The sequence below is a fragment of the Saccostrea echinata genome, unplaced genomic scaffold, assembly GCF_033153115.1.
Source record: "Saccostrea echinata isolate AGI-Se365-2 ecotype Australia unplaced genomic scaffold, CSIRO_AGI_Sech_v1 ptg000061l, whole genome shotgun sequence".
NCBI lineage: Eukaryota > Metazoa > Mollusca > Bivalvia > Ostreida > Ostreidae > Saccostrea > Saccostrea echinata.
This window is the reverse complement of record NW_026889810.1, coordinates 2,121,729-2,193,817: the sequence shown is the minus strand read 5'-3', so window position 1 is coordinate 2,193,817 and position 72,089 is coordinate 2,121,729. Positions and strand designations below refer to the sequence as shown.

The 72,089-nt window shown below is 35.6% G+C and overlaps 3 protein-coding genes and 1 pseudogene across 3 annotated transcripts; 2 read left to right on the top strand and 2 right to left on the bottom strand.

The window, feature by feature from the left end:
- The first annotated feature begins 19,992 nt into the window (after positions 1-19,992).
- Positions 19,993-20,871, top strand: LOC133175186 (trace amine-associated receptor 2-like). The gene has a single exon (XM_061310301.1). It carries the CDS (start codon positions 19,993-19,995, stop codon positions 20,869-20,871), a length of 879 nt encoding a protein of 292 aa, XP_061166285.1.
- A 9,577-nt stretch (positions 20,872-30,448) lies between these two features.
- LOC133175185 (uncharacterized) lies at positions 30,449-60,344 on the top strand (annotated as a pseudogene).
- A 1,367-nt stretch (positions 60,345-61,711) lies between these two features.
- Positions 61,712-65,002, bottom strand: LOC133175184 (putative nuclease HARBI1). The gene is made up of 4 exons (XM_061310300.1): positions 64,784-65,002; positions 63,327-63,664; positions 62,949-63,200; positions 61,712-61,960 (listed from the first exon to the last, which is right to left on the bottom strand). The coding sequence occupies exons 1-4, from the start codon at positions 65,000-65,002 to the stop codon at positions 61,744-61,746; spliced, it is 1,026 nt and encodes a 341-aa protein (XP_061166284.1). The 3' UTR covers positions 61,712-61,743.
- A 1,195-nt stretch (positions 65,003-66,197) lies between these two features.
- On the bottom strand, positions 66,198-71,125 carry LOC133175193 (uncharacterized). Its single transcript, XM_061310306.1, has 5 exons — positions 71,114-71,125; positions 69,469-69,798; positions 68,431-68,604; positions 66,583-66,732; positions 66,198-66,358 (listed from the first exon to the last, which is right to left on the bottom strand). Exons 2-5 carry the CDS (start codon positions 69,752-69,754, stop codon positions 66,222-66,224), a joined length of 747 nt encoding a protein of 248 aa, XP_061166290.1. The 5' UTR covers positions 69,755-69,798; positions 71,114-71,125; the 3' UTR covers positions 66,198-66,221.
- Positions 71,126-72,089: the final 964 nt, after the last annotated feature.

The following is a 72,089-nucleotide window of genomic DNA, read 5'->3' as shown; positions in this document are numbered from 1 at the left end:
TCAATTTTATCTTAAGACATCTTTTAAGAATGTTAGGCCCTTAAAACTCTGAAATTTGGACTTAGAATTTTTTAACGCACTCCAAAAACTCCTAATAGGGGCTAAAACTCCTTTTAAATCAAGATATGATAATATCTTTGGTATCATTGTTTTCTGCTCTGTAAGATGAACATAATGATATAAAGTATGTGTATGTTGCTTGAAATTTAAAGAAAACAGCCCCAAAAAGCACTTTAATTAGCGCACTGAAAATTTCTAAGTCCAAATTCAAAGGAGTTGAGGGGCTGAAATTTTTATTAGGTATCCTACAACAAATCTGATTACATATTCTTTCTCGTCTCCAAAAGACGAAGAAAATGATATAAAGAACCTTTAGATAGGGTCACAAATAAAAATTTGGACCCTAAAAACCTTGTTCATTTCTGGGAGTTTCATCTAACCCTAATTTCTACTTTGAAATAATTCCTTTTTGGGGATGAAATTTTTAATTGTAGAGCTATCCTCATGTGTTTTACATCATTTTCTTTGTCTCAATGAGACGAGAAAGAATATGTAATCAATTTTATCTTAAGACATCTTTTAAGAATGTTAGGCCCTTAAAACTCTGAAATTTGGACTTAGAATTTTTTAACGCACTCCGAAAACTCCTAATAGGGGCTAAAACTCCTTTTAAATCAAGATATGATAATATCTTTGGTATCATTGTTTTCTGCTCTGTAAGATGAACATAATGATATAAAGTATGTGTATTTTGCTTGAAATTTAAAGAAAACAGCCCCAAAAAGCACTTTAATTAGCGCACTGAAAATTTCTAAGTCCAAATTCAAAGGAGTTGAGGGGCTGAAATTTTTATTAGGTATCCTACAACAAATCTGATTACATATTCTTTCTCGTCTCCAAAAGACGAAGAAAATGATATAAAGAACCTTTAGATAGGGTCACAAATAAAAATTTGGACCCTAAAAACCTTGTTCATTTCTGGGAGTTTCATCTAACCCTAATTTCTACTTTGAAATAATTCCTTTTTGGGGATGAAATTTTTAATTGTAGAGCTATCCTCATGTGTTTTACATCATTTTCTTTGTCTCAATGAGACGAGAAAGAATATGTAATCAATTTTATCTTAAGATATCTTTTAAGAATGTTAGGCCCTTAAAACTCTGAAATTTGGACTTAGAATTTTTTAACGCACTCCAAAAACTCCTAATAGGGGCTAAAACTCCTTTTAAATCAAGATATGATAATATCTTTGGTATCATTGTTTTCTGCTCTGTAAGATGAACATAATGATATAAAGTATGTGTATGTTGCTTGAAATTTAAAGAAAACAGCCCCAAAAAGCACTTTAATTAGCGCACTGAAAATTTCTAAGTCCAAATTCAAAGGAGTTGAGGGGCTGAAATTTTTATTAGGTATCCTACAACAAATCTGATTACATATTCTTTCTCGTCTTGAAAAGACGAAGAAAATGATATAAAGAACCTTCAGATAGGGTCAGAAATAAAATTTTTAACCCCATAAAGGATTTTTGGAGAATCTAAGGTCTTTGAGTTAAAAGTGGGTATCTGGTACCCACTTTTGAAATAGCCCTAGATTCTCCGTATTGTTTATGAGAATTTTTATTAAAAATTGATTGCCTATGCTTTTGAATTAAACTAATAGCATATTGAAGTTATATTCATGTTTGAATAAGTGACTTGAGACCATATTGCAGCCCTCACTAAAGACGAATAATTTACTAAGTCCAAATTCAAAGGAGTTGAGGGGCTGAAATTTTTATTATATACCCCACTGAAAATCTGATTGCATATTCTTTCTCGACTTGAAAAGACGAAGAAAATGATATAAAGAACCTTTAGATAGGATCAGAAATAAAATTTTGGACCCTAAAAACCTTGTTCATTTTTGGGAGTTTCATATGACCCTAATTTCCACTTTGAAATAATTCCTTTTTGGGGATGAAATTCTTAATTGTAGAGCTATCCTCATGTGTTTTACATCATTTTCTTTGTCTCAATGAGACGAGAAAGAATATGTAATCAATTTTATCATATAAGATCTTTTAAGAATGTTAGGCCCTTAAAACTCTGAAATTTGGACTTAGAATTTTTTAACGCACTCCGAAAACTCCTAATAGGGGCTAAACCTCCCTTTAAATTGAGATATGATAATATCTTTGATATCAATGTGTTCTGCTCTGTAAGATGTAATTAGTGATATATAGAATGTCCATATTTCTTGATACATTCAGAAAAAAAGCTCTAAAAAGCATTTTAAATAGTGCGATGAAATTTTCTAAGTCCAAATTCAAAGGAGTTTAGGGGCTGAAATTTTTATTAGGTATCCTACAACAAATCTGATTACATATTCTTTCTCGTCTTGAAAAGACGAAGAAAATGATATAAAGAACCTTCAGATAGGGTCAGAAATAAAATTTTTAACCCCATAAAGGATTTTTGGAGAATCTAAGGTCTTTGAGTTAAAAGTGGGTATCTGGTACCCACTTTTGAAATAGCCCTAGATTCTCCGTATTGTTTATGAGAATTTTTATTAAAAATTGATTGCCTATGCTTTTGAATTAAACTAATAGCATATTGAAGTTATATTCATGTTTGAATAAGTGACTTGAGACCATATTGCAGCCCTCACTAAAGACGAATAATTTTCTAAGTCCAAATTCAAAGGAGTTGAGGGGCTGAAATTTTTATTATATACCCCACTGAAAATCTGATTACATATTCTTTCTCGTCTTGAAAAGACGAAGAAAATGATATAAAGAACCTTTAGATAGGATCAGAAATAAAATTTTGGACCCTAAAAACCTTGTTCATTTTTAGGAGTTTCATATGACCCTAATTTCCACTTTGAAATAATTCCTTTTTGGGGATGAAATTCTTAATTGTAGAGCTATCCTCATGTGTTTTACATCATTTTCTTTGTCTCAATGAGACGAGAAAGAATATGTAATCAATTTTATCTTAAGATATCTTTTAAGAATGTTAGGCCCTTAAAACTCTGAAATTTGGACTTAGAATTTTTTAACGCACTCCGAAAACTCCTAATAGGGGCTTAACCTCCCTTTAAATTGAGATATGATAATATCTTTGATATCAGTGTGTTCTGCTCTGTAAGATGTAATTAGTGATATATAGAATGTCCATATTTCTTGATAAATTCAGAAAAAAAGCTCTAAAAAACATTTTAAATAGTGCGATGAAATTTTCTAAGTCCAAATTCAAAGGAGTTGAGGGGCTGAAATTTTTATTAGGTATCCTACAACAAATCTGATTACATATTCTTTCTCGTCTTGAAAAGACGAAGAAAATGATATAAAGAACCTTCAGATAGGGTCAGAAATAAAATTTTTAACCCCATAAAGGATTTTTGGAGAATCTAAGGTCTTTGAGTTAAAAGTGGGTATCTGGTACCCACTTTTGAAATAGCCCTAGATTCTCCGTATTGTTTATGAGAATTTTTATTAAAAATTGATTGCCTATGCTTTTGAATTAAACTAATAGCATATTGAAGTTATATTCATGTTTGAATAAGTGACTTGAGACCATATTGCAGCCCTCACTAAAGACGAATAATTTTCTAAGTCCAAATTCAAAGGAGTTGAGGGGCTGAAATTTTTATTATATACCCCACTGAAAATCTGATTACATATTCTTTCTCGTCTTGAAAAGACGAAGAAAATGATATAAAGAACCTTCAGATAGGGTCAGAAATAAAATTTTTAACCCCATAAAGGATTTTTGGAGAATCTAAGGTCTTTGAGTTAAAAGTGGGTATCTGGTACCCACTTTTGAAATAGCCCTAGATTCTCCGTATTGTTTATGAGAATTTTTATTAAAAATTGATTGCCTATGCTTTTGAATTAAACTAACACCTTTTGTTCCCCTCGTATGATTGACAGGTCGCTATCTTTTGATCTTTGAACAGGTAGATTTTATTGGCTGATGACACCTGTGCAGTACAGGTAAATTACCTATACTGGACTTCAGTTAACATGCTCCACTGAACCTGTCAATCAAATTTCACACCTTTTGTTCCCCTCGTATGATTGACAGGTCGCTATCTTTTGATCTTTGAACAGGTAGATTTTATTGGCTGATGACACCTGTGCAGTACAGGTAAATTACCTATACTGGACTTCAGTTAACATGCTCCACTGAACCTGTCAATCAAATTTCACACCTTTTGTTCCCCTCGTATGATTGACAGGTCGCTATCTTTTGATCTTTGAACAGGTAGATTTTATTGGCTGATGACACCTGTGCAGTACAGGTAAATTACCTATACTGGACTTCAGTTAACATGCTCCACTGAACGTGTATGGCTTTGAAAACCTTACAAATATTATTTTATCTTCTTGAACAATTATTCAGCAACATTTAGAAATAAAAATTGTGTATATAACGCCATTTTTAAAAGCACAGGAAGTGAAATACTAACCCCACCCCTGCCGTTTTTTATAATTATTTATTGCTCTATCACTTCTCCGTTCTTGTATGGTGCTTTTATAGACAATTAAAATACTCTTTCTCAATAAATCCTTCTTGAAAATTTATTTTTTGCTCCAAACAAGATTCAGTTCAATAATGATAACATGAAAACCGAACTACCCAATAGGTGAAAAATGCCCTTTTTTCTAAAGAATGTAATTAAATTAAATTAAAATGTAAATTAAATTAAATATTTTGTTTTGTTTAGAATTTTATGCCCTTTTCATTAAAACTTATTTTGCCATTCTATTTTATTCCGTTAGGAAGCTATAAACGAAAAACATACCCCTATCTAACCGCAATTGACCTCGGCGACTTTGCGCAGGTGACCGACCGTAAGACTCGGCGGCACAACCCCGATCTCAGCGACTGCACAGGTAACCGCGCGGAGTACGGCTGGTCGGTCGACTGCTACCAGACATCGGTGCTCCGGTGTCGACGGGGAATACCGTGCGCTGCTGCTTTGTCTGCTGCTACCAGACATCGGTGCTCCGGTGTCGACGGGGAATACCGTGCGCTGCTGCTTTGTCTGCTGCTCCAGAATATCGACGCCCGAGTAGGACGGCGGCCGACAACGGTAAACCATGCCCCCTTCCCTCCTCCGCAAGTTCTTTCCCTAACGACTTTATAAAATATTTAGCATAATAAATAAATGTATTATCTAATTAATTAATTAATTAATATATAGATTTCCATTCTCTAGATTAATTAATGTATAAATTCGTCTTTTCAATTATAAATTTTATAATGACTACTTATTTATATTTCAAATCTTTTGCATTAATAAAACATATCTAAGCGTAAAATTTTAATATGCTAAACTGATCTGTCAATCAAATTTCACACCTTTGTTCCCCCCTTTTTGATTGACAGGTCGCAAGCTTTTGATCTTTGAACAGGTAAATTTAATTGGCTGATGACACCCCTACAGTACAGGTAACATACCTTAGCTGTACTTAGGCTCTACTGAACCTGTCAATCAAATTTCACACCTTTTGTTCCCCTCGTATGATTGACAGGTCGTTATTCTTTTATCTTCGCACAGGTAAATTTGAAACGTATAGGAATTTTTCTAATGAATACCGAATAAAATAAATTAAAAAAAGAAAAAGAATAATAAACAAAAAATTAAAATATACAATTAATCATTACTCATTATATATTATTTCCCCTAAAGAAAAGAAAATTTTTCTTTAAAAAAGGGAAATATTTATCGCTTCTCCGTTCTTGTATGGTACATTTATAGACAATTAAAATATTTAATCCTGCTTGAAATTTAATGCTCTTTTGAATAAAATTAATGCCAAGTCTCTATCTTAATCCGTATAGGACCTAGAGGCGAAAAACCGACCCCCCCTACCCATCCGCCAGGGCGCGCTTTTGCGAAATTCCAATAATAATTAATTAAAACCTTATTTCTCGTCGCGTATGGCTTTGAAAACCTTCCAAATATTATTTTATCTTCTTGAACAATTATTCAGCAACATTTAGAAATAAAAATCGTGTATATAACGCCATTTTTAAAAGCACAGGAGGCGAAATACCTACCCCACCCCCTGCCGTTTTTTATCATTATTTATTGCTCTATCGCTTCTCCGTTCTTGTATAGTGCTTTTATAGACAATTAAAATATTTAATCCTGCTTGAAATTTAATGCTCTTTTGAATAAAATTAATGCCAAGTCTCTATCTTAATCCGTATAGGACCTAGAGGCGAAAAACCGACCCCCCTACCCATCCGCCAGGGCGCGCTTTTGCGAAATTCCAATAATAATTAATTAAAACCTTATTTCTCGTCGCCTATGGCTTTGATAACCTACCAAATATTATTTTATCTTCTTGAACAATTATTCAGCAACATTTAGAAATAAAAATCGTGTATATAACGCCATTTTTAAAAGCACAGGAAGTGAAATACTAACCCCACCCCCTGCCGTCTTTTATTATTATTTATTGCTCTATCGCCTCTCCGTTATTGTATAGTGCTTTTATAGACAATTAAAATATTTAATCCTGCTTGAAATTTAATGCTCTTTTGAATAAAATTAATGCCAAGTCTCTATCTTAATCCGTATAGGACCTAGAGGCGAAAAACCGACCCCCCCTACCCATCCGCCAGGGCGCGCTTTTGCGAAATTCCAATAATAATTAATTAAAACCTTATTTCTCGTCGCGTATGGCTTTGAAAACCTTCCAAATATTATTTTATCTTCTTGAACAATTATTCAGCAACATTTAGAAATAAAAATCGTGTATATAACGCCATTTCTAAAAGCACAGGAGGCGAAATACCTACCCCACCCCCTGCCGTTTTTTATCATTATTTATTGCTCTATCGCTTCTCCGTTATTGTATAGTGCTTTTATAGACAATTAAAATATCTAATCCTGCTTGAAATTTAATGCTCTTTTGAATAAAATTAATGCCAAGTCTCTATCTTAATCCGTATAGGACCTAGAGGCGAAAAACCGACCCCCCTACCCATCCGCCAGGGCGCGCTTTTGCGAAATTCCAATAATAATTAATTAAAACCTTATTTCTCGTCGCCTATGGCTTTGATAACCTACCAAATATTATTTTATCTTCTTGAACAATTATTCAGCAACATTTAGAAATAAAAATCGTGTATATAACGCCATTTTTAAAAGCACAGGAAGTGAAATACTAACCCCACCCCCTGCCGTCTTTTATTATTATTTATTGCTCTATCGCCTCTCCGTTATTGTATAGTGCTTTTATAGACAATTAAAATATTTAATCCTGCTTGAAATTTAATGCTCTTTTGAATAAAATTAATGCCAAGTCTCTATCTTAATCCGTATAGGACCTAGAGGCGAAAAACCGACCCCCCCTACCCATCCGCCAGGGCGCGCTTTTGCGAAATTCCAATAATAATTAATTAAAACCTTATTTCTCGTCGCGTATGGCTTTGAAAACCTTCCAAATATTATTTTATCTTCTTGAACAATTATTCAGCAACATTTAGAAATAAAAATCGTGTATATAACGCCATTTCTAAAAGCACAGGAGGCGAAATACCTACCCCACCCCCTGCCGTTTTTTATCATTATTTATTGCTCTATCGCTTCTCCGTTCTTGTATAGTGCTTTTATAGACAATTAAAATATTTAATCCTGCTTGAAATTTAATGCTCTTTTGAATAAAATTAATGCCAAGTCTCTATCTTAATCCGTATAGGACCTAGAGGCGAAAAACCGACCCCCCTACCCATCCGCCAGGGCGCGCTTTTGCGAAATTCCAATAATAATTAATTAAAACCTTATTTCTCGTCGCCTATGGCTTTGATAACCTACCAAATATTATTTTATCTTCTTGAACAATTATTCAGCAACATTTAGAAATAAAAATCGTGTATATAACGCCATTTTTAAAAGCACAGGAAGTGAAATACTAACCCCACCCCCTGCCGTCTTTTATTATTATTTATTGCTCTATCGCCTCTCCCTTCTTGTATAGTGCTTTTATAGACAATTAAAATATTTAATCCTGCTTGAAATTTAATGCTCTTTTGAATAAAATTAATGCCAAGTCTCTATCTTAATCCGTATAGGACCTAGAGGCGAAAAACCGACCCCCCCTACCCATCCGCCAGGGCGCGCTTTTGCGAAATTCCAATAATAATTAATTAAAACCTTATTTCTCGTCGCCTATGGCTTTGATAACCTTCCAAATATTATTTTATCTTCTTGAACAATTATTCAGCAACATTTAGAAATAAAAATCGTGTATATAACGCCATTTTTAAAAGCACAGGAGGCGAAATACCTACCCCACCCCCTGCCGTTTTTTATCATTATTTATTGCTCTATCGCTTCTCCGTTCTTGTATAGTGCTTTTATAGACAATTAAAATATTTAATCCTGCTTGAAATTTAATGCTCTTTTGAATAAAATTAATGCCAAGTCTCTATCTTAATCCGTATAGGACCTAGAGGCGAAAAACCGACCCCCCCTACCCATCCGCCAGGGCGCGCTTTTGCGAAATTCCAATAATAATTAATTAAAACCTTATTTCTCGTCGCCTATGGCTTTGAAAACCTTCCAAATATTATTTTATCTTCTTGAACAATTATTCAGCAACATTTAGAAATAAAAATCGTGTATATAACGCCATTTCTAAAAGCACAGGAGGCGAAATACCTACCCCACCCCCTGCCGTTTTTTATCATTATTTATTGCTCTATCGCTTCTCCGTTCTTGTATAGTGCTTTTATAGACAATTAAAATATTTAATCCTGCTTGAAATTTAATGCTCTTTTGAATAAAATTAATGCCAAGTCTCTATCTTAATCCGTATAGGACCTAGAGGCGAAAAACCAACCCCCCCTACCCATCCGCCAGGGCGCGCTTTTGCGAAATTCCAATAATAATTAATTAAAACCTTATTTCTCGTCGCCTATGGCTTTGAAAACCTTCCAAATATTATTTTATCTTCTTGAACAATTATTCAGCAACATTTAGAAATAAAAATCGTGTATATAACGCCATTTTTAAAAGCACAGGAGGCGAAATACCTACCCCACCCCCTGCCGTCTTTTATTATTATTTATTGCTCTATCGCCTCCCCGTTCTTGTATAGTGCTTTTATAGACAATTAAAATATTTAATCCTGCTTGAAATTTAATGTTCTTTTGAATAAAATTAATGCCAAGTCTCTATCTTAATCCGTATAGGACCTAGAGGCGAAAAACCGACCCCCCTACCCATCCGCCAGGGCGCGCTTTTGCGAAATTCCAATAATAATTAATTAAAACCTTATTTCTCGTCGCCTATGGCTTTGAAAACCTTCCAAATATTATTTTATCTTCTTGAACAATTATTCAGCAACATTTAGAAATAAAAATCGTGTATATAACGCCATTTCTAAAAGCACAGGAGGCGAAATACCTACCCCACCCCCTGCCGTTTTTTATCATTATTTATTGCTCTATCGCTTCTCCGTTCTTGTATAGTGCTTTTATAGACAATTAAAATATTTAATCCTGCTTGAAATTTAATGTTCTTTTGAATAAAATTAATGCCAAGTCTCTATCTTAATCCGTATAGGACCTAGAGGCGAAAAACCGACCCCCCCTACCCATCCGCCAGGGCGCGCTTTTGCGAAATTCCAATAATAATTAATTAAAACCTTATTTTCCGTTTTTGAACTAGTAATAATATACTTACAAGGGAAATATTCACATCCATTGGAAGAATACTCGTGATGTCGTACGATTCAATCTCATCTTACTCCCGTCTGCAGCACTAAAGGACCGAAATTTTTTGTAAGCGAGGTTGGTGTAATAAAGTTTAAACACATCACATCGTATTTTTCATGCATTACTGAAAAGAGGAATAATCCCGTTTTTTAGTAATACTTCCTCGAAAAAGGAACTGTGCCCAACCTGTTAGATGTCAACTTATTACTTTTCTGTTTATGTTTTATATCAACTTATAAAAGCCCCAATCTGATTGGTGCTGCTCGATCAGAGAAGCAAGCTTATAAAATATTGAATGAAATTTGCACGAGTGGATGTGGGATCCCATACCAGTCTACCCCCCCCCCCCCCCCCCCCGCCCCGGAAAGAATTAAACAATCCAAAATTATAATGGCATCACAGGCGCACGGCATTTCATGTGCAGATCAATATATTACTTGACACTAATTAATTCCATTAATCCTGTAGTCAAATAGTATGCCAAAGGGTAAGATCACATGGCCAAAGCCACATGGTTGAGAAACGGCAAAGGTGCTATTATCAACTATGTAAAAGCTGTTGTCTTCGCTAGATCTGCTCAAAAACAACTTAAATAAGAAAAACAAAGATTAAATCCTATTAACTTACTATTCACTTTGTACTTCGTCTCCCTGAACTGCATTTTTGCTGCGTTTTCTGTCCTCTATCCCGACGCACCTGTTCGTGGGAAAATCACCGCATGTCAAGATTGACAAGAGTGTTGGAGACACGGATTGGTAAATATGACAGACTGAGCATGCGCGAGTAAATGATTGAGAGCAAGCAAAAGTAGAATATTTCAGACCTATGGGAAAGTGCATATAGTGCACATGTCTTATCTTACAAAAAATATTAACAGCAAATTTCAAATATTTCATATATTAGTAATTTGACGTTTGTTCAATGGAAAGTGCGAGAGCAGAAGTAAGTCATTATGACGTCACAGATAGAGACAAAGATTTCGCGGAATTTTTCCTGCTCAATTGTCATCGGGAAACCTTAACTATGCTGCATAAGTTTGTTCAAATCATGACCCCAAGGGGTAGGTTTGGGTTACAATGGACGATTAAATGTTTTACAAGAACAGCAAAGATTATGTCCTCTGGGGGTAGGGCGTATCCACAATAGAAGAAAAAAACTTGTGGGAAAAAAATCGTTAAAAATCTTCTTAATTTATGATTTGTCAAAGAAATATGGAGGCATCCTCAGTTAGTGTAGATTCAAGTTTGTTCAAATCATCCCCCTCTCCTTTGGGGTAGGTTGATACCACTTATGAAATACTAATCTCCTAGCCAAATGGTCAGGTTAGAGATGTGGCCCATGGGCCTTATTATTTATAGAATCTACGAGGCTACTGTTACGTTCTGACATACCTGCTATTCTTCGAAATCCTTATTCAACTCTGGTAGCTATTTCCCCAGTTGGAAATGTGATTTTACATTGATGATTGCCCTTGCTACATGTACTTCTTTTACGACGCGCCCCACCGAAGACTCCAAAATATTCAAGGTAACCCCCTCCCCCCCCCCCCCCCACACACACACACAACTAGCACAAGTCTCAGATGGGCTCCGGTGGCGATATAGCGGAGGAAAAGGAGTACTTGGAGGAGAAAGAGCTTGATTCATCTGTGTGTCTGCAAAGTGAATCTCTTATACTTCGCAAAGAAAAATGATGCTGGGAGGCCTAAATCTGTATCTTTGATAGATCTCCTCTTCCACACTTTTTAGTGGGTTCATGCTGTCCTTGAACACGCGTGGACCAGGGAGAACAGCCCTTCTCCTTCTTATATGGCGCATACGTATGTGTACAGCAGCCATTTTAGATGGTTGAGAATAGACTTAAGTAACCTTTTTGTGTTCTCAAATATTTGTGAATAAAAATGATTGAGAATTATTTTGTTACTCAACATTTTTTTAGGCGGCGTTCCATTGAAAAGTATCGATATATTTCAAATTAAATCAAGAATATTCATAACGCAGCAGTTTAGATAACATATAAGAAAGGTTCTAATTTATATCATAGTGAGTATCTTGGCAGTCAACCGCGTGGCGCAGTGGTTAGAGTGTTTGCTTTGAGTGATGGAGTAAGGAGATAATCCTTGCGTCGCGGGTTTTCATCCCATTGCGGGACATGGAGTCTTGTACTACGGATGAGACGGGAAATTTAGTCGATGTATGGTTCGTTGTTATGGTTACATCTAAAAATAAGAAAGACCGAACTTTTAGTAGGACAAACGTTATTTTTCTGACAGGAAACATTATTTTAATTGTTGAATGAAATATGAAGATAACGAACAGTATTCAATCTCGAAAAGTCCATTGAAACGATACAAATTTGGAGCAAAGCAGACACGGACTTCAAAATTTAGAGGTGGGATCAGGTGCCATGAAGGAGTAAGCATCCCCTGCCGACCGGTCACACCCGCCGTGCTCTTTGTCATGAAAAAAAAAAACTCGGAAAAATTCGTAGACAGTTCAGTGTATAATGGCCCAACAATTAGTATGAACAAAAAACAGTCAGCATTTGACTCAATGATAGGCTGTATACATGTGGTGACAAGGTCATTATATCGACCGTAAAAACTTGCGAAAAAATGACATCAAACGAGACTGTTGATATCTTTGTTTCATCAACTTTATTGTCAATAGCTTGCCTCGTTTTTTAAATTGTTTATACGTAGAGCATTCTCTTGCGTATCGCATCAACTGAGAGACATAAACACCATATGCAGGTGGTAAGGGTATATTGCTACATAAGTAAGGGAAGTTGACGATTGAAAAGTTGAAGTCATCACGTTTATCATAAAGCTTTGATTTTAGGTTACCATTATCGTCTTTTTCTAGTAAAATAAATAAATATAAAACACATGTGTCAAAATCTGTGGTATCTTTTTATTTCAAGCTCACTGGGTTATATCAAGTCACATATGAATGAAAGTAACAATTGTTAATTGATAATCGTCGATATATTGAAATGTCGAGTTGAAGGCCACAGCAAGTGTTTTCTTCTTCTCATGTAGAAGTTTTTGAATAAATTCTGCTTCATATGAATACAAAAATAGGTCTGCTAATAAGGGGTCCCAATTGGTACCCATGGGAATTCCAACAGATTGTTGGAAGACCTGATCTCCAAAAACTACAAAGATATTGTCAATCAGAAACTCAAGCATCTTTTTAATATCAACTTCAGAGTACTTGTGTGTACAATCAGAATGTTTCATAACAAAATAATTTAGCAAATGACTAATGACAAGGTAAGTGTATTTACGAGTTCCATTTTTATCGAAAAAAGCAGCTGTCAAAAAGCCTGGACTTCAATTTATCATGGGGAGTGGTTCTATAAAGTGTTGAAAAATCGTACGTTTTGATGTGTGTGTGTGTTATTAGCAGTTATTTTTGTAGGAAAAGACAGGGTTTTTCCTTGCAGGATTGCAAGATTATTATATTGCAAGGACGAATTTCACGCGTCGACAAAAGTACACCTTATAAACACTCCTTAAGGTCGGACAACACGTTTCTCGAATATATATTTTTTTTCCAAGAATTTTTCATTGAAGCATTGCTAGTTAAACAAGTTTGCTTACAAAATATTGAGGTACCTTACCATGCATTTGGGCAAGATACCAGAGGTTGATATTTCTTATATAATTCTTATTGGAAATCTTTTGAATTGCAAAACACATAATTTTGGGGGACTTTCTGTTTTAAGACATATCGGAAACAATTTAGAAATCACAAGAAAAGAAATAAAAATACATTTTGATATGTAACCAAGATATAAAAAAAAACATATGTTTGAGGAACATGTTTTCTGAACTTAAAAGATGGTTATTTCTGGACTATTATTTGCTGAACTAATAATGGCCTTATACCGGGGTATAATGCACTTTTCTCCAGGTCAAGTGATTTTTACGGAAATGTAATTTGAAATTGAAGCTGATTTGCAATATTTGATAATAATGAATACCTTAATAATTAATTATTTCTTTTCATAATAGTTATCATTGCGATGGAAAATAGGTATACCTATAGGAAAAGTTATTAATTATTCCTGCGAAATTAATTAATAATGCCCACCTTTATCTCATGTTTTTGCACATAAAGCCCCACTCATTCCTAAGGTAGATATTAAATATGTTCCCTTCGTCAAAGAATCTTCAAAACTGGAATTAACAATTTTATTAGTTCAAAATATTAATTTTAAAATTAACATAAAAGCATGCAAAAGATTTGCTTAATTATTCAGCCATGGTACACATCTACAACACCATAAGAACTCTTAATTAAGACGGGTCATTTGCTTTAAGAGTACAGGAAACCTCCATGTTATGGGGTTATCAAAAAGTTCGCGGACTATCGTCATAAAATTAAAACCGCTATATGTACATCAATGAAATTTTAAACATATATTAAGCATCATCTATTTTATCTCTAAAATGAACTATAAATCATGTTTTATTTTTTACTGAATCGTAAACGTGTTTGAAAGCAATAGTATGTCCAGGCGGCGCAACCTCGAACATGACGTATTTTCTACCTGAGTGTAACTGAGAAAAACTCTTCTTATATGACCATTTGTCATTCGAAAATCCCATTAATTAACTCATGAGATATGAAACAGTTTTTTTTTTGTAAAAGTTGCAAATTTTACCTCATTATGTATATTTCATGAAAATTTATCGTAAATTTTATATTGAATGTCCAAACAATAAAGGGGTTAAAAATGACGTCGAAAGGGTTTAAAGTGTCAATTTACAACTTTCTATAAAGTTTCAGCCCCTGGAAAATTTGGCATAGACTTACAAAATGTTTCAACAGTCTACAGCGAAATAAAATTTATCCAGAGTACTTGATTTTAAATACCAATACAGATTCAGGAAGAAAAGAGACACACGGTTAGTTTCGATTTGTAGTCAGGGTGTCCAAAGTCAGTCACGTCGAAAAGTGACGATCATTGGTTGACTTGAACTCCGACAAGAAGATTATGCTAGCAAAATCAAGCGATAATCTTTTCCTATGTATAGATTTGTTATATACAATATTAATGCATTGAAATCAGGAGTTCATGACATTGTAAAGTCATATAAACTAGAGGCAGAAGGAGCGGACATTGAGAAATAATGACGTTTTCGGACGTCATGAACCTAAAGGGCGACAGCGCCGGGTGATCATATGCCTTTTTTATTTAATAATAATTTGCCAAAAAAATCAACATATCAAGCTGAAATTTTCAACACTTAAACTTTTGTTGTTTTATGCTCCCCATAAATTTTGTAATCAACGACTACATAGTATTGATTTTATCAGTCCACGAACTTTATGATTACCACTCGTACTTCCGTTTGGAGTTTGTTTTGTTTTTGTTTTGTATAGTGCTTATTATGGGGTCAAGTTTCTTTAAACATCGCTTAACAGAACTCACTGAAAGCTATTGAAATGCAGATTGTCACATGTTGGCAGTGGTTACAGCGTTTGCTCGTAGAGTCGCAGAGTAAGGATTTGATCCTTACATGTACCTCGCTGGTTTTAAATTCATTCGAAAGTGGAAGATGTGAGATGATATTTTCTTCAACAAATCCTTCAAGGTTAAATAAGTAGTAATAAGATTTTTGGAAAAGGTAAAATCTCTATCACCTCAGACCATTAACAGTTCTTGCTTTCTAAATTTCAAGTTCTCACCCCAATATCTCACACACTCCAACTTTAAAGTTGTTTTCGTCTGTCGCTTTGTTCTCTACAAAAACAAAGTAAGACAACCATTGCACAAAATTTTAAACTCAATAGCTGAATAGAGTTACAGAGAAATTGGTTGTCTGACCAAGTTAGCTAGGGGTAGATCAGGCGCGTTATTCATGCTAGTTGCTCCAGATACTATCATTAATTCATCCAGATTTGTCTGTCACTATGCTTCAAACATCTCTATCAACGCTCGTTGTACAAGATTCTTGTACAATTTTTAAACGTTTAAAATTTGAAATTAAAATCGTAATTTACTTTTGTAATTATTGATAAAAAATGATAATTTATCACTTCTTGTAAACATCATTCCTCAAAACGATTTATTTTCAAAGTTCTTAAGGAACTATTTCGCAGGGTAAATATTAAAACATTACGATACATTTTAATGTACATTATAAAACATTAAAATATTACACTACTGACATAAAAAGTTTGTACTAGTCTACTTTCCTCTACTGCAGAAGTCCATCAATATGTTGTGACCATGAATATCAAGGAACGGTTTCTGTTGTTTTTGATGAGAAGTGATGTAATATAACTCAGAACTGTTATGATCCATTATCAGGATTGATAACTCTTTTGTAGCAAAAACAAAAATAGTAACACCACTGACATTTTTTTTTGTACACTCATATTCAATGCTGTATCAGTTTATGGAAACATATGGGGCTCATATGTTTTATTCGTAGATATATTCTTTTTAACATATATTTTATGCATACATGATTTGTTACACTAAAATTCAAACCATTTGTGGCACATTTTTCCTTGTTTCAAGAGAAAAATTCCATTGACAGTATGAAATTGGCCGATCGGTGTGATAAAATCATGTATGTAGCGTTGATAGCTCAGTAGTATGCGTTACCCGTCCAGTGCAATGTAAAGAAATATTTTTGCTCGATCCTCGCATGGAGCGTTATTATAATCTTTTTTTTTTGGGGTGCACACAATCAATTCTTTTGTCAGTTTAGTTTTATGTACTGATTTATTTTCAAATAGATAAATTCTGGTTCTGTTGCACTGAAAGCGAAAGCAATTCTTCCAACCTACTGATGCTTTAATATTTACATGTACTTGTAATTGCATTTAACTATACTCCATAGACAGGCCCGTAGGAAGCAATTTCACTTTGAGGGGGCACAACACCACACATTTCAGTTGAGGGGGCACTACCAAGTACCAAAATTCCTTGAAAAGCAAAAAAAAAAAAAAAAAAAAAAAAAAAAAAAAAGGTCATCAGTTATTATTGAGGGGGCACAAGCTTATAGTAGTTATGTTTTCTATAGTATTCTATTGTCGGCAAAATTATTGGGGGGGGGGGGCACGGCCCCCCGGTTCCTACGGCCATGATAGGTGTTTATTATTTATGTCAAGCGTTACTAAGTTTTCATGCTGTAGTAATCATTAAGATAAGCGGACTGATACATTATATTTGACAAAGTATTTCAAACTAAAATGTAACATTTTCCCATGTGCGTGACTTTGTAAAGTATGTCCAGCTGTGGTCAGCCGACCAAATCGTGGACATGTCAACTATAAATGTTTCTTACGCCTTATTCCTGCAGATCACACGCCAAACACGCCCATCTTCTTTTTTTTAGTGTTTTCACATCACACGTTCATTTTACAAATGTTTGCGATTCCTTTGATATTTCTGATGCTACCTGTGGATGCCAGATTCCTAATTGGAAACTGCACTTGGAAATTCTACCTCTTCGTATGTGGGAAGAGGGGGGGGGGGGGGCTTGCAGGAATATTTATGCTTTTGTTTCCTTTACAGTATCTTTAAGTTGGACTTGCTTCACGGGTTTACAGATTCAAGTTTATAATCAATGATCAAAGTAAACAAAATATTCATGAAAGCTGTAAGAATAATATTAAATTTACGGTCAAGTAGATAAGTACAGCACGTTATTAAACTACCACATGTTAAGGATTATCACATCTAACAAATCTTTGTCATGTGTAACAAGGTAGAGAAATTTTTACGTGCACGTGCATAAGTTTGGCTAGACTAATCACAAATGTTTATATTGTCCATCAACAAAAAAGAAATCTTCACATGCAAGTTAAAAATCCAATGTATCAGTCATTCAGAACTTTGTAACAGTAATATTTTTGTAATGCAGATTTAATATCAAATTGTGATTGATAATTTAAAAACAAAAAATAATGGGTTGGAGTAGGGGGAGGGGGCTTATTCCACATTTATATATAAATATATATAAATGATAAATGTATTGATCAATGCCAAATAATGAAGGATTAACATTTTGCATATTTTTAGAGTGTACAGGCATGTGTGTGAGAACGGTTATCCATAATTACATGTATTAATATAATCTATAAGCGTGCAAAAGAAAAAAATGAGAGACCTACAAATCTTCCACAGAGTTTGTTATTTTGAACTGGAGAAATCCACACGTCGCGCTGGGTTATCAAGAAGAACACTCGATTAAAAAACCGCCGCACCCTATAAAGCTCATTTCCTACCCGGGTTAGCACTAAAATTAGCCTTAAAAATAAATAGCATTATATTCACTTCATATTAAAGGGTTTATTCTGGACTAATAGCCACTGCTTTATTTGATGAACATACGAGCCAACAATGGCCTTGTACCAGAGGAGAAAGCATTGCTATCTAAGTCCATTGAATATTGCAAATATGTGATAGGAAATGGAAGCTATTTTGCAATATTTGTGTTGTGTGGTTATAATGAACACAGTAATAATTAATTATTTCTATTTTTATAAAAAAAAAAGTTATTTATCCACACGTTAGAAAATAGTTATAATTATAGGTGGAAAATATTGATTATTCCTGCGGCACAAATTAATCATCCCTAACATTACTTCACTTTTTGTACCCTTCGGTAGATATAATTATGTTACCTTCGTGAAAAATAGGCAAAATTGGAAATAACATTCCTTTTTATTACAGAGAAATTAATTTTAAGTTAACAAAGGAAACAAAACATACTAGAGATGGGATTCCTTATTTAGCCATGATACGTAAGAAGACAGAGAGGACACCTGCTTTAAGAAGTTTGGGATACCTACATGCTGTGACCTACTTCCATTTAAAATATTATTTTGATATAAATAATATACGGTACCAAATTTGAGGCACCAGATGCGCATTTCGACAAATTATGTCTCTTCAATGATGCTCATGCCGAAACGTTGGAAATCAGAAATATTTAAAAGAAACTTTGAAGAGCTGAAAAAACAGGGGGTGGGGGGTGCCAAATACGTCGAAGTATCAAAGCTATGCATGAAGGAGATAATCCTTAATTTTGAAATTAATTTCCAAATTTGGTTAATGCTTATTTTGGAGTCAAAACATTGAAGCTATTTTAATGCCAATTTTACTAGTTGGCATTGGTTAGGGCATAGAGTTCATCCTTACGTGACAGGTTCGAATCCCACTGCGGGACGTGGAGTCCGGTCCTACCGATGAAACCAAAATGCGTATAGATGGAGGTCCCATGTCGCAGCAGGTGCTTGCACGAAAATATCCGTAACTGCTCAAAAGCCCTTAGTGCCGAGTATAGATCTAAATTTGCAGCCGTCTTCGACAAGAAAGATAAATGGATATGAAGATACATGGGCTTACTACAATAAAATTTATGATACAATAACTCGATAATAAAATGAAACTTAATAAAATCTTATTCATTATTTGTATGCTGTTGACGACCCAAGCGAGAATTTTTTCACTCATCTTGAGACGTCACTGTTTGCTGTTGAAGGGCTTTACATTTAGACCTATACTCTTCACGCTGGGCATTGAGCAGTGAGGGATTTTATCGTGACAGCGCCTTCCGTGGCCTTGCACTTCGGTTTTTTAAAGTCTCCTCCCAAACACCCCTTACTTTCACTTTTAGTGCCGGGTGCTTGGCAAAAGAATAGTCAATACCTACGTTTATATCATAGACCTGTTTGACGTCGCACGAAAAACGATCATCCAATCCGGGCCTCAGATCTCAGATCTGATTAAAGAGAGTTTAATCACCCTCAAAAGTCACCCTTTCATTGCAGTCTTCAACAAAAGATTGTTCATTCTTTAATCGACGCTTCATAAATACATTCAAATTCAACAAATATTTTTCGAAATTATTCTATGACTTTTCACTTAATGTGATTAAAATTATGGTTGTTGTAAGTGATGTTGTTTTACATGCAAATCATCCTTTCGTTACGCAAAATCATATACATGTAATTTTGAAAAAAGTTAATTATTTGGACGTACCCAATAAAAGATAGATTTCCTTACTCAAAAATAAAATTCAACCTTCCTATAAATGTATTTTTAGACACCAAGAAATACTCTGCTTGAACATTATTGGGTGACGACATGATGAATGGCAGGTGTATGTCTTTATAAATACCAATAACTCCTGCTGTATTCCTTTACAACATTCCACCTGGTACCTGGGTCAACTTATGATTTAACTGTACTGCAAATTATAAAAATCTATCTATCTTTCATCAAAATGAATCAATCGGACATGCCTGGAAATCTGTTGAATGCACTAATGGAAAATGATACATCGACAAATTATACCTTACCTGTGCCGCCTCTGACCGACTCCATGCTCGTACCATTTGGAATCCTTATGGTGGTAGAAAATGTTATTTCTATCGGCTTGCTGTATATCTGTACCCGACTAAGCTTCCAAATTCGAATCATGTCTCTTAATTTGGCTCTGTCTGATTTTCTGACGGGGATTTTCCTCAGCATACCCAACACCATGCTTTATGAGAGGTACCACTGCGACATCAAGAAGTACCCAAGCTTTCTCTTCATCACAGTATCGCTGTTTATCGTCACTATGATGAATGTGGATCGTTGCTTTGTTTTTGTTTTAGCAATGCGATACTACTCCTTCATAAATAAGAAACTGATCATAAAACTTTCCGTTGCATTATGGGTAATTGGTCTTTTCGTAACTTACGGCCTGTTCTTCGATGTAAATGACGAATACGGGATATCTTGCATCATGATGTCCGGTGTGAAGAGGAATATTGTAACATTTACTTGTAAGAGTATACTTATAATCATCGTGGCCTTTAATCTCGTCATGTTTGTTTACTTGATTGTCCAAATTCGGCGTAAGGTAGGTCGATCCTCTGACAACAAAGATCCTACCCAGTCTACCATGTTTGCCCGAGAGCAAACAAGAATTGCCAGGAAAATATCCATAATCATTGGCGTATTCTTAATGGCATTTTTTCCTTTTATGATCATCTATACTTTACCATTCGATTCCGACTCGGCATTTTTCAAAACATCTTACATCATTGTTTCCATGATGTTACTTTTCAACAGCGCCTGCAATCCCGTCTTTTATGTTTGGAGATTCACCGAGCCGCGGTACCATCTTTAACGATTGTTCTGCTTTTGGAACAAACAGCAAAGGCGCGCCATGGAGGAAAAGTATAATCAGAAAATTGCCTGTTATGTCATAGATCCGAAAAAATAGAATGAAGCCGACTGCATTCGAATATAGATTGGAAAGAACATGACTTAACTTCTCAAATGCAGAAAACAAAATATATTGTACCAATTTTTATGTATCCATAAATGTTGTTTCTTATTATGTATTGACCATTTTTCAAGCTTCAAGTAGTCTGTAATAAGATGTATCCTGTCGTCGCAAACCGTAAGAGAAGGTGTTGAAGGCAAGCGGGGTTGGGGCTACATGTACAAATATAATAAGTAGTAATTCATCGAAATTCACACCATAGCATTTCAGAGAAAAGAGAGTGTAAAGATGATTTAAGAGTTTTGAATTCATATACACAGGTAATATAAAATGATAAATAGGCATGTTTTTGTTAAAAATACATAAACCTTACAGTTTAAAAATACATAAACCTTACAGTTTTCCTCCAAGCAAAGAAAGCATACTAAATACCAGTTCTAATTTTTTTTCTTTAAAATTTGTAAGTAAACGTGGAAGTATACTAACTGTATAGTCAACGCCACTTAAGGTCAGACGGCCGTTCCTATATAATAGTTAATTTTTTCCCAAGAATAATTTGTCAGTAAAGTATTGTTGCTTTAAAAAGATTCCTCACAAAAAATTAAGGTACCTTACCAGGCATTTGTGCAAATACCAGGAGGTGTTTCCTATTGGAAATCACTAGTATTGGCAATATTACAATTTTTTTGTTTCCTATTGGAAATCAATGGTATTGGCAAAATTACAATTTATTTTAGTCTTTATTTACTTAAACATTTTAAAGACAGTTTAGAAATTACAAGACAATGAAATTATGATTAATTTGTTGTATATTACAAAGAGATCCAAAATAGATGTTTGAGGAACGTGTCATCTGACCCTAATCAGATACATGTTCATGTATAAATAACTACATAATTCTATATTCTAGCCAAAAAGTACTGACCTACCATTTTCCCAATTATATTTACATGTATATTATGACAGGTTATTTAATGATCGATGTTTTCAGGCAGAATGACGCACTATTAGAGACGTATAGCTATTTAATTTTCACAGTTGTTGAACAAGTACAGATGGAACATTTTATCGCAAAGTTGACATTTGTGTATTTTTGTAGTTCTGTATAGTCTTACAAATAAAGAAAAAAGTACTTTAATTTTAAGGAATTACAATAGACATTACAGTTGAACTTCGTTTTCTAGAACTTTAAATCTTTTAAAACCTTTGGTATGTCGCAGCAATTTAAAAGGAAAAAAAATTAAAATCCTAGTCATTTTATATATGTATTTGATTTTTGTTGGTTCTTTTAGGTTCGAGATAACGAGGGTTCAATGACTATATGTTCATTAATTTTTGTTGTAGTTAGGTTCGTTATGTGGTGTAGATGTTGTCATTTGTATATATTCAACATGATAATAAAGCTGTTTATTGTCTTTAAACTTACTTTTATTGCAATTCAAATAGTAATTTATCTGCTTGCCAGCAATGTAAACCATCTAAGGAGGATACCAACCGCAAAGAGGAACTCATGTAAAATATATTCTATCTGGAATCAATTTATAAATATACTGAAAATTTCTATAAATCTTGCATTTTCTGCATTTTTATATCCCGCTATGAAGGAGAGGGTGGTATACTGATTTACCTTTGTATGTCTATCGGTAAAAAATTTTCGTCACAGTAAGCAACTACACTTAGCAGATGCTTAAAATTTTAGCACACTTTGTTTTGGCATGCCATTTGGTAGGATTTATTTTTGTAAGAATCCAATGTCAATTTCTTGTTTATCCATGCGTCTATCCGTGCCAAATTTTCGTCGCAGTTTTCACAGCAACTACTCATCCTAGATGCTTGAAATTTTAGCACACTCTTTGTTTAGGCATGTCATTTGGTGGGATTCTTTTAATTTTTTTTTTACTTATTCAATGTCGATTTCCTGTTTATCCAAGCGTTCGTACGTACTAAATTTCCGTTCAAGTTTTCTCAGCAACTACGCAAGGCAGATGCTTGAAATTCTAGCAGACTCTTCGTTTATGCACGCCATATGGTGGGATATTTACATCAGAGCGGGGGTATTACTGGAGCATTGGCTCACAGACTTCTCGTTTTACTTACGCTCTAATGGTGACTGAGATGTACGCTAGTCTATGTTACTATATTTATCTTCGGATACTCGTCGAACTTGTTTGATTAGTTTGGTCAGTTATTACCGGCCGCAGCAGCGGCCGATCTATTTGTGGTTGTGGTAGAAAGTGCACATGGGGAAATGAGACGTTATTGCTTTATTAATTCAGTAAAATAATTCTTTACTGATAACGTATAAAATTATGGTTAAAATATTTTTAAAACTTGCTTTAAACTAAGTTTTTAATGTTGTTATTATGTTCCAATTTAATTTTCATTTGTCATCAGATAATTATTGATTAATGATTATTATATAAAAAGAGTTTACAATAGGTACTCCCCAACCTGGTAGGGTGTAAGATATAAACGTAAATTGTGATGATTTTCCGAATAATGATGGTAAAAGTGCATGATGAATAAAAAATCTTAAGTTGTTCAACTAGGAAAACATTGTTTTGAATATGTTACAGCTGTGAATGACACAAGGATAATTTTTTCCTACATTTTGAACCGTGACGTGCAGCATAGCTTGCCCTGCAGAAAACATCGGCGTCATCACGTGACAGAAATCTAGGGTATCAACACGCGGTTAATCTTCAGATCGGAATATAAATAGGCCTACATTCATCGCTGACTTAATAACATCGATGAATCAGTTTGATGAACAAATGCACTAAAATTTCTATTTAATTTTTTTTAATAAGTAACGAAGTATTTTTATTTATTTTTTTTAACTATTATTGCTTTGATTGATTGATTGTATTTTGTTTTACGTCCCATTCGAGAATTTTTCACTCGTATAGACACGTCACTATATACCGGTGAAGGGCTTCAAATTTTGACCTTTACTCGGCACTGAGGGTCATTGAGCAGTAAGGGATCTGCGATTTTTACTTGTACCGTACGTACCTGTGATTTCGCCTATGTAAGGTGTGAATCGAAAAAGAGGCTCGGACAAGCTCCAATGTAAAGGTGTTAAATAAACGTTTCTTTCTTGTTAATACGGGTGCAAATCAATGCATGTATTAACTCACTGATAAGTTGTTGTTTCAGGTATTTCAACAGCTTCGTTTAAAGTCAGCATTTCGTAAATTTAATGGTCGTTATATTGACCTTGTTAGCAAAGATAACATATCATCGAGTAGTATTTTGGCTGACTTGTTTCATACCAATTTTTGTTTTTGTACTACATTGACTATGGATAGTTCCGTCTACCTTTACCAATACATAGGGTACAAGGTGGATGTGACCGGTCAACAGGGAATGCTTACTCCGACGAGGCAACTGATCCCACCGTCTTCTCATGTTTGTACTGTTTGTGGATTTCTTGAGATCGGTCACTGTTCGATATTTTTACCTTTTACTTTATAATAAACGAATAGAAAGTATTTTTTAAAACGGTGCCAGATTTAATGGCGTATAAAGACTAACAAAATTTCTAGCAAATTCAGGTTTTTGATTAGGTGTTATTTAATTTTCACGCTCAAAAACTTTTGAACTAAAAATACGCAAGCTGTAATACCTTTCTTTATTAAGACGTATTTTGTTGCGTACAGGCTCAAAAAATTACCGTAGTATATAATTATACTACTTTCACTTTGTCCGCTGTACTAAAATACGAAAATATGAGGACGTTTTCATCACAACAAAACAGGGATACGCGCCCTTTGCATTACCGTGCCAACAAAATTCTTTGTAAAACTGTTAACAATATAGTGAGAATGTGTGTTTATCAATTTTATGTTCTATTTCACCTACAAGTTAAAACGGTTAATATATTATGTATTCTGATGTAACCTGTTTGTTTTGAATAGTATATTAGAAAACCCTGTGAAAATTGTAGGGTGATCAAATTTTATGAAAATACGGATATATATTTAATTGCTGTGGTAAAATTTATAAATTTATTTCAAAATTAAGGATTATCTCCCTCGTGCATAGCTCTGATCCTTTGATGTATTTGGCTCCAGTCTTTGACACCCTTTTTTCAGCTCTTTCAAGTTTTATAAATTAATTTTTTTTTTCGGATTTCACTGAAGAAACATATGTCGAAATGCGAATTTGGTGCATCAAAATTGGTACTGTACATGTATAAGATTTACATAATGACCCCTGGGTCGAGGCCTCCGCTGGTGGACTTTAAGTCCCCGAGGGTCTCTAACTCTTTACAGCGCAGTAGCTAAGTACTTTGATACTAGCTTGAAAATATGGATATATATTTAATTACTGTGGTAAAATTTAGAAATTTCTTTCAAAATTAAGAATTATCTCCCTCGTGCATAGCTCTGATCTTGCGATGCATTTGGCTCCAACCTTTGGCACCCTTTTTCAGCTCTTTCAAACTTTTTTTTTTAATTAATTTTTTATCGGATTTCCAACCTTTCGGCATAATCATAACTGAAGAGACATAATTTGTCGAAATGCGCATCAAAATCGGTACCGTATATGATTTACATAAGCTATTGTTTTGGGACTTGGTTTCACGGAATAAATTGACGTAAACTGTTTCTTATATCTAGTATTTTAATAGATGTGTTTTGAATAGTATATTAGAAAACCCTTCTAAAATTGTATGTGATCAAATTTTATAAACTATTGTTTTGGACTTGGTGTCACGTGGTGTTGACGGGTGGATTTTCTTGGGCGGAGACGACATCCTTAAGGACATGGTGGACCGGGAAGAATGCGATGGTCCTTAGACGGCATTTAAACCGCCACGGTAGCTCATTCAGTCGTGGGTTCGAGTCCCAACCGCGACTGACCTAAGTCGATAATAAAATAGGTAGCAACTGTTCCTTCGCCAAGCGCTCAGCACTTTGAAGTGAAAGTTGCGGGTCCTTTACATGAGACCTTAAAAACCGAGGCCCCGTGTCACGGCAGACGTTGGCACGATAAATATCCCTCACTGCTCAATGGCCCTGAGTGCCGAGTAAAGGCCAAAATTTGAAGCCCTTCACCGGTATATGGTGACGTCTCTATACGAGTGAAAAAATCTCGAAAACAAACATGCAATCAATTAATCAATCAATAGACGGCATTGTTACATGTATAGGGAAACCATCCAGTAATGATCCCAGGTGGACTTTCTTGGCCGTGTTGATATTTATTGTACATACATTTATTGTAGATATATTCATTGTTAATTTTTACATATCTTGTTATTTCTTGATGAACGGGAGTTATCCAGAATGTACTTGTTTTGGATTGTAAATATATAATTCAAACAACCGATCACAACTAGAGGTGATTTTGACGCGCATTTTAGAAATAATCATGCATATAACAAATCATTATAAAAATGATATAATAAATTTTTACATTTTAATAGCCATTCTCTGTAACCACTTAAACTTTTGTGGCACGCATAGTCACAGATTTTTTTCAAATTTTGCTGGAATTTACCACTTCATAAACTACTCCAAAAATATTGTTAGATCATATGAAGGTTGAGTAGTTACCATGGAAACGGTGTCTAAAGTTGATTTTTTTCCGAAAAAAAAAAGCAATTTGTGGGAATGTTATTTAATGAAATACGGCTACTTCAATTCACGTTATTCACAGAAATAAAAATATGACATCTAATTTTGAATAAAAAGAAACACATTTAAAAAACATTTTTGGTATTCAGTCTATGAATATGAGAAATCTATGACTAAAATAGCAGACATTCATTTAAAAATTTAATTATCTCCCTTTGATAATTGTGAGCTCCTTAGTGTGAGAGATAAAAAAAAATCATTGGACAAAAATGACTGGAAGTTGTTTACATTGTCAACATAAATCCTGGATTTCAAGTAAAATCAAGTATTTTTTCTGTTTATCTAATGTGCATACAAATTTTAACCTCTTTGTTTATTTCCTGCATGCAAAAGAGTGATTTTGATGTGTGAACAAAGGGGAAATGTACAAGACCACATGGTACAGGAAATCAGCTCTGTACACATTCATGATATTGAAGCCTAAGCCTCAAGGTCTTAGGAGTTTCAAAATGGGGATAAAAGATAAACTTCAGATATCAGAATTACTTTGAATTGGTTGTAACAAGAGGTACAGTGTCTCAGTCAGAGTTAAATATATATTATATAATGAATACAGCCTTGGAAAACCATTGTTTTTTTTTAAGGAATGTGAAAAAAAAGTGTGAAAAAAAAACCCAAAACTGAATTATGTGAGAGAACTAAGCTATTGATTTTACCTAAATTATTAAAGTCAAGCTACATATACATGATCATACAAAACTGGAAGTTGAAAGTTGGATAACAAATAGACTTGGCAACAACAAAGTACAGGTGTATCATGTTCGTATTGAATGATATGTAAATTGATGCTTGTCATTAAAGGGATGACCATTTGATTCGAGGGTGGGGGAAAGAGGGTGAAAGATTTTAGAAACTAATAGTCTGTTCTTGAAAATGCTGAAAATAAATAATTTGTCCTCAACTGACAGGAAAATAAATAATCGATCCTTGATACGTGCTACAACCCCCACCTTATTATACTATGGATTAAAAATTTATAACCGGAACTAGTGCTCCCCCCCCAACACAAACACGAAAGCATTTAGGCGTTTTCCCCCCTTTTTTTTTTTGGCTCTTCAGGTTTTTTTCAGTGAAGCTGATAATAAATAATCTGTCCTGGATCATCTTGGAAATAAATAATCTATCTTTCACTACCATGAAAATAAATAATCAAAAATTTGCCCCACCCCCTCACCTTTCTGAATCAAATGGTTTTCCCTTAACCCAAAGTCAACGCAGTCATATTATGCAGACTTAAACAGGATTTATGTCATTCATAACATAATTTTTATATGATAAATATTTTAACTTAATAGGTTTTTCTATAAATATAAGAAGTCTGTGAGCCAATGCTCACTAATAATACCCCCGCTCTGATGTGAATACACAAGTTCATTTTTGGACAAGCACAGGGATAAACAAGAAGTTGACATCAGATTAATACAAAAATGAATCCCATCATATGACCTGCCTAAACAATGAGTGTGCTAAACTTTCAGGCATCTGCAAGAAGTAGTTGCTGAGAAACCTGCAACCAAAATTTGTAATGTATGGCACAGACAGACGCACAGATAAACAGGAAGTTGACATCAGATTCTCACAAAAATGAATCCCACCATATAGCATGCCTAAACAAAGAGTGTGCTAAAATTTCAAGCATTTGCGATGAGTAATTGCTGAGAAAATTGTGACCAAAATTTGTTATGTATTGTACGGACAGACGCACGGATAAACAGGAAGTTGACATCGGATTCTCACAAAAATGAATCCCACCATATGACATGCTTAAATAAAGAGTGTGGTAAAATTTCAAGCATCTGCGATGAGTAATTGCTAAGAAAACTGTGACCAAAATTTGTTACGTATTGTACGGACAGACGCACGGATAAACAGGAAGTTGACATCGGATTCTCACAAAAATAAATCCTGCCATATGGCATGCTTATACAAAGAGTGTGGTAAAATTTCAAGCATCTGCGATGAGTAATAGCTGAGAAAACTGTGACCAAATTTTGTTACGTATTGTACGGACAGACGCACGGATTAACAGGAAGTTGACATCGGATTCTCACGAAAATAAATCCCACCATATGGCATGCTTAAATGAAGAGTGTGGTAAAATTTCAAGCATCTGTGGTGGGTAATTGCTGAGAAAACTGTGAAAAAAAATTTGTTATGATTGAACCTAATATAGCAGTAAAATTAATATTAAATCTGTCTAGCTGCATTTTGTTAATAATGAAAACAAAAATAAATTCGGACAAGCCCCCCCCTCTACAAAAAAAAAAAATTAAACACAAAAAATCTATACCTCGCAAATGGTTGCAGGGAGGGTTAATCACTTATGAATGAACCGTTTTCTTTCATGTAGATGATGCTTCTTGACGTTTAACAAAGGATCCATGTTTTTCTTACAATGACTCTTACCAAACCATGAAAATTGATTTTTCTCTTTGTTTTTGCAATTGTGTACCACATATCTAAATATGGTTTAAATCCATTTAAAAATACTCAGGTATTTATATGGAAACTGATTGTAGACACCTATTGCCCTTGTCTGGAATTCCTAAAAGAAAGCCTAAGTTTGTAACCATGGTAACACGAAAACAAGATATGAATACCAAGTGTTTCTTTGCAGTTTATATTAGAACTATCGTATGTGGACTTTCAAACCAATATATTTATTTTTCCCCAAATGTCCACAAAATTTTATACCAGGCATATCAAAATAGCCTAAAATCTACAATTTTCCGCCAGAAAAATCCTACTTAAAAATGGGGGATATTTTTTCTATGAGGTAAAGTTAATCAAATACTAGAAATAATCTAAAGAACTATAAAAATGATGTATTTTGGCAAAAATATAAAGTCATGTTAATATCTTGTTCTATTAAAGACTTTTAATTAGTCAAAAGAGTCATTTTTCATCAAAATTTAGCGTTTTTTAGGCCATAAAAATGTATGTTGGTTGCCATGGTAACCATTGACCATAGCAAACATTTTATTATGAATTTTAGTTTCATACATCAATATAGGAATGTGTGCCAAGTTTCATAAAAATCTAAGACCTAGCATGCCACACTCCCTATATAAGAGTTTAAATGCTTACAGAGAATGGCTATTAAAATCTACATTTAAAGGCAATTAGTAATAATAATACCCTAATTAGAGAAGGGAAAATGATGCAAAATTAAATCTTTTTATTTAAAAAAAAAACTGAGGGAAAATACAAAAAGAAAGGACTACTCAATATTGATGACATTGCCAGGTACATATAAATCCCTACTGCAGCCAGCGGTAAAAGGACTTATTTCTTCCCGCAGCAAGAGGGTTCACGCACAGTGAAAATATATACCCCGGTAAAATGAATATTAATTATACTAGACTTAAGACGCTAAAGAAAAAAAGAACAAATCTATAGTGATAACTAAATATTACATGTATGTGTTGTTGAAGGCATCACTGAAAATTCCGTCATTGCTTTCATCCAATTTTGGCTACGGAGTAGTCCGTCCGCCTGATCAATACAAAGGGCTCAAGGCGGTTTGACCTGTCAACAGGTGATGCTTACTCCTTCTGGGCACCTGTTGACCTTTTCACAAAAAATCTTAAGTTCTGTCTTAAGTTTTTGACTTACGAAAATCGTAAGTCAATTCCTAGGTCGTTTTCACAAAACCAGTCGTAAGTGAAAAATTTAATCTTAAGATAATTCCTAAGTTTTCGATCTGCGAACGCACTTACGATTACACTTACGACAAAAGCTTTCTTAGCAACGCACTTTCGTTTTTAACGCGGCTGCGCAATTAGAGGTTCCGGTTTCATATTCGTCTGCAAATTGACATAATTGCGGGAAATATGGAAAACAGCGAAAAGAAATTCAAACGTAAGCCCAACTGGAGCGTCGAAGAACTTGAGGCCTTGGCCCAGGCAGTATCGGCTAACATAGCAACTATAAGGGGGAAATTCACTCCTGGTCTAACAAATAATCAGAAAAACCAATGCTGGTTAAAGATAGCTGAAAGGTGAGTTGGCTGCTCGACGCACCTTACTTGTTGACATTTCTATTAGCTTTGTTTTAGCTGTATTTCTTTTGTATTTCGTATCTAAACAAAGCGAAAGCAACAGACACTTCAATGTATTTATACTGAACAATTTTAAACGTCTTAGAAAGTGAGACTATAAACATGTAATATCCTCAACGATATGTACAAAGCATTTATATTTAAAAAATACAAAACGCTATATGTAAAATTAAAAACATTTAAAATTTTCAAACTTCTGCATGCTTCTACATCCAAGAAGAACAATGTATGTTTTACAACGTACAGTTTAGTCTAAATAATTTAAAAAATGATTAAAAGATACATAATGCACAAGAAAATTAAAAGGAAAATAGCATAATCCATGATCCCCATGAAAAAAAATCACTGAAAATTTGTATCAAAACATATCAATCAGTGGCAAATCACCATGAATACTAAACAGTGTTTATATGTAAAATTCAAATTTTACTTGCATTTACTAATGTGTACCTGATATTTTTATATCCCCTGCTTAAGAAGCAGGGAAGTATATAGTGATGGGGTTGTCTGTTGGTCCGTCTGTCCATTCTTTCTATAATACTGAGAGGTACCCAATTCTTATCTGCAGCTCTATCTTATACCATTGAATAAAATTTAATGATACTTTCGCAGATTCTTTATTACATAGTGCCATTGTGCATCTTCTATTTTACTTTTTGATCTGACACTTATTTCAGGTCTCCCAGGGCAAAACATGGACTCTGCAATTATAATCATATGGGAGGCGGAGGGTATCATTTAGTGAACTCAGTGCTCACAGTACCTTTAGTTTTTGAGTTACTTCCCTTAACAGCTATAATTACATATTATTCATAATGGTCAATAGAGTCGGACTGGTTGATTGTTTCTATCATGTAACTGACTGAATTGATTGAAACACACCGTCATAAAAATATTGGCATGGATTTATTTTAATCCTTATTCGGGGGGGGGGGGTATCATTCATTTTGTGAGCTCAGTGCTCAAAGTTCCTTACAGTGCTGCTATCCCACAAGTTGACATGGGATGGGTTTGGATAGGATTCAGGATTGAGGATTCACGATAGAAACATATAGTAGTTAATCCAATCCTATCCTATCCTGTATCCTACATCCAATCAGATTCGAGTAAAGGTTGATTCATATTTCAGAATTAATTACAAAAACGGAATATGTTTTAAAACGTTTACAAAAGAAATATCTATAAAATTACGATAGAAAATAAACATATTTTGTTTATTTTAACACAAATTAATAATTAACTTCGAGTAACATTGCGTACGATTTAACCGTGAACGATCACCGGAAGAATCTTCGCATGTAAACAACGAAGAATTCGGACATCAAGAGATCTTATTTTCTTCAGCATGTTTGGATGATTAAGCCAATTCTACTTGTTTTAAAGTTGAATCTCATGTAACTGTGTTATATGTGCTCGGTTCGTCTGGATAATTCTACACAAACCGCCAACGGCGGACTGGAACAGATCGATATCGCAGTTGTTTGGAGCAAGAACATGCAAGTATACTACACACAATAACACACTGTACATGTGTGCATTTTTATACATTTTCCCCTTTAAACAATGTTATAATGACTTGAGCTATTAAAATTTTATTCTATTATAATATAGACAAAAATCGGGTGTGGAAAAATAGGTAGTGTAGGAAGGGGAGGGGGTTAAAAATTTACAAATACTCTGTCATGATTCAGTGTGCTCTAAACGATAAGATGTGTTATGCCTTTTTCAGTTTGTTATTACTATATTATTTCCCTACTGTGGTTTGAATTTTTTTTTTATTTGAGTGCAATTATAATAAAATAAAGACAGAATCATTTCTTATGCTACTGTTTAAATTGTATTATAAGCCAACTCAGCACTTACATGTACATTGCATGTATGACCTATTCTGGGTTATGAATTATAAATTAATCATTCATTATTCTTCATTGCAGAGAATGATACTTGGTTTTGCCTGCCCTCATCAAAATATTTTGTGAGGAAAAAAGAATTTCACATTTAAAAAGTAGGTAAAAATAATTATTAACATGTGCTTATTCATGGGTATCAGTATAATACATACATATCATTATCAGAGTTGAGATGAAGTTTCTGTAGATTCTCTGAATAAGTGATCCTTCTTCTTTTTTTTTTTTAAAAAAAAGAGTTAAACTGAAAACAATGTGTTGTTGTTCTGGTCATCATATCATCATCAAGTTATATGTATTTTCATAATTTTTTCTTATTCAAATTTTAAGCAAAGAAGAAAACAAACAAAAAAACATAAATAGATTAATACAAGCAGAAAAATTCAAAATAGAGAGAAAAAAAAACAACAAACAAATATACTCATACTAGTTAACAAGTTGACGAGACGAAATGAATTACAATTTACAAGTAAATTATGATCGTTTAATTAAGATATGACTATGAAGTTGCAGTATAAGATTTGAGTTTGCTTGATTTCTTTAAATGCATTACTCTGGGAGAGAAAAAGGTAAAATTCAGCCGGTCGTACATGAAATGAGAAAGATAATCACAATAAAATACAGTTTTAATGTATAATGTATATGACAAAGTTGCACAATCTACATGCATATATTGTAATGATCATGATAATAATTGTTTTTTTAAGGACTATCCTGCATATTTACTGATGTACATATTGCAATTCATCTCATCTGCTGCTGGAATAAATATGAAAGATGGTCAAACCACTGTAGAAGAGCCCCCTAGAGTCTGAAATCATGATGTTTTTCATTAAGGAGATCGGTGTGTGAAGTATTTGTTTTCTGTGCATTGTTGACAATTTTGAAACTGTTCAGTTACTTATGACTAGCTCTTTGACACAAACTTTGACATTTGAAATTCAATTTGAGCGACGGACAAGCAGGTGAAATCATATGCACTTAAAACATCATAACATTGGAAAAAGACATTGATAAACCTAAATTTAAACAGATTTCATGTACATATATCTGTGAGCTTGGCATTGAAATACATGTATACTTCTGATGAATTTGTCTCATAATGGAACATTCAATTGTTATACATTGTAGATAAAAAAAAAATAAAATTGTAGATTGTAGATAAGATTTATTTGGCCCAAAATATATATATTTAACACTGAAGAGGCAATTTCCCTGAATAAATATTGTCAACTTGGTCAAGCATTTTTGTTCCTCATTTAGACCATGAATAACTTTCAAGATCAAATGTCAAGGTCAAAAACAAAATTTACTTAAATATGGCTTATAAATACTGAAACTACTGTGAATTCATATACATGTTTTATAAGAAAGAATTCGAAGGAATATGTGTGTGTTCACTGCAATAATTATTGCGTGTCAATCTATCTGACTATGAAGATTTATGAAAATGTTTTCTGTGAAACATAAATTCTCACTCATAAAAATATGGTTATTGAAATACATTTGTATGACACTGAACTGACCATAAACTAAAAACAAATTAAGAAAATTTAACAATTTGAATATCTTGATTTTTATTTAGCAAACATGATAAAGTTTTTGCATGTTTGTAAAATATCCAAATTCAAACAATGAGGAACTGAACATCTCAAACAAGAATACATTTAAATAAATTTTTACATGTTTAATAAATAAAAGTCAAGATATTCTAAATATCTGTTCTCGGTTTATGGTCTTTTCATAATTTCTTTCTGGATTTACATCAGTATGAATAAAATCTAAGTTAGGTATATATACATGTATTAATTTTTATGGTGCTCAGTTAACATTTTAGGGAAAAATAGAGTTTTGCATAAATTTTACATGAAACATAACTGTTAAAATATCCAACATATCCTCCTTTTTTATTATTCAGTATGTGTAGAGAAATTGTATTTTCAACGGGTATGGTTATTATACAGTGTTGTACCTTCCCCGCATGAATGTATAGACATTCATAGTCTGATTCTCATAATTAAAGAGCTTAAATTTTGTTCGTTTAGTCTACTTATTAATAATCATTACATTAGAAAAGTATCTGAAGTCTTAGTTGTTGTTCCCCCCCCCCCTTTTTCCACGATTTCCCCTCTCTAACTTTAACCCCATTTATTTATCAAAGTGTATAAATTCGAAAAGAAATCGCAAATACCGTGACGTCTCTCGATCATCGTTAGTATGTGAAATTAAATCAAAATAAAGTCGGATTATAATTTTTTTTTCTATAATTATTTTGAAAGCTTACTTTCTTTACACGTTCGATAGATCAGTACTTGCTTATGTTTTATTACAGTCCCTTTGTTTACATTTTAACTGGGTACTGGAAAATTAATTCGTGCGGGGTGTCGGGAATAAATGGATGTCGATCTCGATTATTTTTTATCATTAAAACATATTAAATAAAATCCATAATTATAACTGATTTTTATATGATGGTCATTTTATTATTTTTTTTTCGTTTTGTCAAATTAACTCCTAAATATTAAAAAACTGAAAGTAGCAGGATAGGATAGGATAGGATTAGACTGAAATCAGAGGATAGGATTGTGGATGCAGGATTCATGATAGGATAGGATAGGATTGTCAACTTATAGGATAGCAGCACTGTACCTTTTGTTTTTTCTGCAAAAGGAGTCATATATTTGGATGTTAAATGACAGAGTTAGGTAACTTGGTCATGTATGCTAAAAGTAATCTGTTTTAACTGTCCCAAAAATTACATTACAATGTATCAATGTTGATTTTAGAGTAAATTCTGTCAATGTGTCAGAGAACACCAGAGATGTGACTGATTGTAAAAAAAAAGTGGCAGGACATTTCTAGCACAACAAAAGTAGTATAAGGCGCCTAGCTAGGCGGGTCAACTGAGTGCACTTTTGGGCCCTGGGGGGATGGGGGTCAACTCAGTACACCCCCGGGGTCAAGGTCAGAGATCTGGAAAAACCCACACGCGCTCTGCACATTCTGAGATCTGGAAATTCCTGAGATGTGAGATCTGGAAAAACCTGCACGCGCTCAGCACTCACCTGGAAAAACCTAGCCATTATGACGTCATACACTGTATAAGTATTGCATGTTTCTGACTTGAAGCTCATTCTCTTGTCAGTTCCATCAGCTGTCGACATGGATTCTGCTATGAAAAAACTGTTACATGCCCAGCAACTGATGAGATGGAGAAGACGGGCGAAAGAGTTAGAAAGAATTATTTACAACAATAAACACAGAGAATTAGCGCTCAGAAAAAGAAATGCGAGAATATTAGATAGAACGCAGAGAGCCAAAGTCCAACAAGAACAACAAAGGACTGTGTCGGATGAAGAACCACACTCATCAGCCCATTCACCACCCCGGAAGCCAAAGGCCATTTCCCAATATTATCAAGTGAGACTGAAACAAGCATTCCAGAAAATTTAAAGCGCATGAAGATGTCTACAGTGTGAATTTTAAGGAATTTCCAGAGGAGGAAAACAGAGGCTTTGTTCGGCGATTATTTAGAGACATGCTGCAAAATGTCAAATATCAAATGCAGTGTAATCCTAACGATTACCTACGCCTGAACATACGCCATCCTTCTCTGGATTCCGACATTTGGTACGAGTTTACCCAATGTAAACATTTAAACGAGGACGTCATTTTAGACAAAATAGAAGCCGTGCAACAATCCAAGAAGGATTTTAATCTGGGAGACGGGGCCATGGAATTCGACATGTTTCGGGTCAAGTATCCGGAAGGGAGTGGTGGAGACAAAACCAAACATCTGATGGTGAACAAGGAGAGTTTTAAGAAGAGGAAACAATCCATCGTTCAGATCGACAATCCTTGGGATCAGTTTTGTTTAGCTCGAGCCATCGTAGTCACCCGGTTAAACTGTCAAAAACCGGAACATTCAGAGAGTTTAGTTGAATGGGAAAAAAGATGGATACGTATGCGGAAAGGAGATGTAAGAGCTAATGACCAGAAAAACGAAGCTCTAGCTCTCATGGAACAAGCCGACTGTGATATCCATCGGCCTTGTGGACCCGAAGAATGGGGGAAATTACAACAGGTGTTAGTCCCTCGCTATCGATTGAAAATATTCCAGTTCAAGTCCACCTCCTCTAAACTCAGTTTAGAGCCCCTTTACAAAGGCTACGGAGAGGGAACTTGTTTGAATGTCCTGTTAGACGACCATCATTACGATGCCATCATATCTATGCCTGGTGTGACGGGCAATCAATACTACTGTGATCATTGCGACGTGGGCTACAGTCATATTGAACACCATCGTACCCAGTGTCCTCACCGATGTTCCTTTTGTTTAACTAACACTCCCTGCCCTCCAGACGGGAGCCGCATTCAATGTAGCCAGTGCCAGGGATTTTTTCAGAGTAGGACTTGCTACGAAAACCATCTACAGCCTCACAGTATGAATACGGCCACCACGGTATGCAGTTTAATGGGACGATGTAGGCACTGTCAGAAATGGATGCCTAAAAAATTACTCCCTCATCATCATTGCGGAGGACAGAAACAATGTAAGATCTGTAAGAAAACCGTAGACACGGATCATCAGTGCTACGTTCAACTCAAGCCCGAGAAAAAGAAAAAGAAAGGCAAAGAGACCTTACAGTTCTACATCTATTTCGATTTCGAATGTACGCAGGAAACCGGCATCCACGTCCCTAACCTGTGTGTGGCACACCGCGTATGTCAACATTGCGGTCACTTACCCATAGAAGATCCCTGTCCTCACTGTCGACACATGGGACCCCGTCAACACGTGTTCCGAGGACCAGAGACCTTAAGGCAGTTCATGGACTGGTTATTACAACCCACTACAGGAAATAAGAATTCCGCTTTATTACACGACGAGGCCATCATCATCGCCCACAATTTCAAAGGATACGACGGACAGTTCATTTTAAATTACCTGGTTCATACCGCCTGCCTGAAACCTACCGTCATCATGAACGGCAGTAAAATCTTATCCATGCAAATCTGCGGACTGAAATTCATCGATTCCTATAATTTTTTACCTTTTGCCCTGTCCAAGATGCCCTCTGCTTTCGGATTCACCGAACTGAAGAAAGGATATTTTCCACACTTTTTTAATACGGAACACAACCAGAATTACGTGGGGCCTTATCCACCGGCAGCTTACTACAATCCGGACGACATGTCTATTAGTGGACGACAGGCTTTTTATCAATGGTACGAACAACAAGCCGGAAAAGTGTTTGACTTCCAGAAGGAATTTTTAGACTATTGTATTTCAGACGTCGATATTTTACGACGATGCTGTGCTCAGTTTAGAGCCACCCTCAAGAGCTTGGTCCATGTAGACCCCTTCCAGGAATCCATCACTTTTGCCAGTGCGGCCAATTTAGCTTACCGTCGAGGATTCATGCCCAAAGAGACCATTGCCATCATTCCCAACCTGGGGTATCAGCCTGCGCGTCGATATTCCTCCAAAGCCTGTCGGTGGTTAAGCTGGATGAGTCACCAGACCGGATCTCACATCCAACATGCTAGAAACGGGGGAGAAGTCAAGATCGGAACTTATACCGTCGACGGATACCAGGAAGCCACTCGCACCGTCTACGAATTTTACGGATGCTATTGGCACGGATGCCCCACCTGCTATCCGAATTTACAGACCGAAAGTCATCCTCACCGGACCCAATTTACCTATGAACAATTACACGAGGAAACTTTAAGACGGAGTTCTGTTTTAGAGGAAATGGGGTACTCCCTCCGTAGCATCTGGGAGCACGAATTCGATCAACAGGTATAAAGAGAGGTAACTCTACAGAATTATGTACGAGACCTGGACATTCCAGATCCTTTGAACCCCAGAGACGCCCTGTACGGAGGTCGGACCAATGCCACTAAATTATATTGTGAGGAGGGGGACATGAGATACGTGGACGTCTGTTCCTTATACCCTTACGTATTAAAACACAGACCTTTCCCCCTAGGCCATCCTCAGATCATAACAGACCAATTCCAGGACGTGAGAACTTATTTCGGCCTCATTCACTGTCGGGTCCTACCACCCCGAGGCCTCTATCACCCCGTTTTACCTTATCGCACGGGAGGCAAGTTATTGTTTCCCTTATGTCGAACGTGTGCGGAACGACAGGACTCTACCTCTAAACATCGATGTCAACACGCAGACCAGGAACGCAGTCTTACGGGCACCTGGGTGACTACAGAATTACATAAAGCCCTGGACATGGGATATACCTTAGAGCGGATTTACGAAGTTTGGCATTTTTCAGAAAGCAGTCGAGATTTATTCAGATCTTACATCGATACCTTCTTAAAGATCAAACAGGAAGCTTCTGGATTCCCACCTGATTGTCAGACGGAGGAACAGAAACTAGATTACATTCGTAAAGTCTTAGACAGAGAAGGGATCAGGATGGACCTGTTAAGTATAGAAAAAAATCCTGTGCTAAGAACGATAGCCAAACTCTTTTTAAATTGCTTGTGGGGAAAATTCGCTCAACGCCTGTTATTACCTAAAACTCGATACTTGACCGAAGAAGAGGAATTACAACAACTCTTACAAGATTCGACCATTGACATCAAAGGGATAGAACTCTTAGAAAATAAAGAGCAGGCCGAATCGGACATGATGCTGGTCAATTATCAAGAGAAACAGGAATTCGTGGAAGAGTGTCCCTTCGGAAACGTGGTACTGGCCTGTTTCACTACCGCCCATGCCCGATTACACCTCTACGAGACTTTACAACCTTTGGGAGATCGGGTCCTTTATTTCGACACGGACAGTATCATATACCAACATAAGGAGGGACAATTTAATCCTACCCTTGGCAACAGTTTAGGAGAATGGACAGACGAATTAGACGGGGACCACATTATCAAATTCATGTCAGGAGGCCCCAAAAATTATGCTTACCTCACCGCCAAGGGAAAATCCGTGTGTAAAGTCAGAGGATTGACTCTCAATTATCGGGCCTCTCAGATCGTGTCACCAGAGACTTTAGAAAAAATGCTCCAGAAAGAAATTGACGAAATCCAAGTCTCGTATCCCTACAAAATACAGAGGACTCGTCAACATGAAGTCAAGACAATACCTTTAGAAAAACAATATAGAATTGTCTATGATAAGAGACAATTGATGGAAGATTATAACACTTTACCTTATGGTTATTAAAAAAAACAAAACAAAACTGTATTTTAAGTGTTGTTGTTATTTTATGGGGAAAACCCCCAAAAATGAGGGGTTATAAAAAGGGGGGGAAAATAATATAACACTTCAGTCATGGCTGGTGTTGATAAGGAGCCAGACTACCTTCCTGTTTACCCTAAATATGCTCTGCTCTTAAAGAGAGAAGCTACCTTTGATGATCGATGGCCCGATTCTTTAAAAGGATTAATACCCGACCTAGCCAAAGCCGGATTTTATTACAGAGGAGTGAGTGATAAGACCATCTGTTTTCATTGTGGTATGACTTTAAACCTCTGGGAACCTACAGACGATCCTTATGCAGAACATGCTTATTGGAACCCTAATTGTCCCTACATCAATACCTATGAAGGACGTGAGTGGGTGATGAATGTATTCATTAACCATTTACTCCGGGCGGGATACAAACCTTCACCTGAAATCAAACCTCTACTAGACCAAACCTCTACAGAGATCCAGGCCACAGGAAAATATCACATTTGTTTAGAGAGAGAATTACAAATGGCTTTACTCCCTTGCGGACACGTATGTTGCTGTTCATTATGTGCTCCCACCTTCCGGTATTGCCCCATCTGTCGAGCCGATGTGAAGAGAACCCAGCGTATATTTCTGTGTTGACTATGAATAAAAAGGATTGAAACCCTATTTTTCTCTTCATTTGTCATCATGCAACCTGAGGAGACACTCCCGTCTTTTCAATTGAAACACGAATTTACCATGGTGGTAGCAGGACCTTCTAAATCGGGAAAAACGGAATTTGTCAAGAAATTGGTGGAAAATTTACATTGGATTACCCCCATGCCACAAAAAATTGTCTGGTGTTATCGGGAATGGCAACCTGCTTACACTTCTTTAACAGATCGGGTCTCCTTCATTCGAAATATTCCAGAAGACGATGAGAAATTAGTGGCCAATTTAACTATTCCTCACTTACTCATTTTTGACGACATGATGGGAGGAAAAGCCATCGAATCGATCGTGGATTGGTTTACCCGTAAAGCGCATCATCGGAATACCAGTGTGATTTACATCACTCAGAACTTATTTGATCGGGCACCACAGCATCGCACCATTAGTTTGAATGCTCATTATTTAGTGTTGTTTAAAAATCCCAGAGACAAATCTCAAATTAGTGTCTTGAGTCGACAGTTAGCCTTACCACATTTGATGTCGGCCTATCAAGAAGCCACCAGTGTTCCTCACGGGTATCTCCTGGTGGACTTGAATCCACAGACCCCAGACGAATACAGATTGAGAAGTCGATTGTTTGAATGGTTGACTGTACACATGCCACAAGAGTATAAATAAAAATGTACCAACATTACACTTGTCATTCATCATTATACAGTCGTCATGGGTCGACCTCTCTCGGCCAAGAGTAAATTAGTGAAAACGTTACGACGTTTACAGCGGGAACGAGATCCTGCCAAGCGAGCTCATTTAATCGAATTAGGGCGTAAAGCCTTATTGAATTGGTTTGCTATGGGAGCTCGAAATTTGATACGTGGGGTCTTACCCATCAATAAACAGACTCAAAAGTTTATTAATAATCATCGTCAAGATTTAAGCATCATAGCCGATAAGTCGGCGAGTGATCAAGACAGAAAAAATGCCATTTTAAAACGCGGAGGAGCCGGATTTCTAGGCGGAGTCATCATTCGTCATTTATTTAAATGGAATGCACCTAAGAAACGACGTGTCCGTCGTTTGAAAAGTGTGGTAGTCAGAGTCGATAATAAGAAACAAAGAGTGTTTCCCGATTGGATGGTGCGAGTAGGAGGAGCAGCTCAAAAGACCAGAAAGAAGAGAAAACCTCCTAAGAGAAAACCTCAAAAGAGAAAACCTACTCAAAGAAAAGCCCCTGGTGGTAGAAAGAAAAAAAAAACGACTCCCAAGACTCCAGCTCAACGAAAAGCCATGCCCGAAAGTCTGAAAAACGAAATCAATCAGTATTATAAGGAACAAAGACAAAAAACTATTGGGGAGTTATTAAAGAAACAAGCTGAAATGAGAATGGATCGTCCTATGGGGCCCATAGGCAGTCAAAGAGCTACCGATTTAGAAGTGTTTCCTCGAGTCAATGTGGGAATTCCCTCTCCTAGAATTAAAGTACCCATTCACACTCCTAAAATAGCACGCTTTCAACCTCTGACCGCCTCTACACCTACACTTCCTAAAGGAATGAGATATAAATGTCGATATTGTTCCAAAATCTACGTCACCCAGAAAAATAGAGACAAACACGAGAAGGACAAACACGACATGTATGCTCCTCCTCCTTGAGAGTATAAAAAGGAGAGAAACCTGGGACATGTCCTCATTTTAACCCCAGGATGGCTAAGAAGAAGAAAAGAAGGACTTGCTGTTCTACACGATTAAAACCTCACTGGCCTCTTTTAAGAGTGTTATCTGACCCTCACTATTCCTCTCCATTAAAGACGGGTATTTTAAAACATTGTTCTGGAGATTGTATTCTCAAAATCTGCGAGATCGTGTATAACCTATTAAAAGGAGTGTTACCTCTCAGTTCGGCTCATAAACGAAAACTAGCTCCTAAGAAACACATCTTCAGGAGACTGGTCAAACCTCAATCTGTCCATAAACGACGAGCTTTATTACTTCAACAAAAAGGAGGACACATTTTACCCCTTTTAATCTCAGCAGCACCTTTACTGTTGGGTGCCGGTCAGTCCGTCTATAAAGTCATCAAGAAGAAGAAGAAGAAGAAAAAATGAGTCGTAAAATGGTGTTAGTTCCCGAAGTCTTATTGAATGATCTCAAGGCAAAATTACCCAAACCTCCGGAATTTCAATCTACCATCAGTTTAGGTCAGGAATTGGACGAGATTACAAGACGTGAAGATTTAACCCCAGAAGAAAAAGTCGCTTTATATGGCCAGGAACTTCATCGATATAGGAATTATTTACAACAAGCTAGACAGGAACCTATTTCTAAACCTAAAATTTCTGCAGCTCCAGCAGCAGGAGCAGCTCCAGCCCCAGCAGCAGCAGCAGCAGCATCACCAGCAGCCCCAGCTGAGATTGAAGATGAAATCCTTGAAACAGTGAATAAAAACATGAAAAGAAAAGCTGGATTATTATTAAATCATTTAAAGAAAACCAAGGTGTTGAGTTGGAATAAGGAAGGTGAAATTAGTTATCGAGGTCAAAAAGTTCCCGATTCTAACATTGTGGATTTAATGGCTGATAGTATGAGATCTCGTTCTCGTAAAAACCATCCCCTTCCTAAAGGATTAGATGAATTTGCTCAAGCTTTAAAAGAGACGCGTACTCCTCTGGAATACGTGAGCAATGGAAACCTTATAAAAGCCATGCAGAGACCTGGAAAAATCAGTACTCCTAAAAGTATCCTCAGTGATAGTGAGGACGAGGGCGATAGTGGATTTAAAGATGCTTCTTCTTCATTTTTGACCCCTATTAGTAGACCTGTAGGAGATAGAGGAATAAAAAAATCCACTCCTAGACCTCTGTTAAATTTAGCGAAGGCCATCAAAAAATCTAAATTCAGTCCAAGTTTACCGAAAAAGAGATTAGAACAGATCGACGAAAATTGGCTTTCATTACCTAAGATATGAAAAAGAAACCAGTGGAAGACATTTTAAAAGAGATTTATTATGATCCTAAAAGAGGGTACGGAGGACTACAAGCTTTGTATCGTCAGGTCAGAAGTCTGGGACATAAGATTTCCTTGAAAAAGATTCGAGAATGGTTAAAAGAGCAAGATACGTATACCTTACATAAACCCATTCAAAGAAAATTCCGGAGACAACAGACTAGAGTGACGGATATAGACGAACAATGGCAATTAGATTTAGCAGATGTGTCCAGTTTAAAGAAACACAATGACGGATATACGTTTTTATTGTGTGCCATTGACGTCTTATCTAAATATGCCTGGGTGGTGCCTTTAAAACAGAAAACGGGAAAGGAAATGATTCGAGGATTACGAGAGATTTTTCAACAAGACGGTCGACGTCCCGTCCGCATTCAATCGGATCAAGGAAAAGAATTTACCAATCGAGAATTCTTACAAGCTTTTAAATCCATTCATTTTTTTACCACTCGTAATACGGACACCAAAGCCAGTATCGTGGAACGATTTCAGCGTACTCTCAAAGCACGCATGTGGCGTTATTTCACCCGTCATAAAACCAGACGGTATTTAGAGATCTTACCGGATTTAGTGTATGCTTACAATCACACTTATCATCGCAGTATCCAAAGAACACCAGCTCAAGTGAATGCTTCTAATGTGTTAAAAGTCTGGAAAACTTTATATGGGAAATCCAATCGGAAACAGTTTCCTAAACCTCAGTTTAAAGAAGGAGATCGGGTACGCATCAGTAAAGCCAAGCGCACATTTGAAAAAGGATATTTACCTAACTGGACCACAGAACTGTTTACCATTTTAAAAAGAGTTCCTGGAAGGTATCCTTACGTGTATAGAGTGCAAGATTATAACGGAGAGGAATTAGAAGGGACTTTTTACGAGAAAGAATTACAAAAGATCATTAAAAAAGACGACCTGTACGAAGTGGAGGAAATCTTGGGGTATAAAAAGCGACGCGTAGGGAAAAAAATCATTCAAGAAGTCAAAGTTCGGTGGAAAGGATATCCCCCTAGTTTCGATTCATGGATTCCCCAAACGGATCTCATCCAATAACTCCTCATTGGAAATTTTGTGGAGAGAATGTTCCTCGAGAAGAAATCGTTTATTTCGCACAATTATTGATCTGTGTATCTCTCATCGTCACCAGTGTGGTCATGTTAGCTTTACACGATTCTAATCGAGAATATTGGATGGTATGTGTCAGTTCCTCAGTGGGTTATATCATGCCTAGTCCTACGATGATGCATCATACACCTACCCCTAAGAAGACCACGAATGCACAGAGTAAATGTCTTTTAAAAAAATAGATACACCACAGAGTGTATATATATAAAATGGGGAAACAACAAAGATTTTTTTCATTTCTGATCTGACTGAGGACAGAGCACAACATGGAATTTTTAAGCTCCGAGTATCGTTGGAAAATGCAAGAGCCTACAGGTTCCACTAAAAAAGGAGAATGGATGAAAAACAAAGAGAGAGGAATGCATCCAAGATTTCATGGATAAGAATCCGGGAGAAACAGGACTCAATGATGTGTACCTGTATAAGAGATTCAAATTACCGGACCATGAATGTGCACCACTCATAGTATTATTATTAGGGTCATGGCGACCCCAGTATCAGGAATTCAAATGGAAAGTCAAATACGTCTTGGCTCACAAAACAGAGGCACCAGTAAGGACCTGGATTCAAGGAAAATGGATGGAAGAAGTCCGAGATTGTATCAAAGATTATGTAAACAAAGTGCTCAGAGAAGGATACGACATCATGGACTGTGCTTGTGAAACAGAATATTTGTACATGAGGAGAACTTTTCCTATTCAAAAAGAACTATGCAAAAGTATTCCATGTTTGTTAATTTAATGTTGTTGTTGTTGTTGTGAATTAAAAACCTAAGAAAAAAAAAATTCTGGTGTTGTTGGTTTTTCCGCTTCGACTAAAAATAGATATCCCAAGGTATATATAAATCTTAGCTTTGAGTTCACTGTGCTCATTTTTTTTCAATCATGCCTTCTGTGTGGAGAATGTCGTATTTTCTTCACCAAGAAAATAGTGCCTGTCCTCATTGCCATAGGCAGTTGAGAGAGATCAGCAGATTACCTGAGTATGACAGTGACGACGACGACCTTATTGGTTGGTATTGGGGATGTAATGAAAGTGGAGAACGTATACCTCACTGGGAAGTAGAAGATCCCCCTAGTTTGTGGTATTGTCGCTGTGATTGGTGCCTGAAATATTACCTGTGGAAATATGGGGTTGATTTTATGATGCCACGTTGGGCTAAGCGCATGAGAAGAAATACCAAGATCGAGAGATGCCCCTCCTGCTGGGAAGAAAACACCCAAGGAAAATGGAAATGTCAACAGTGTATGAAATATCCCTGCTGTGAAAAGTGTTACAAGTCCATTATACGGCTTTCTTACAGAAATTGTCCCTTGTGTCGATTTGAACAATAATAATAAATAATAATAAAAAAAAAAAACTATAAACAAACCAGGTCTTATTTTTCTCAGCTGAATACATGTGATGACGTCCCCTTGTGTCGATTTGAACAATAATAATAAATAATAAAAAAAAAAAAAAAACTATAAACAAACCAGGTCTTATTTTTCTCAGCTGAATACATGTGATGACGTCACAATAGGCAGCTTGATGACTTGAATCGGTGCCAAGTTTATGCCCTAGGTAAAAACCTGGTTTTTTTTTTTTTTTTTAATTTATTTTTAGACTTTGGAAAAACCAATAGACTTAAAAAAATTATTTTTTGACTTTGGAAAAACCAATAGACTTAAAAAATTTATTTTTTGACTTTGGAAAAACCAATAGACTTAAATAGAGTAAGAACGTGTGAAGCACGTGTGGGTTTTTTCAAAGCGACTATAAATAGTCAGATCCAAAGGTATTTAAAGCTGAGCTTTTTTGGAAAAAAAAAATTTCACCACTACCACCACATTTCATCATGATTTTTATGTGGAGACTGAAGTATTTCTTTGAGGTAGAAAAGTATTACTGTCATTACTGTGATAGGGAGATGATCCATGAGCGTACATTTACGGTGTATGACCATCCCGGATGGCATCACAGAACTTATCAATTTTGCGAGCATTGTGAAATGGCTTTTCCTCACTGGTTTGTGGATGATCCCCCTTCCATGGAGACCTGTGGATGTAGTTGGTGCGTGAAATATTTCACATGGAAGTACGGGGCAGAGAATATGGTGCCCCTATGGGTCAAAGTCACCAGGAAGAGAGCCTTAAAGAAATGCCTGACCTGCTGGGAGGAAAATACGGAGGGGAGATGGAAGTGCCAACAATGCCGACAGTATCCATGCTGTGTGAAATGTGTCGAGAACTTCGTCAAGATTTGCTACAGACTTTGTCCATTATAAAGATATGAAGGAAATAAATCATAAAATAAAAAAAAAACTGTTGTTTGGTTTTTCCTGAGATGCTAAAAATAGATTGGATAAGGTTATATAAAGAGGTATGACCCCAAAAAAATCATTCATTCTGAAAAAGTTCATTGTCCAAGTCAGACGTGTTTTAAAAAGATGCAGTATCGTTGGTATTGTGAGAGCCCCGTCACTCGGTTTATTTACATGGAAGGAGGGTGGATGAAAACTAAAGTAGGAGCGATCCTGGATTTCTTTGAAAATCATCCAGGACATTCCCTGGAAAACGTGTGGCTGGAAAAAAGAGTCAAAATCCCGCATCCTAAAGGAACTAGAGTGAGGGTGAAATTCAACCAGCATTACGAGCAATATAAATGGGTCAGCTGTACTCATCCTATGAATCGTTCGACACCGATGACTCTGGTTCTGAACGAAAGTCTCTGGTACTCCGACATAGCAGAGTGTGCGAGACATTTTTTCAAGATGAAGAAAAGAGAACTGACATTTTCAGATTATCACGACGTTAAACAGTATGTGTATTGTCGCATCCCCCTTTCCCAGATCAAAGACAATATGGAGAAGGAAGGACTTGGTGTTTTAGACAGAGTGATTGATTACAGATCAGAAGAAGAAGAAGAAGAAGTGTAAAAAAAAAAAAAAAAATTAGACTCAATAAAATTTTTTAAAAAACAAAAAAAAAAGTGTTGTTATAAATAGAAGGGTCCTAAGTTATTTTGTCTCAGTATCTCACTGAACATGGCCGAGAGCAGTGGCTTTTACATGACTTTACCCAGTGATGGGTCCATGCAATCTTTTCCGAGTAATACGACTGCTCAATTTAAAACCTTATTACCACAAACAGTAGATTTAACAGATGGACAATGGGAAGTGGCTTTAACAGAATTGATGTATCCCATTTCATTGAAAAACATCGCAGAAGAGGAAGCTTATTTTGACATCCTGCTTCCTCAGTTTTATGTTCCAAAACTCCAAGAACCTAGTGCCTTTAAATGGGGCAGATTTAAAATGAAAACCATAGAGGCGATGCCATTAAGCCAATGTCCTGTACTGTTAGATTGGGACCATACTGAATTTGCTAATCTCATAACGGAAGACCAGAAGATGGAAATTAAACGAATTCACTTTAGCCCGGGGCCTTACATTCATCCCATGGCTTTAACAAATGAAATCAGTCTTGGACTGGAAAGAACTTTGAATAAATTATGGAAGTTTTTGGGTGATCCTAGAAAAGAGAATGTCATGAAATTAGCCTATCATGACAAATATGATAAAGTGATGTATCAGTTTATGGGGAGAGAACTTAGAAAATATCCCCTTTGCATTCGCTTTCCCACAGCCTTAGCTTATAAGTTAGGAATAGAAAGTAAGAAGGTGATGCTTCAGAACGATACAGAAAACATGACCAAATGGATCAACGTGAGTTACATGGGCAACAATAACGTAGATTTATATGAAAATCTGAAATCCATGTACGTGTATTGTGACTTGATTGAACCCCAGACGGTAGGATCAAATGCCTTGAAATTATTAAGAGTGGTTCCTTGTACACTCAATCTGGAAGATAAAAAACAAGCTAAATGGGAACCTGTTCGAGCGGAATATTTGAAACTGAGTAAAAAACATTTCGATAGCATTGAGATTCATATCATGACTCCTTTAGAGACTCCCATGCCTTTTTTAAATGGAAAATCGGTCGTAAAACTTCATTTCAGAAAAGTGTACTGAGATGAGTGTACATCTTTTTTGTTACATCCTACTGGGAGTGATGACTTGTCTGATATGCTGTCTGTATTGTATTCAACCTTAAGACAGGAGGGGTATAAAAAGGAGTCCCTGGAGTGCATTTAGGTCAGTCTGACACGAGTCATGAAAACATGCAGTATCATCCAGGATTATTGAGACAAAGAGGACACGGACAGTTTGTCTATCATAGAGGTTTATTACGTCAAAAAGGACACGGTGTTGTAGGTGGAATTATCTCTGGATTGGCTGGAGCCCTTACCCCTAATCCTACTGGATTACCAATACCATCCATATTTCTTCCACCCCATTTAAAGGGAATTCGCCAGTATTTGAAATCTCAAAGAGGAGGAAATTTTATAGACTTCCTGTCGGGAATGGTACCGAACCTACCTATAGGGATGACTTTAAAAGAAGCTGTCCAATTAGGCTCAGGCCGGCGGCGACAAAGAGGTCGAGGATTTCTTAAAGATCTAGTCAAAATGGGTCGTAATCAAGCCTTGATTGCCGGAGCTAAAATAGGAGCGGATGTGATTAAAAAAAGGAAAAATATCAAAAATGCTCTTTTAACTCATGGACTCGATGCCGTTAAAAATACGGGCTTATTTGCTCTCAATAGAGGAGGAAGTTTAGCTTTTAAAAAGATGAATAAGAAAGGTCAAAAAGGTAAAGGGAGAAGAAAAACAAGAAGAAGAAGAGGGCAGAGAGGGAGAGGAGTTGTGAGAAATTTACTGAAAACGGGAGCCAAACATGCCTTGACTGCTGCCGCTAGAACGAGGTTAGATGTGTTAGAAAATAAGAGATCTTTAAAAGACGCTGTCAAAACTCACGGAGTACAAGCCCTGAAACAAAGATTGAATCTCGGTAAGAAAAGAAGAAGAAGAAAAAAAGCACCTGTGTTAGCCCGAGGAGGTCCTAAGAAGAGAAAAAGGGGTTTAGATATCTTTGATTGAGAGACACTATAAATAGGGGAGTCGAGTGAGATTGACCTTCATTTGTGAAAAATCCATCTTAGTAGACAGACATCATGTTGCAACCAGATTCCTGTGCGTGTGGGATGAACAATTTACAATTGTTCCAAGTCCCCCCGACTAATATTGCTTTAGAAGACTCCAAATGGGAAGAATATTACCCCATTTCTAGTACTTTAAATTCGGATACGGCTCCCATTGAATTTGAAATTAAAGGACAAGAAGATCAATATCTGGATTTATCTCAAACGTATGTTCAAATGGTGTGTAAATTCACCAAAGAGGATGGTGGTGATCTGACTGGAGCTAACACCACTTGCGCCCCGGTGAATAATATCCTTCATTCCTTGTTTACGGAAATCGATCTCAGTGTCAATGGAAAAATAGTGTCTCCAGGAACCGATACTTATCCTTACAAAGCTTATCTGGAGAAATTACTTTCTTACAAACCCAGAACTTTAATGACCCAGATGAGAGCCTGTAGTCTGTGGGAAAAAGATACGGCAGGACACATGGACGAAGTGGGGGTAGCAGACCTTGGAGTGGCTCAAAATAAGACATTTGATGTAACCCCAGGTTCACAGGGTGCTCCCGATAGTGTGACCATTGACGAACCCATCGTCCCAGAGTTACCGGCCAATTCTAGAAACGAAGGATTTAGAAAACGTCACCAGGCCATCAAAGATAGTAAGAAAATAGCCTTGTTTGATCGTTTACATCTGGATCTATTTCAACAAGACCGATTTCTACCCAATGGAGTAGACGTCCGTTTGAGATTTAATCGAGCTAGACCTCAGTTCTATATGATGATCAAAGCACTAAGTACGGGAAAAGTGAAAATATTGAACATGGTCTTGTGGGTGAGAAAAGTCAAACCCACGGCCGTCATGATGAATGGCATTAATCAAAGTTTGAACACTCATAGAGCCAAATATCATTTGAGAAGAGTCGAAGTGAAAACCTTTACCATACTGACAGGAACTCAATCTAAGATTACGGATCATCTGTTTCAAGGCCAGATGCCTAAACGTCTCATTTTAGGCTTTGTGGAAAATGCGGCTTTTAACGGAGATAAAACTAAAAATCCGTTTCATTTTCAAAACTTTGGAATTAAGAAATTAGATGTCAGTATCAACGGAGAGACCATGAGTACTCGTTGTTTTGAGCCCAATTTCAATGAAGATTTATATCTGAGATCTTATCTGAGTCTATATCAAGCCTTGGGAAAATTAGGAGAAGATTGGGCTCCGGACATCACCCTAGAAGAGTATAAAAACGGATACACTCTGTGGGGCTGGGATTTCACCAAAGATCAAGAAGCGCAATCGGACAAATTCCACATCATAGAAACCGGAAATCTGAGAATAGAAGTCCAATTTACGAACAATACGGTGAACACCTTAAATTGTGTGGTGTATGCAGAATTCGATAACCTGTTAGAAATAAACAAACAGAGAGAAGTGAGTATTGATTACTAATGGATACGGCACAGTTGAGAGAAGTCTTATCCAGAGAATTAAAGAGTTCTTTTGGTGGAGTGTACCCTTTGGATATATTACCGGATCAATTAAGACTTGGAGAAAAAGCCATCGTGGTGAATACGGATCCTCAAGATCAACCTGGAGAACACTGGGTGTGTCTGTACGTGAGCAGTCCAGTGGTGGAATATTTTGACTCTTATGGATTTCCTCCCTTACAGAAAGAAATTCAAGACTTTATCCAGCGTCATGCTCACCAATGGATTTATAATCCGTATCGATATCAAGATTGGAAGACCGATGTGTGTGGACAATATTGTGTGTATTATTTACATCAAAGACACAAGTTGAGAAAGAAAGCAGACGAGTGGTTATTCCCCTTTGACCATATTACAGCTTTACAAAGAGATCATTATGTAGCTCAATGGTTTAAAGACACTTATCATAAAAGACCTACGGGTCATGGACAAACTTGTCAATGTTTCTATCAAAATGTCATGTAATTAATTGTTGTTATCAATAAAAGAATTGGGAAAAAAAAAATGTGTTCTTGTTGTTTTTTTTAAAAAAAAAGGGGGTTTTCCCCATGATACTAAATATAGATAGAAAAAAAAGGTATATAAAAAAAAGAAAAAGAAAAAAATAGCCTCATTTGATCATGAGTCTCCAGGAGATACAGCGTGATTTATTAAACATTCCTGTAGAAGCTATCGTACATCAATGTAACTGTTTAACAGTCAGAGCTCATGGATTGAGTCAAAGTATAGCAGATACATATCCTCAAGCGAATTTGTATGCCACCCGCAGACCTTTAGGGTCTAGAAATTTAGCCTTAGAAGAGGACAGGGATAAGCCAGGAACCATTAGGGTGTTTTCCTCACAAACACCTGTGGTTATTTGTTTATTAGCTCAATGGGATTATGGCAGAGCAAGTCACAGACCTAAAAGAATCTCCACTTATCAGGACACCCCACAAAATAGAGAGCAATGGTTTCAAGCCTGTTTACAAGAATTGGGAAATTTACCTTATAAAACTTTTGCTTTTCCTTACAAGATTGGATGTGGCTTAGCTGGAGGAAATTGCACTCATTATAGACATTATATTGAACAATTTGTACACACTTATGACAAACATGTGTACATTCTTCATAAACATTAACTGTGTGTGTGTGTTTTTTTTTATGTGATATAAAATAAATCTTTTTTTTGAAATATATGGGTAGGCGCGTGATGCTATTGAAAGTACCTTTTTAGGAATGAAGTGCCATGCTTCAGCCTCCACAAAAGTAGATATATTTTAAAAAACAGGAGAGAAGGTCCACAGCAGTCTGATGCACTCATAAGCAGATCCTTGTGGGTGGGGGGTGCCCAGTAGAAACACTAGGAATTTTTTTAAAATTCCATGCAATCATCCAGTTTGGCTCACAGTACAGTTTTTTTTCTTTTCCCCCTGTAATATAATGTCAATATTAAAAATGGAAAAATTCAAAAAAATCATCAGCACTTGGAGATATAAAAAACCTTGCTATCTTTAACAACTATGGTATTATAATTTACATTATCAATTATCTTTGACTTATCCATTTTTTTTTTATCCATTTTTTTATATATATATATATATATATATATATATATATATATATATATATATATATATATAAACATGTATAGTAAAAACAGAATTAAAATTTGTATCTCATTGAAAACTTCAAAGTTTTGTTTGTTTCTATATGTTGGATGATTAACTGTGTGTGTTTTTCCAAAAAGGAAGAGTACAGCCCAGGCTTCACTTCATAGAGACTTGATTATAGATGGTTAGGAACCTAAAAAAAAAAAAAACACATATCTTCCATGTTGAGGACTGTAGAAATAAATCCATTTTTGTTATGATGACAAAATACTACATGAAACAATGCATGTTTAAATGTAATGGAATAAAAAAAGAGTAATATATATATATATATATATATATATATATCAAGACCTAACTTATACTGGAATCAATGAAATTTCATTCATAAAAATATTTGTTTTTAAAAAAAGATAAAATACAGACTTTATTTACTATGAACCATAAATGATGACATGAATAGCAGGCCATACTTTAAGCACATGACAAACCATTATCTCAAAATCATGCAGAACTGGGTTCATTAGCATAGCTGACATTAAAACATATAGGTGAGGGATAACATAATCACAACAATAAACAATGTGTAAAAAACTTTAAACTACTTACAGCGTGGATTACAAGCCTTGAACAGGAGGAATAAAAACCTTGCCGCGAGAGTATCATGGCGACATAAACACGGAAAATTAAGTCGTACTTAAACACATTCCCTAATGATTTGAGAAAATCACTGTCTTTCATGTGTATTTTTACTTTTTTTATTGGACATGGGGGGAGAGAAAGTCTATAGATTTTTTTTTTGTTGTTATAATCGAATAATAAATAGATAATATGAGTTGACAAGAAAAAATAAGTGTTTATGAGTTTAACAAAAAAAAAAAAACAAAAAAAAAACAAAAAAAAAACAGTGACCTCTGGTGTTATTATACGTTTCTTTTATAACCGTGTATCAAAAAGGTATCTTTTCGTAAAATTTGGGTTGGCCCTTAAAAGGGCCGTTGTTGTTTTTTTTTCTTCAGGGTTTACTCCCTGGGACGTCGCCCTCGTCCACGGCCCGTCGCTATCCCATTCTCTGTTCTTCTCTCAATGGTGACTCCACGGCCTCGGCCCACAAACTGTCTCCTGGGTGTTGAAGGAGGGGGGGGGGTAGGAAGAACGGGCTCCGGGCACCCGTATCGACAGAGGGGGCAGCCCTCTCCTCGGTCGATGAGGCGGGCCGCACAGAGGAAACAGGCTGGCCTCTGGCGGCATCGAGCGCACACGAAGTTCGACAGCTCCTCGTCGCACAGACAGAGAACACAGTGTCCCTCCGCCACAGCAGCCTCGATCCCCCACAAGGGGATACATCCCTGGAAGACCGCTCGGTCCTGGGGCGGTGATGAAGCCCCGTTGAGTAGACGGTGGAGTGCTCTGGCCGGCGATGAAGGGGGGGACTCTGGACTGTCCGGCAGGTCGAAATTCCTGCCCTCCTCCTCCGGCCGCGGATGATAGATGGGCCGTGGCTCCCCTCTACGCACTGCTGCTGCTGCTGGCGAAGGCCTGGCATAAGGAGTGGTTCTGGCTCTCCGGGTGTTGTTGGTGGCGACGAAGGTGCTCAGATCTCCGACACGGATCCGGCCCATATTAAGGACGGCGAACTCCTCCCCTGTGTCCTGGTTCCTGACCACCATTTGCAAAATCACCTCCACTCCAGGCTGTATCGCAATGTTCTCAGTAAATAGAGACATGATGGATTCGTTGAATCGCTGAAACAGCTCGCTAACGAATGACAGTTAACAGCTGATCAGCGTCGGTATTTATACACACAGCGCGAGCCGAAAAGAGAGCACCCTAAAAGCCCGGATGAAGAAGAGCTCAGAAAATCATGGAAACATCAAAATTGTGTTATTTGTGTTTTGTGAATACCTCTATTGGAGTAAATAACATATTATGGAATTATATATACATTCAAACCTTCTAGTAAAAGAATGAAGGTAAGTTTTGAGAATGATTTCACAGTATTTTTCATACATGACATTGTTCCCTTGTTTAGAACAGGCTCATTCATGCCGAAGCGAAGGGTCAACCTTGACTGACCTGAATACATAAAATAAGTCGTTTTAGACTTTTGAGTGTGTAACACAAAGAAAACTTATGGCAGGCAATAAGATTGAACTTGGGGAAGAGTGTCGGTATAGTTTTCAGATCAAAAGAATCGTTACAAGTGTAAAAATAAACTTAGCGTCGGTTTCGGGATAAACACAAGGGAGGTCAAAGGTCAGCCATTTTCAGAAAATCAATGTATAAGACTTGTATAGGGAATATAAGAATCTTTTCGATCCTGACCTTTTCAGATAAAAATTTTGAGATGAAGAGAATCAGATTGATTTAAAAACAAATTGTATACACTTTATTTGCAGTGGGAAAGTTTAGATTTTTATAAATAAGAACAAAACATCCCAGCGTCTAAATGTATAGACTTGTATAGGGAATATAAGAATCTTTTCGATCCTGACCTTTTCAGATAAAAATTTTGAGATGAAGAGAATCAGATTGATTTAAAAACAAATTGTATACACTTTATTTGCAGTGGGAAAGTTTAGATTTTTATAAATAAGAACAAAACATCCCAGCGTTTAAACGTATAGACTTGTATAGGGAATATAAGAATCTTTTCGATCCTGACCTTTTCAGATAAAAATTTTGAGATGAAGAGAATCAGATTGGTTTAAAAACAAATTGTATACACTTTATTTGCAGTGGGAAAGTTTAGATTTTTAAATAAACCAGGATTTTATAGACTCAGCTTCTAACGGATACATGATGACGTCACATTTGTATAGAAATAATAACAAACAAACAAAAAGCTTAGTGTCTTTTCATTCTTTTATTTCTTTTGGTTTAACAATTGTTCCAAATGTTGAATTCTGCGTTGAAATCTCATTCGATCGGCTACTAGAGCCATCCATTCACTTTTCCGATCTTCGGGTGGTAAATAATGAATTTCATTCAAGTCTGTATTAAAAGTCACACATTTCTTAGTCTCTCTGAAATTTCCAGATATTTCATCCCGTATTGAATGCATATTTTCTCCATCGATTCTATTTCCTGGCAGAGTAAAATCACTTTCCTTGCTTGGGGATGGCATAAAAAAGTGTAAGGCTTTCCTAGATAGTGGGTCAGGCTTAACCCATACCATTTCTGGGGCAGAGTTTCTTTCATGCGTTGACATAGAAAATGCAGTGTAGCTAGTCTCCCCAGGTTGGGACGATGTAACAGGGCCAGGCATTGTAACCATAAGTCCTGAATGGTTTCTATGATGGTAGTGGCTCTCTGAAACACTTGTTCTGCCTCGGGAGGAAGAGGTTGTTCGTGTTGTTCTATCCATTGCATTAACAAATCATAGCCTTCTAAAATCAAAGAGTGGTATTGCTTCGACATGACAATTGATTATGAACAGAAGACATGATATTTTATCTTATTTATACCCCTGTTTTTTAATTTATTTTTAGACTTTGGAAAAACCAATAGACTTAATTTTTAAAAAAAAAAATTTTTTTAAATCTATTTTTAGACTTTGGAAAAACCAATAGACTTAATTTTTTTTTTTAAATCTATTTTTAGACTTTGGAAAAACCAATAGACTTAAATAGAGTAAGAACGTGTGAAGCAGGTGTGGGTTTTTCCCAGATCTCACATCTCACATCTCAGGAATTTCCAGATCTCAGAACGTGCTGAGCGCGTGTGGGTTTTTCCAGGACCCCTTCCTTTAAAAAAAGTATAAAAACCAGCGCAGAGAGTGTATGGGTCATCATTTTCAGTCAGAACTTTTTTCAGAAGTCAGAGGTGTATACCATGGCACAAGCAATGATGAATACCAAAGACAACCCCAATTATGCGACACCTGAAGGCTATGCCATAGCCCCCATGCCAGAGACTCAGGATCCTATAGGGCTGGACTTGGGATTGTATAATTTCCCAGAGCCCATGACCAAAGAGGACTTTGGTATTTTAACCAACACGTTAGAGGGGATCGTCAACATGCTAAACCAGATGCAAGTGAATGCAAATAAGTTTGAAGAGAAAGTCATGAGTGAATTCGTTGACCTGAGAGACAAAATGACCCAACTGGAGGATAAAGTGTGGAAAATAGAAGAAAAAGGTAGAGAACCCACAGACACAGAAGCTCCAAAGAAAACCAGAGAGACCAACCCCTGTTTCATCTGCAAAGAGTTAGGACACTGGGCCCCTGAATGTCCCAAGAAAGACCTATGCTACAAATGTGGAAAATTTGGACATTGGGCCGATAAGTGTGACCAAAACAAACTGTCTGAGAAGAAGAGACCACCCAAGCCCAAGGAAAAAAAAAAGACGCAGGAAAACATGAGTCTCGGGGACAAACAGGGTGATTTATTAAACATTCCTGTAGAAGCTATTGTACATCAGGAGAACAAAGAAAATCTGATTCCACTGGACCAGCCTAAGAAAAGAAAACACAAGGAAGAGGTCAAGAAGTCCCTGAAACTTCAAAAGAAGAAGAATTGACTTTGTATCATACTTAAATAAAAAGAGTTTTTAAACTTTAACATTGACTTGTTTTTCTTTTTAGAATAACAGCTGGAGATCAGCTGTGTTTTTAAAGTGTCAAAATTAAGCAGCCAGAGAGGTGATGAAAGACTAGGATGACGGCATAATCAAGATTTGAATCGCTGCCAAGTTTAGGGCTAGGTAGGATCTCACATGGATTTTTTTTTTTGTTTTTCAGGCACTTTAAGGGCCTAAAAGTGCACTTAGTTGACCCGGCCATCCCCCCAGGGGCCCCAAAAGTGCACTGAGTTGACCCCCCCATCCCCCCAGGGCCCAAAAGTGCACTCAGTTGACCCGCCTAGCTAGGCGCCTTATACTACTAACAAAGAAAAAGGAGGCTTCCCGTCTGAAAGAACTGCGGGCAACAGGAGGTGGTCCCGCACCTGTAGAGGATCTGAAAACCTGGGAAAAACTTGTAAGTTAATAAGGTTACACAGAATGAAATTGTTGTTGTTGGTTCTTTTCTGAAATAATATTGACCCAAAAGATGATTTGCCAATTTTAAAATTTCAAAAATATTTTTGTCCCTTTTGTGAGCAATGCTGTATGACATTATGAGTTTAGCCTTTTAATTTGCTGTTGATATGTTGAGTTTATATTTAGATTGTTGGCACTCTAACTAAAAGTTGTGTGGAAGGTGTGTCAGGTGGTGTCGACACTTCTGAAAGTACATGTACTGCAGCACCATTAGATCATGATACATCATGTTTCAATTTAATGGAGAAAGGTAAACATTATTCTTCTGATGCATAACAAATCTGAAATAATATCAACTTACATTTAGAAAAATATAGTGTAACTCCAAGTATAATGAAATATTTTGAGTCATTTACATGTATGTTACATGTATATTGAAGAAGATGTGAAATATATTCAGCTTGTTTATAAATATTCTAATCTGTATCATCATCATCACAGTACTTAATATTCCTCTAGATAATGATTCCATGTCTGTTATGTGTGCTGATGCAGTTTTGCCTGAAAATTTGTCTGGTATGTATTCGGTTTTATTATAACTCTTATTATTCTGATTAAAACTCTTGCCATTGTTTTTGTTGGCGTCATCGCTAACCTTTTAGGTCACCTGAGTGACTCCGATGACCTAACTATAGCTATCGGTTTTCTTGCGTTGTCCATTGTTCGTCGGTCATAAACTTTTATACATTTTCAGCTTCTTCTCTTGAACCCCTGAACCAATTTTTGCATATAGCATTAATGAGTGAAGGGTGCAAAAATTGTGAATTTCAGGGTACCTGTTGGGCCTTAGGGATGGGGCTAAAACCATCAAAATTAGTGCTATCTTTAAAAACCTTCCTCTTCACTCCTGAATATCAGGCAGTCAAACTGTTGGCATGATTGTAATAAACATTGTTCCCTGGGCCTCTTTTAAATTTCATCTTCTTCTCCAGAATCAGAATATGTCCTTTGAAAACTATTTTGAAAATTTCATTCTTGCCTCCTAGGCTTGACCCATTCAAAGGTCATTGGCCCTTCCTCTGTAAACCTTGTTATTGCTGCTCTTTTGAAACTGTAAACCATAAATATACCAAACATTCACTAATGTCTTCCATTTCTCAACACGAAACTTTAATCTATTCAGTGCAAAAGGATTTGATGACCCCTTTTGTGAGTAATTGTCCTTCTTAAATCTATGCACTTATCATTTAACCCTCAAACTTTTAAACGTATAATTACAGAAACATGGGGACCAACTGCAATGTGGTCCTTGGGCTTTGACATTGAAGAGATTTGGTCAAGGTCAAAGGTCAAGGTCACTTAATTTTTTTTTAATCTCTTAAGCAATTTCTAGTCTCTTTTCCATAAAATTTAGCTGTAGGGAGTTAAATATGAAGAATAGATTAAATTTTAAGGAGGTGGAAAGACCTTTACCGGTAATTATTCTATGATCAATTAGTGTACTAGTTTTTATACTTCAGTCTTGTTTTGCTTATAAGCCCCAATAGGAACCCATGTATCAATTCAATGCAAACTGAATTCACAGTGATATATTTTTATGTTAAAGTCATACTATAAACTATATTGTGTCAAACATGGAGTTCTTACTTGCTATTAATTGATTAAACACCATTCTCAAATGTATTTTAGAGAGCACCGTGACCTTAGTGGAAGAAACTTCTGCTGCAACTCTGCCATCAAGTGTGTCAGGTACATTTTTTAATTAGTTATAATTTATAATTTAAAATGTTTATCTTCCACTTCTTTTTAGCTCAGCTGAGTCAAAGGCTCAAGTGCGTTTTTCTGATCATGTGCAACACGTAACCCGGTGTCTGTTTTCTCAAAACTTTTCATATGTTTGATGTCTTAATTTTCCTAAACTACTGTGTCAATTTTAATCAAACTTGCCACAAAGCATCCTTTGAGCAAGGTCCCTTTGAAGGGGAAAGAATAAAAAAAATTGAAAATAAAGTATTCTTCTTCTAAAAAAAATCTTCCACTGATTTCTAAGTAAGTCTCTATGAAAAATATTTTGGATATCTTCTCTCTTAAAGAATAATTATGCATATTTTTTTTTTTACAGACAGTAAGTCCAGAAGCATGTATTTCATTGGAAAGTACTTCATCTTCCACAAGGCCAATGAAAAGGAAGAAATCTCATAACAGTAGCTGTGAGTGATATATTCTGCTTGAAATGTTAATGCATGATGGCTGAGAAATTAAGTTCAAATAGATTTGCTGAAATATGGGTACATATGCACAATGTTTTATTAACATTATATAACAAAATTTTGAGAATCAGAGATTAAATGCTTATAATTACCTAGCAATTCAGTAGCTGGTTTATGATAATGCATGTATCTGTATTTCCAGTCAAGACTGAGACAACAACAACAAAAGATATTCGGGAGGAGTTTGTTGAAATGGAAAGAGAAAAAGAAAAGCATCTTCAGGAGTACCGGGCTAAGAAGATTGAACTCTATGAAAAGATGGTGGCACAACAGGATGAGATGCTTCAACTGCAGAGGAGATCTACAGCAGCATTAGAATTACTTGTTTTAAAGCTTCCAGGACATTCTGTAAATTCCCCTGTGTCACCATTTTCAGTCTCCCCTATCATCAACTTTTCAAATCTATCATGATAAATTATGATGCAAAATTTTTACAAGTCTTCATGAAATGGCCAGCTGGGCATATAGTATTACCCCCTTCTATCTGTCAATCCATCATAGATAGTTTTCCAGACTTTAATTTGCTGTATTGAGAATTTTTTGGGTATTTCTCTTGATCTTGATCAGATACAGATTAAAATTGTTCCATTTCTACAAAAGTTATGGCCCTTAGACTTTGAAAATTTCTAATCATTTAATGTTTTCCAGATTTTTTATGCTATACTTGTAAGTGATTACCATTTTCACACAGATTAAGTATGTTGTGGAACAGAAAATTGATTCCAGAAAACAAAAGCAGCAATATATTTTATTTTGTGCCATTTTCAACCATTGTTATTTTCATACTCTTGGATATTCTCATATCTAAAATTTGCCTGTCTGCGGGAGCATTCATGTCAAACTGACACATTTAGTTCATCTGAAAAAAGAATTTTTCAACTAATTGTTTATACATTTGTAAGTGCATTTTATTTTTGTGTACATTATAAAAGTAACAGAACAGTGCATATTGTTATTGAATTATATCAGAAAAAGATGTATTACATGCACCATTTACACCTGCAGGTGTTTTTCATGGTCTCTTTCAAGTACATGTAGGGATAGTTACTTGCATGATATTTTCTTGATAGAAAGAGAGAATTTGTTTCCATAAACAATAATAGTACATGTAAATCAATAAATGTCAAGAATTGGATGATTCATAATGTTTATTCTTGTAACCTAGATTAGAATTTGTGACATGACAACTTTCCTGGTTTTTTTTTTTTCTGATATAAATCATTTTTCTTCATTTATTTATACATGTACATACAATGCATGTATTCATTGTCTGGAGTGAATCTGTCATTACTTGGTACTATTACCCAACTGAAATCATGATTGTACCAACCAGAATATTTCATGGAGAAAAATTCAATAACATATTTCTTATAAATCGCTCTAACTAGGTACCTCCCACTTTTGTTAAAGTATGTATACTGCCTGTTTCTAATCTTTTTAAAAGGCTTTATAAACAGAAAATACATGTCTGTGAAAAGGATACATTTATTTAAAATGAATGGAATTGCATTAAAGGGGAATAACCTTTTTTTTTATCAAAAGACAACTTCACATTATGTATTACATAGATTACATTTATAGACATTTATACTTATGGAATAGATTAAGAACACAAATTCCATTTATATGAAAAATAACCAGCAGTCTATTTCAGTATATTGTACATGTTTGTTCCATCCTTGCATAATTTATCTGAGCTACAACACTACTGGATGTTGCTAACTAATGAAAAAAATCTCGAAGGGATGTAAAGCAAACATGTATACAACAAACAAGAATATATTATTATCCTAAAACATAGCAAAGGTTTTCAAAACCTCTGAACAAGTCTTTGCCGCACAGCAATTCCATCATTATCCAAGCCTTGATACGCAACATTGTTTTGATAAAGCTGGACGGGTTCATTTCCAGCAATTAGTGGAATTCTGGCATCTATGGCTTTGTTGTGTAGCCTAAAACAGCACTCGATAATCTTTATACATTTTTCAGGTGCAAACTGCAAACTGCCTCCTGTTTTGTGAATGCATCTGTAAATCAAATATTTAGATTACATCATATTTTAATGATTTATTTTTGGTTGTATCACGTAATTTTATTGGATAAAAAATTAGTCTATATCATTTCTTATACCTCTACCAATTTTTTCCCTATATAACATTAGATCGTTAGATGTGACTTATTCCCTAGAAATCGTTTTGAATGGATTAATCCCCATGCGTTAGTCATGTGAGCTAATCCAAGTGCCTCGAAAGCTAATTTCCGGTTATCCGTAATCCTCTAGATTTTACTTTGGAATGATATGTGAATGGATTCATTCCTGTGTGTTAGTTCAGTGAGCTAATCCCTGCTTTGAAATCACGCTATCTGAATCCTCTAAATTTTACATTTGTATCGGTTTAATAAAACAGTTAAAGTATATCATTGCGGGAGTTAGCAAGATTCCAGTTCCCCTCGACCAGGACTATTTCCCTCGGCTTTGCCTCGGAAAATAGTCCTGGCCTTGGGGAACAGGAATCTTGCTAACGATATACTTTAACTGTGTAATAACCTGTGTTGCCTACATCACAATGACTTTCGTCAAAAACGTATCAATCCGCTTCACGTTACATTTAAAATTTGCTCAATTTGAAGGCATTTTTGAAAGATAATTTGAATTAATTTCAATACTTCATAATGGAAAATAAATTATAAGGAATGAATTTAATAGCTACCCAAGTTATACTAGTATAACCTGGGTTGGCGCAGTTTATGTTTTTTATAAAGCGTAAACTGCCCTAACCCAGGTAACACAGTATAACTTGGGTAGCTATTAAATTCATTCGTTATATAAAGTTTGAAAAAAAGACTTCTCTCTGTATTGTTTGCACAATATGATATATAAGGAACTCTTTTCGGATTATATTTTAAATGTTGCAATGAATATATGTGTACTACTAAATAGTTTCCTTTCAATCCTTTTCAATAGTGCAGATGAATTTACTAAAATTGGTATTTATATGAGTATTTTATTTATACCTGAATCTACTCTTGAGAACTCCAAATGCCCTTTCTACTGTGTTTCTTGTAGTACAATGGGCATTGTTGTACCTCTGCTCCTGAGGACTCCTTGGGTTTACAAATGGGGTCAAGAGCCATTTCCTGAGTGGATAGCCTGAATCCCCCAAGAGCCAACCATTAACTCTTCTCATTATGTTTGGTAGCGAGGAATTCTGTAGAATAAAGGAGTCGTGTGTTGCTCCTGGCCACCTCACCACTATGTTTGAAAAGCTGTGAAAGATATATAATTTGCTATAAAACTTTGTGCATTGTTTTGATTCTAATTCAAGTTTGCAAAAATGATGCAGTAAATATATACTTGCAGTATGGTTACTTGTTATTTTTAAGAATATTTACCGAAGGTTGGCATCTACAACACCCTGGACATTAATGGCTGGAAACCCTTTCCTACAGATAAAGTTTGGCTCCTCATCTCCTGTCATCCCTTGGATGGGTATCAGTGTTCCATCAATTGCCCCAACAACATTTGGAAAACTTGCCAATTGATAGAAATCCTCTTTCACCTTTGCAAGGTCTTCATTTGTCTCAGAAAACTTTACATTGTCTAGGGACTCGCACAAAGCAGAGCAAACAGAGGTGACAATCCTGGAAGCAGATGATATTGAAATTCCATGAAGATCCCCAACCTCAGACAAGTATTCTCCTTTGGCTAAAAAGCGTAGGGTTGTTAACACCTGAAATATGAAGCATTGTTTAATTTTAAATTTAGTTAGGAAAGTAAATATAACATTCCAGGTTTGAACAATTTGGGGTTTGCAATTACATTGGATTTGTACTGGCAGGGGCCTACCTATGTCTACCTATGTCCCCCACCTATTTTCCGTTCCTCTCCAATTCTTTCTATCTCTACTTTTTTCACTCACCATGACTGAAATTATAACTCAGATGAGCTTTTCGGACTACATTTTTCCAGTGTCCACCCATCCTGCTGTAAAATTTTTATATTTTTAACCTCTGCTCCAGAACCTCTGGGGCAGTTTCCAACAAACTTAATTTCCACAAATTAAGCTTATGAAAAGCATCCTTGGGTGAAAGGAATTCAACAAGTACAGATTAAGCTATAAGATATTTATTTGAAAATATTCTTGAAATAGGAGGGACACATCATTCATATGCAAACAATCCAAAGTTGTGAGAGTTAATTTAATTTTTGAAAAATGTAATTACAATTAATGGCTCCTGGTGTGAGATTAGGGCAATTAAAACATTTTATCTAATACACTGTACTCGTTAATCATAATAATATTAAAGTGTCCTTAGGATTGTTTCAAGTTAGATTACTATGACTTGACCCTGTTGGGCTATGGTGGGCAATAGATTAGAATATATCATGTGAATATAAAGTTGATTTTTTTTAATTTTGCGATGAAAAATTAAAACTGGAAGTCAATTGGTTACCCGGGTGATCATTGTGACTTATGGACCTCTTGTGCTATTGAATGAGACTGTTACAGTAAAATGGATGGAACAAATCACATCTAAAAAATTCCAGTCAATTGTCCGTACAAATAATTTATAAGTAATGTAGCAAATTATAAGGTTTAAAATAAGACCAATAAATGGAATTAATGTGTTATTCCTTCAGTTCAAAGTAAATTTCTCTAAAAAAAGTATTTAACCAATTTTTGTATTTTTTTTCATATATACTAACTATTCACTTGAATTTGTAGGAGCCAATTTGCTTGGAGACGAAATTTCGATACACCGAAGTTTCAAGGGGACGAAACCCACCGACAACCGTTAGCTCTTTTATGTTTCGAGTTGGAAAAGAACAGCTACAAGTTAAAACTTACTTGGATATGTGAAGGAATGGCATATGATCTTGTGGTTGGATGTTGGATTTTGTCTTGCACTAGGTCAACCAGCTCGAAAATGTATCGCCTTGGAAAGCGATACCGCGCTACAACTTCAGTGTCATTAAATGTGTCTAGAGAGTTACACCGATCTCGAAATACCCTTTCCCGACGCTTTGCTCTCTCCGAATCGAATAAAACAACAAACGCAGCAGCCATTTTTGTTTACATTTATTTCTGTCTTAAGATTAATATTTACGCTATTTTTTGCACTTAAGTACAATATTTTATACTTAAGAGTGGGTTGCAGTTGTCGTAGACTTACGACAGATTTTGCACTTACGACTTTCTTAAGATTTTTTGTGAAAACGATTTTTATCGTAAGTTTTCACTTAAGATAAAAAATTGTCGTAAGATTTTTTGTGAAAAGGTCAACTGGTCAAACCCCTTGTGATTCCAGAAGTGCGTGTTGTCGACCTGTTCACGATTTCGTCATCTGTTATGAGATTGATCACTTTTCCTTATCTTAGTCTCAATATTACGTTGGTTCATGCTAAGAATATCAAGAAGCTGATACTGTTTATAATTCTAACTCAAGTCCTTATATGTTATTTTTTCCTCATTTTACTAGAACTTACTAATAGCAAACTATGAGTGTATCAAATGTTGGTCAAGTCCGTCGGATGGGACGGAAAAGGGTGCCCAGTGTCAAGGATTACAACCCCCTTGGTACGCTAAAGATCGTTTCTCTGGTTTTCGAAAAAGGGTAGGCTTATTGGGGGCCGCCAGAGAAACCCAAGAAGTTTCAAAACCGTTCATACAGTAAATTCATACCGCCGAAATATGGCTGAAATATTGCCGACTCGGCAACAACAATAATCAATCAAATGTTGGCTATTCTATGATGATGTTTTTTTTTTCTCACTGAATTGTCTTTTAATTACTGTTAAACTCTTTGTATTACGTAAAACAAATTAAGTTAGAATGAATGTAAATCACGCGAATGATTACCTCAGATTAAATAAATACTAATCCAGAAAAAAAGAAATTTATCTTTACTTAAACCAAGTGTATAATCAAAATTGGTGTCAATCTTGCTCGGCATTATCAGTAATGGGAAATACCGATACTCCTTAATCGGCTGATAAATTGTGTCTTCTCTCCAGCAGAGTAAACCTGTGTCTCATCGTTGTCTCTAAGAGAAACAATTCACATTCAGATCGCTCCTCTTGTTATTCAGCTAAATAGCCAACATAATCTTGATTAAACTAAAAAAGGTTCGACAGCACAGTGGTTCCACGATGAATATTGTGATATGAAATCATTTTCGATTTTTTTTTCTCGAATTTCTTGTACACGATGGAAACAGACGGAGGGTTCAGTAGACATATATATCACAAGGGATATATGAACCTCCTTCCTTTTGATTCGGCTGTTCTCAGATAAATATATCTCTGTGAATGAAATACAAGATACACAAAATAGAGATAATCGAAACGGGGCAGATCACTTTTGTTTGTCCGTTATCTGGACTCCGGGATCCGTTCTCATGACTCTGCGATGAAGTTGAACTCACTGAAAAAGACAACAAAAATTAATCTAATAATTGAATACTTTTTGCATAAGAGGAAAATTATTTTTTTTGGTTTCACGTAATACAAAACAATTGGTAAGTTTTATTATTACATTTCAGCTATTTCCCGTACACAATTATACCGATTAGTAAAAAAAATATAATTTTGAAAATCTAAAAAAAAAAGAATCATTTATTCAGATTGTTAATGTACATCATGTCGTACGTGGTGTTTTGGTGGTGCTGGGTGTCATATTCGTTGTTTGCATTGTTGTTTGTTGTTGAGGAGCAATATCTACTGACTGTCCGTCGAATTTACATGTTATGTTCATTCCTCGGGTATATAGTGAAGTGTACTTTACGCCATTGGCAAGAGCTAAAAAAGTAAATATTTACATGTCGTCATAAAAGAAGATGCACAGTTCCTTAATTTTATTTCACTTGCGCCTTCTGGATTGCTTTATCTACTTTGGAAAATGTCATTCAACCGCTACCACAATCTTCGACATTGGCTGACATATCACTGCAAGGCTTTCCTGTCACCTTGGGGCAAACATTCTGCTATGTTACACTCGAACGTGTGGTATATGTATTCGATATCATGAAGAATGCAGTTGTCATTTAATTCTCAGAATATTTTTGTAATTTAAGATCATTATACTTTATTTTTGAATAAAAATATAAATTTAAATTGCTAACGACACAACTATCTCCAAGCCTCTTGAAAGAGCCAACCTTATTCTATTATACAAAAAACCGATTATGAACGTTTCTACACTAAAAACAATCGTGATTTCTCTTTATTATTCAGTAACTTTAGATTATCTTTTTTTGTTTACAAAAATCAAGTTGCCTTGAAAACTGAAGAAACGATACCTCTCTCCAATATGATTTCTATTAGGCCAACTTTAAAATAATGTTTGCTTGCCCTCTCCCGACCCAGGATGAATAAAATGGGTCGGTAGGTAGGATGATTTTTTTTTTCCTAGAAAATTTCAACATCAGTGCTGAATTTTCGAAGTATTTTTTCCGGAGGGAGAGTTTTGAGTCGGGCCATTTTTAGCCAGTCAGTCGGGAGAGGGCAACCAATTTATTTAAATATGGCCTTAATGGATATTATTTTTTTTTGCTCGCTTTGTGTTGCCGTCAGTTGCTGCACAAGTCTTGCCTACTCTCCTTACCGGTACTTAACTGTATTCGTTTCTTAACCGGGAGTTTGATTTGATTGTCCTTCACCGCACTGCGACAAACCCAAGACCTAAAGTCTTAGTAGTCTTTTCGTCAAGCGCCTGGCAATATCATTTAAAGGTACTAGTCTTTTTGCAAAGACCTAAAAAACTTGGGTGTAGTGTTACAGTAGGTATACGCATAGATTGCGTCATCGACAGAAATAAAGAGATCTTAAAAAATAAAGTTTTGAAAGAATTATTAATAAGAACGTATCGAACGATGTTTATTTGTTATTAGGGTGCAAATCTGTTGTAATAAAGATTCCTGTTCACATTATTTGCATATCAACTTAAGATGGGATGACACCATAGCTATTTGTAGAATTGCATGTTATCTTACTCATCGTTGTTTAATTGTTCTTTTAATCCCAAGACAATTGAGTCAAGATATACCACGAACGCAGATACCGTCATTTACAAAAACAATTGCTGATTGGTCGAACTAAATCAATCAACTCCAATCGTAACTCGAGAAAAAAAATCTCGACTTTTGACAGCACCGTAGGCCAAGGGTTTGTGAACAGAGTAGAGTAGCGGATCAGAAACTCTTGGCTAGCGAAGATGCAATTCCTGTCACATCCTACGGACAAATTATTAGAAAACTGCAGATACGTTAAGTTCTAGATTGCGACTCTGCTGTACTCGACAACAATCAGTGAGGATTTTTCCTCCTGAAAACTTAAACTGCTAATCTGTATTATATTGTCTTAGCCCATCGTCTTCACATATCGCATTTGGATCCGATTTAGCAATACAAAGATTATTTCCTTACTCCGTCATTCTTTAAGAGCACAGGACCCGTTCAAGAACTTAGGAGTCGTCTAAATACAGATTAAAATATATACCTTCAGCATCTCCGTGACAATTGTTCGTTTGATTTCCTTTATTCCAGCTGCAGTGTGCCAAATCGTTTTCGCCAACAATGCGTATACCATGGTTGGAAAACCTGAATGACGTATGCTCACAGGAAATTGTAACATGCGTGTTGTTATGGTATGCCATTGTATGAAACCCAGAAACTGAGAAAGGAATATATTTCTAACATTAAAATTCGAAGCAAATATAACTAATGTTTAAATAGTAAAATGATGAAAGTCACATGTTAGCCTCAGTTTATCACTGAGATTTGCAAGTAGATCAGAACCAATGTTCAAACAAACAGTTACTGCATGCTACAAATCAACTAGATTTCGCCTATTTTACCGAGCTGTCTGTAAAATCATTTTGGACAAATAATAAGAATATTTCGCAAATAAGGAAACCTTCTTAGTACAAAAAAATTGTTTGGTAGCGAATTAAGTCCCCAGAAATATAATGTAGCGACACTAGCAGATATTTCTTGCATTCTTATACAGATGTGTTTTCACAAATCTTACTTTTTGTCTTCCTTATAATTCTAGTTAGTGGGATTATAGACGTGATATTTATATGAAGTTAAGGTAATATAATAAGTTAACAAGTCTATTTTCGCTCAAATACAATCCAGGGCCTAAAAGAATTGTCCGTCCATCTGTCGGTTTTTCTGTCTCTCCATAGTCCTGGTCCGATTTCAATAAGACGTAAGACAGTATTTAAGTTGTGAAAATTTTTAACTTCTCCAACAGTTTTTGTCCCATATTAGTAAGTAGACATATTTTGTGAAAAGTTAACATTGGAAGAGCTAAAGTCTAGCCGGTGACTTCTGCTTACATATGCTATCATTTAAGTCCCTTCCACTGCTTAACCGCAAACTGGAAATTCTGTCAGTTATAATACTTGGTGTCCTTTAAATAGGGCTTTTATTTCTCTCTGGTTTAACATTATTGTGTACCATTTAAAAAAAACCTTAATTGTAACAAAATCATTTCAAATCATAACATATAGACAGAAGTTAGTAGACTTACGACAAGGCTTAAGAAGAATATTTTCATGGACGCTGCTGCTGTTAAAACAGGTAGTGTTCACCCACAGTGTGTTACCAGCATAGATCGTGTGGTTAAATGGAGTAGTAATTGTCAAAACTCCACTGCTATTGTGGTGATATTGCACCGATTCCGCAGTTTGGCAAAATAACGTGTCATTATTGATATACATGCATTCAGCTAAAAGACCTGAAACTATGTTGATTTTTATGTTCGTAATGTCACACTCCATCGAAATCTCAATTCCCAATTCCTCCGAGTGACACATCCCGTCGGATAGTGCATCGGAATTGATGATTGTTCCAAAAATTCCTTAATGAGAAATAAGTTTAAAAAGCAATGAAAAGAACATTTCTTATAAAAATACACACTAATAGCAAAATTTTAATCCTGTTTCCTAATAGCATTATTCCAAATTGTAGCATATTAGAACTATTAATGCATTTATAACTATGAAATATACATAGGTATAGATTAAAAGTTTTACAAACAAATTACAAAATAAGTGTGTGTGTTTATTTACTTTACAATTTTGTTGAATTACTTTCCCGCCAAAACTCCATTGAGCAATTGGAGCAGACCTATCGCATGACTTGTGACCATCGACAAGCTTTTATTTTTTTATGGGATGTTGGTCATTCTTTTCCCGTGCCGTTGTACATGTACCAGCAGGTTGTGTGTTAACAATTTATAGATTTGTGACTTTTTGGACTTTTCAGTCATGGTATGTTTGAAGTTTAGGTATTGTTTCTGGTTGAGATTTCTCCATTTCTATATTTTCAGTAGTTAAAAACTTGTATGTTTAACTTTTTCAGAACAGCACAGCACTTGGTAAAAAGTTCCATATAAGATTACGGAATAGCCTCATTCCATAATTTTGGTAAGTCATTCATTAAAAGTAATTTGTAAATATAAGTGTAAATAACTTTATAGCTAATCTTAAATAATGTATTAGGTTCAGTGGAGATCACTGTATAAATTAAATTTATAAGTGTTAAAATTATTGAGCTATGATACGTATTAATAAGTGACAGACTTATCTTATGATTAGCGATTTGTATTATTATATGAACACTTGAGTAATGTAAACATCGCTAAGGTTTTGTACATTGATTTGGCAGGGCCAGATAGACCGAGATATTTACTTATTTATACCATTTTTACTCGACGGATTTTTCCGTTATTTCCCGGTCATAACAAGGAGCACACGGCGGGTGTGACCGGTCGGCAGTAAATGCTCACTCCTCCATGGCACCTGATCCCACCTCTGATATTTTAGAGGTCCGTGTTTGCTCTGCTCCTGATTTGAATGGACTTTTGAGCTTGAATACTGTTCGGAATCTCCATATATTTCATATATAATACAATCTGCGCTGAGACCTACAACCTGTGTTGTTCTATTTTTTATATACACAACCAAGGTTTACAAAATGAACCTTTATTTTATTTATTTATTTTTTGTTTTAATGAATCTATCGATCAAAGAATTATAGTTTAAATTCAAAGTTATTACAAGTTTCAATTATTATATATATTGAATAAAATTATATAGAAAGTATATTATTATAACTTTATGAAATCGTTCTTGTCTAGACATTTCCTACTCAATTTCCTGGTTTTAACTTACCATTTTGAAGTAAAAAGGCTCCTCCAAAAATTAAACCTGCAATCACTCCTATGGGCACCATGTCTTTGTGTAGGACAAAATCCAGACTTTACTGTAAATGTTTAAGAGAAAGTGATTTTTATACCATGAGGTCTTTTGTGTATAAATATACCCGGTGACGTATTTAAATATTCATTGAGTTTGTTTTCGCATTCCTTTCTTATCGGTAGTAATCATCTATACTGTATGTTTTAAAGCTGTCACATATTGATTTTAATCCAACTGCATTCCAATGAATTTTCTCTTAACTTAGGCAAAAAGATAGTATGGTTTAAAGACTAAATTTTGTTCTGTTTTGTTTTTATGACTATTAGCGTAATTAAAGGAAACGTTATTTAATTGTGTTATTATTCTGAATATCCGATTCCCTAAGTTAAAAGGTGTGAATAAAATGTTTTTTATGTAAGGATATTAATGAGATATTCGCTTGATTAAGAACTGATTATCAAAGATAATATTTGTAACTTAAAAAGTATCTCTATTATTAGAAACCATCAGTTTTAAAGATACAGCATCCATTTTTTGTTGTAAAATAGTATTACATGTATTTACAATTTCATGAGGAGGAAAAGGTAAAAGAAGAGGGGCTTTCACTATGCACAAAGTAAAACTTCTACCTTTATTCAAGTTATGTTCATGAATATCTTTGTTCATTTGGTATCGATTTTTAAAAAAAAAATATGGGCGTTGTGCAAAATACTTCTAAATCAAAAAAGAGTTTATTACAATGATAGTTGGAATGCTGTTTATAACTGATTTTTTTTATTGTTTTCGGATAAAAATTGTTAATCACATAGATTTATTCTTATACATTAAATACATGCTAAATCATGTAAAATTCATTTAGCATGAATTAGAAAAGTTCAGGAATTTCCTAGGTCTATGAATAGCAAACATCGGGATGGATTAGTTTGGTTAAAAATACATTAGTTATATA

Bases quoted from the DNA above. Each gene is read 5' to 3' on its own strand.
- LOC133175184 (XM_061310300.1), bottom strand. From the start codon at position 65,002: ATGGCTGCTGCGTTTGTTGTTTTATTCGATTCGGAGAGAGCAAAGCGT. The intron at 63,665-64,783 runs GTAAGTTTTAAC...TTCATATTTCAG, and splicing joins CCATTCCTTCACATATCCAA to GTGTTAACAACCCTACGCTT. The intron at 63,201-63,326 runs GTAAATATTCTT...TATCTTTCACAG, and splicing joins GTTGTAGATGCCAACCTTCG to CTTTTCAAACATAGTGGTGA.
- LOC133175186 (XM_061310301.1), top strand. From the start codon at position 19,993: ATGCCTGGAAATCTGTTGAATGCACTAATGGAAAATGATACATCGACA.
- LOC133175193 (XM_061310306.1), bottom strand. From the start codon at position 69,754: ATGTGTCACTCGGAGGAATTGGGAATTGAGATTTCGATGGAGTGTGAC. The intron at 68,605-69,468 runs GTAAGTCTACTA...TTCCTTTCTCAG, and splicing joins TATTCTTCTTAAGCCTTGTC to TTTCTGGGTTTCATACAATG. The intron at 66,359-66,582 runs GTACGACATGAT...TGTCTTTTTCAG, and splicing joins CAGCACCACCAAAACACCAC to TGAGTTCAACTTCATCGCAG.